Below are 71,652 nucleotides of genomic sequence, written 5' to 3'. Positions count from 1 at the left end.
TTGATTGTAAAGATAGATCCAAACTAGTTTAAGCATAACTAGGGACAGTTTCTCGCACGGATAGGTTTGTGTGTGCAGTTGGGCTCTGGATGGCCGTAATGGGGCCCCGTTCTGTGGGCAGTTCACTGAGGTCTTTAAATAATAATGTGATGTAGAGAAGAGCCTGTCCCAGAAAGATACAGCTGACTGAAGACGATTCACGGTGAAGTACCCGGGACCCAGAGAACTGTTGCGGTGACAGGCTGTCCACACTGATCGTGTGTGGAACTGGACCCTCCGCTAGGTTCGCGCCGTCCAAGTTTCAAGGCTCCTCATCTCTGTGATCACCTCTGAGATGCAGATCACCCAACGGCTCTCTGCTTATCTTCTCAGTGGGAGGATGGCCGGAAACTTCCGCTTTTCATGTCTTTTCTGACAGTGTGGCTACTCATCCCTGTCTCCTCCTGGGCCGAGACTTCTCCCCTCCCCCACCTCCTACCTGTGACAACGGCTTTCATGTGTCACTGTCTCCTGATCTACTGGAGCTCTGTGTGCACATTGGTAATTCCTGGAGCTGAAATTCATGTCTGTTTATAAGTTGCCATCTTTTCTTTAAAAAAAAAAATTTTTTTTTTATTGATTTGAGGGAGAGAGAGATAGAAATGTTGATGAGAGAGAACATCGATTGGCCGCCTCCTACATGCCCCCCACTGGAGATCGGGCCCACAACCTAGGCATGTGCCCTGACCAGGAATCGAACCGGCGACTTCTTGGTGCAGGGTCGATGCTCAACCACTGAGCCACACTGGCTGGGCTATTCTTTTATGACTTTAATGGAATTGTTCAGCATAATCATCTTAGTATGCAGCACACATTGGGGTCAGAGGCACAGCAAAGGTAAGACAGTTTCCAGATGCACCCCCCCAAATGTCGGGGTCCCCATAGCTGCTGAGAGGTGACAATTCGGGGCTCTCAAGCCAAACGGACATAAGTGCCCGAGTTCAGGCTCTTAGCGTTGCCTTCTCCAGCAGAGAAATGAAAACCCTCTGACTCTCAATTTCCCTTTCTCTCCAGTGGTACTGTCAAGATTGGAAAGGTACAAGCAAAAACTCCCTGTTCCAGTGAATTCGGTGTTCGTTCAGCCTCCTGCACTCTGTCCCTCAGCAAATATTTCCTAAGCTTTTCTTTCTCCTTTTTGTATGTGTAGGAAACACACATTGTCAGCCCGTGTCCCTTCCTCTTTTTAGATTTCCGCTCAGACCTCCTACGCTTTCCCGCTGAAGCTTATTTATTCGTCAGCCTGTGACCCTCCGGCCCAATGGTCATTTTTCTTTGTCACTGTGTTCCTATATTCCTGTTGCTCACCTGCTACGTTAGTCGCTGCCGTTCGAGCTGTAGAAGGAGCTGAGTCTGCTCCAGGGGTTCAGACACTCGGGGTGCCTGTGTCAGATGGAGGGGATGGAGCCACCAGGGAGGGAGGACTTGTTTGGTCAGAAAAACTTGGGAAAGGGATGAGAGGACAGTCCGGCCGGAGCTTCCCCGCAGGGACAATTATGCAGGTTGTCCCCTCTATAGAGACACCTGTCCTGGAGGGGGGAAGAGGCTTGGATCAGACACCCCTCTCGCCAGGCTCGGGGCCCAGGTGGGGCTTCATCCACAGGGAGCGGCTACCTTAGGACGGTCCAGCGAAGGCTGGGTGTGGACCAGCAGCGGCCCTGTGCTCGGGCGGGTGTCACAGGGAACCGGGTGTAACACATGTAAACACATATAACATCCAGTCGTCATGTTATTTATACTTCTGACTCTCCTACTCCTACTAGACTGTAAATTCCCTGAAGTGTGACATTCAAACGCTACCGGATAACCATGCATAAGTAGGTTTTTCTGGATTGTCTAGCCTTCCAAGTGACATGTTCACAGATTTATTAAATGATGAAATACCAATAGAATATAGTCACTGAGGAGCATCCACAACTCAATTTAAAAATCAGTGACAGGCCCTGGCCCGTGTGGTTGGAGCGTTGGCCCACAGACCGGGTTCGGTTCCTGCTAAGGGCAAGGACCTCGGGTGCAGTTCGTCCCCAGCCCCAGTTGGCAGCCAATCAGTGTGTCTCTTTCACGTCGATGTTTCTCTCTCTCTCTTCCTCCCTCTCTCCCTCCTCCTCTATCTGAAGATGAATGCAAAAAGTGTCCTCGGGTGAGGATTAAAAAAAAAAAAATCAGTGACAGGATTATATACGAGATGTATTATGCCTTGAATAAATAGACCACAAAGCAGTCTTGTTTTATGAAATTCTCTGGTTTCTTAGTCAATTAAGAAGTGGACCCTGCCCTGGCCGGTTTGGCTCAGCGGGTTGGAGCATCGGCCTGCGGTCCAGAGAGACCCGGGTTTGGTTCCCACTAAGGGCATGTACCTCAGTTGCAGTTTGTCCCCAGCCCTGGATGGATCGTGTGGGTGGCAACCACTCGATGTGTCCCTTTCATGTCGATGTTTCTCTCTCTCTCTCTCTCTCTCTGTCTGAACAAAAAATGGAAAAATGTCCTCGGGTGAGGATAAAAAAAAGAGAAGTGGACCCTGTTTGGCGCCGACCCAGGGACTGGAGTTCTGCCCTGTGTAGCATCAGGCATCCAGCCCCCCGCTGGCCACCTGTGAGCATTTCCGGGCCTCGTGTCCACTCTCACTGATGCTCTGCTACTTTGCTGGGACATCACAGGACCTGCCCCATGTTCTTCTAATGTCATCTACAGAGACACCTTCACAAAGATTCTGGCAATAAAACACATCGAACCCCCGACTTTATCGCCTCTTCCAACCAAAACACTGCTAATGTGTAGTAAAGGAATATAGAAAGTGTAAACATGAAGAGAAAAGGGGATTCAATAAGGATACAGGCAATGCACTATTTCAAACTAATTCTGACAAAAACGAAGAAAATACAGTTCGCAGTCTGAGGACAAAGAGTTTCCAAAGTGCCTGGTGGTTTGAAACGAAAGGTCTGCAACCCTGCGTCCAACAGTACTGCTCACGGAGTGGTATGTCTCTTTAACAAGACCAACGTGCCGAGGGCAGGGTGAAATACTTCCAACACTGACCGCTGAGAACTTTGCAGAAATATTTTTGGCAATTCCAAAAAGGGTACGTTCTAAATTCTTTAAAATAGTTTTTTGGGACTAACATTTGATTAAAATATTCCATTAACAAACTCAAATGTATTTGGTGTATAGTCAGACCCAATGAAGACTATCTTCAGTTAAATGATACCCTTGGAATTAGAGCCTCCATGGTCATTTACGAATAAAAATACAAATTAGCCTCAAATGTTAATAGAACTGCAATTCTGTTTGGCCAAAAAGAGTTCCCTGGGAAAGGATGACCTGAGCTGATATGATATAGAATTGATTTAAATTGAGAAACTCACCAAGCTTCAAATCAACAGTAATCATTTTGTTCTCATGTTGGTGGTATGATATGTGGAAAAATGCCATTGACCTAAAAATAAAATAGTAACAAAAACAAGAAGATTATCGTGTGCTTCCTGGAGAATGCATATTTGGCGGAGATGTCTATAAATACTCTGCCTTCTTAAGTAAATAGCTTATTCACTTTGTAAGTATTGGATGATGGTCATCCCTAGAATTTTATTAATTGTAGGAGTTGATATTACAAACATTGCTATACTTCTGATTTGTATTTTCCATTGCTTATTCTTTAAATAATTGTTAATTAATGTTAACATCGTGTATTAATTTGCCTATCTTTTAAAAAATTTTTCAATATTCTCTTGCTAAAACTGGAGTGCACTTTTACAACCTAAATGTACTTAGAACCAGGTTAGGTCTCTAGAGTAATTTATGTCTCAGTGTTTTCTCTGGTTATTTTAAAGAAAGCGTGCATTTCATCTATAGAATCTAATTCTCAGTGAGGGTATAAATGCATTCATGATGAATTAAGTTGAATATGTTCCATGCCAGAAATAGATTCAAGTTTCCTCTAGCATTTAAATGACTCTCTCTCAAAGTGATATGAAAATATAAATGAATTTTCCTAAATTGAGCCTTTCACATATTTAATATTTTTTTTTTACCATCCTGATAGGCTATTGATTAATCCTTTCTGTTTATATATAGTATTTGTATTTAAGTGTGTTTCTTTGTATTATGATGTAACAATCACAAAAAATTTAGAAAAACCTAGAGCAATTTACATTTTTATGAGGTTTTGTTTGCCATAGCACACAAAATTCTTGCCTAATTTTCAAAAGCAAGTAATTTGTGTATAGTTGTGCTTAGGCATAACATTAAGGAATAAAGAGATCTGGTAAAATCAAGATTAGCAATGCTTCATGTAAACCTTCCAACCTGGGATCAGCACAGCTAATTAAATGATGGAACTAATTATTTAGGAAATGCATGATTTTCTAAACAAACAAGTCTGAAATATCTGACTTTCTCTAAAGACCACACAGAGCCCCATAAAAGGAAAGAACATACACACTATACCCTAAAACCATAACATTCCTTTACTGCCAAATTTACAAGCTTCCTTTACACATGCGGGATGTAAGGTATTTCTGCTTGTTTGTCATTTGCGGATAGAAAGCCCAGGCCAGACCAACATGTGTTTCCTATACTGTTTTCCTTGCATGAAACCTGCGGACATGTCTCGCAGCCCTGCCATCGAAATGAAAATCCACTCGTCACTCACACCAAGCTGATATTATTGTCCCCATCAGCCACACTAGGCAACCTCATACTTACAAACATATCTTCTAGAGCAGTCCACCGTGCTAAATTTTATTTCCTCTTTGTCCGATCTTTTGGAAATCGGGTTCTGACGTGTCAGGAGACACCCGGCATTTTATTTTCCCTGCTGGGGGAACTCGCCTGCCTTGGTGACTCCCTTGGATGGTGCTCGGGCCTCTGGGAGAATGTCCTGTTTTTATACACGTATCTATGCAAAGAGAGGTTTTGTTGAATATGGAAAGTAGTGTGTGGCTGATAAAGAAGCTGTAGCTGACAGTATCAGCCCATGGTCGGCAGCAGCAGCTCCAGGAAATCTTCAATGTAATAGTCACCCCAGCCCAAATAATTCATTGTTCTAGTTTTGGAAAATGTATAGCTTAAAGGAAGATCTCCCTTTTAAAACAGAGAACTGAACACCAATCAGGAGGCTACCAGTGCAAACACTTTCTGTGAAATTTCTGAGAATTGTTCAAACCAGTCAGTTTACCGCGGCCCGGTAACAGCGGAAAGATCTCAAGGGACCTCTTTTCTCGTCAAACCTTTCTAGCTGCTTCCACCGGTCCTCACGGGGCCGTTTCTGAACTCTCTGTTCTTCTCTGTTTTCTTAACATACCTGCTAATATCTGGACTGAGCACAGTGTGCCAGACGGGGACTAATGGATGCAGAATATGAAGAGGTTGTTAACGTCCTTGTCCTGTGTCTAATCCGTGAGTGTGTGTGTGTGTGTGTGTGTGTGTAGCAGTGGTGGGGGTTGAGAATGCTGGAATGAAACAGCAGGAAAGAAGATGAGAATGTAGTTGATGGGGTGTTTCTGAAGGCATTCAGGAGCCTGATGAGGCAGGCGATGAACTTCAGTTGTATTTCAGGCTTTGAGACCCATCAGTGTGGGGCTAGAAAAGACCGACCAGGTCCGTGACGTCTGAGACGTGTTCGACGGCGCGGGAAGTGAGGGGGGACCGCTGGATCCGTCGGGAGGGTCAGGCTGTTTGCTGACGCACTCGCGTTCGAGGGTTTCTAGTTGTCCGCTTCCTCCCTGTCTCTGGACTCTGGGTGCCTCTCAAGCACGCAGAAGATTCTGGAAGCATTGCCCTGCTGCAAGGCTGTTTCAGAGGCTGATTCACAGAATAAAACACGAGCGTCCTCCTGTGGAGGGAACGGTGGGTATCAACGTGGGCTGAGCAACAAGCAAGCCGTGGGTGGAGAGTAAGAGCGGGTAGGAGAAGGGGTCCTGGAACAGTTCCGGAAGCAGGGGTAGCTGGTGTGGCCAATACCTAAGCATGTGTCGTGTCCCTGGAAATGGGCCGGCCAAGTACAGGTCATGGGGTCAGAGCAATGTCATCCTCAGTACGTGGAGGGTTGGACCGAGTCAGAGATGTCGGTCCGGGAGGTCCCAGGACCATGGAGGGCCCATGGGTGCGGGTTCCGAGGGCCCTTCCCGAGTGTGCGGTCCGCTGGGATCTGCTTGCGCTCACTCGGTTCCTGCCACCGCCGATCTAAGTCCGCAGTGACATTGTTTAAATGTGCAGTTAAAGAACATCAACACACTGCCCTGGCCGGTTGGGCTCAGCGGTTAGAGCATTGGCCCGTGGACCAGAGAGTCCCGGGTTCGGTTCCCACTAAAGGCATGTACCTCGGTTGCAGTTTGTCCCCAGCCCCAGTTGAGGTTGTGCGAGTGGCAGCCACTCGATGAGTCTCTCTCACGTTGATGTTTCTCTCTCTCTCTTCCTCCCTCTCTCCCTCCTTCTCTATCTGAAGATGAATGCAAAAATGTCCTAGGGTGAGGATAAAAAAGAGAAAGAAAAAGAAATAAGCCTACTGCTTACAGTGCATCTATTTATTTCATATAGTGGTTGCCTTTGTTCATAGTACTCAATATTTTATTTTTATGTGTAAATGTGTAAAAACTAACTTTAACTAAACTGAACACTGAGCGGTTATATAATAAATGATGAAAACATTTACTATAGTGTTTAACACATATCGTATAAAAATGCTAGGTTCTGCTTAGTAATCTAAGAAGACAAAATGAAAAGCAAGATAAGACAGATTAAACAAATATTTTAGCTGTACATTGCTTCACTAAAGGATTTAAAAATATTTCATTCAAGTCTTTATTTACAAAGATGTAGAGGTTTCCATGAAAGTTAAGAAATGATGGAGCTGTGTTATGTGTAGGTAGTACTCGGTCAAACTGCCAACATGACTAGTTTTCTCAACAGTTGACTCTCAGTAATATCACCAAGCAAGATACACAACCATTCTCCTTTTTTTTTTTTTTTTTTTTATCCTCACCCGAGGACATTTTTCCATTTTTTGTTCAGGTAGAGTGGGAGGGAGAGAGAGGAACAGAAAGAGAGAGAGAGAAACATCGATGTGAAAGGAACACATCGAGTGGCTGCCACCCACACAACTGACCAGGGCCGGGGACAAACTGCAACGGAGGTACGCGCCCTTAGCGGGAACCGAACCCGGGTCTCTCAGGACCGCAGGCCAATGCTCCAACCGCTGAGCCAAACCGGCCAGGGCCCATTCTCCTTCTTAACCTTTCCCCTTGGTCCCTTCTGCCTGCACTGACTTCCCCTGGTGCATTTCTGCAGAGCACCCCCTGCGCTTCTGAACACACTCAATGCCCACATCGTCGAGTGTGGCCTCACCTTCTGCAGCCTGCAGACTCGCCTCACTGCCTGGTCTTGTTCTCTCTGGCTGGCTGCCGACTGGAAACAGTCTAACTTTGGCTGCTGCCTGGCCACGAGGCAGAAACATAGTAACAACATCAATTAGAACACCCGGCACTGTTGCCAGCACAGAATGCACTTACATAGCAATTACAATTAGATACCAATTTTGTCTGTGTTTATTCAAATGACTGACTCTAAAGATACCTTATTACAATCATGGTTCTACCCGTCTATACATTTCCCTGCTAACTTTCAATCATGATGGTTTCTACTTGGCGGCTGCTCTAAATCCATCCTTTTGGCCTTTCAAGGAGACCAGTAATGTTCTCAAGTTTCTCATCTCCAGTTTGTAGCTGAAAAGAACACCAGGCCTACTTGGTTTCCATGTTCTCTTGAGCACTTACAGGTCTCAGTCTGTCCTTACCAATTAGGATGCAGATCAGTTAGTATCATATTGTTCTCCCCCAGGATATTTAAGGCAACATGAGCGGCTATGAAAGCAATGTTCTTTTCCTGGAAAAAGAAGGACACAGCTCACAGTGGTTTAATTTGGAATGGCAAATGTCTATTAGCTTTTTGTTAATCAGCTTAACAATAACCCACAACCTTCGGACCAACTCTATTAGCTTTTTGTATGCTCGTGGTGTTTTTCTGTGGGGCCATCTGAGAACAGGGCTGAGGGTACCTTCTCTCGTTGGAGAACAATTCCACTGGCTTTGTCACTTAGGCACTTCCGACCCAGGACTTCTTTGTTATTTTCTTGGTGTGGTGGGTCCCTGGACCACACAGGCAGGGTACATTTAAATTATAAACTCAGGAGAGCACACACCTGGTATTATGCTGAATCAAACATGTTTCTTTGTCATCGGTTTTTTGCAAGTAACTAGTTTTTCTTGTTTGTTCTTTCACCAAAGATGTAGCACCTTGAGGAGCCTTGGCCCTTCTTCCTACCGGGGACAGCCTGAGATATCGTTTGCTGTCTTGCAAAGGACACTTAAAAGCCAGCCCTCCGATGACTGTGAGCACACTCTGAGCTCTGCGACATGTTAAATGCTAGTTTACCACTCAGATTTAGCCTCTCTGTTTCTCCTTGGGAATTGCCCTTCCTTTTTGCAAAGTTAACCATGCAATTAAATGGGGGTGGAGTGGGAGGCGGGAATTATATATTTTTCTAATAATTTGAGGTGTCTGACAGATCTTTCAAGAGATGTCTTATCTACCATACTCCATATTTTCTCTTATGTGACGTGATGTGATATATTTATTTTTTTTAAATAAAACCAATTGCAATGAAATATCAAGGAAACTAGAACCGGAGAATTCCCTTGTTGTCACAGATGGAAAGCACCAGTGTTTGCCTCTCCGAGTGAGGAATGCCTCGGACACGGCGGGCCCACCGGTGTGTGGCTGCACAGCTAAGGCCGGTCTGGTTCCCTGTGGTCTAAGCGATTCCCTGCCCTGTTCTTTATGTGCACCTGTCACTCTCTGCAGGGCCTGTGACTTTTCTGCTACCGAAGAAGGGCTGAACAAACACACCTGTGCCATATTTCCTATGTGATCATTTTTATTTATTTGTTTAAAAATTTTTTTTCTTTATTGATTTTAGAGAAAGAGGAAGGGAGAGGGAGAGAGAGATAGAAACATTGATGAGAGACAATATCGATTGGCCGCCTCCTGCATGTCCCCCACTGGGGATCAGGCTCACAACCTGGGCATGTGTCCTGACCGGGAATAGAACTGGTGACCTCTTGGTGCAGGTTGATGCTCAACCACTGAGCCACACCGGCTGGATCCATTTTTATTTTTAAGTCACAGGGATGAAGCTCTGGCCAGTTTGGCTCAGTAGTTAGAGCGTCAGCCGTGGACTACAGAGTCCCGGGTTCAGTTCCCACTAAAGGCATGTACCTCGGTTGCAGTTTGTCTCCAGCCCTGGTTGGGGTCCTGGGGATGGCAACCACTCAATGTGTCTCCCTCACATCGATGTTTCACTCTCTCTTCCTCCCTCTCTCCCTCCTGCTCTATCTGAAGATAAATGCAAAATATGTCCTTGGGTGAGGATTAAAAAAAAGTCACAGGGATGAGAATGTCTTCTGTAGATCACTATTTAAAAACTTGTTGACAGTCTTGAAATAAGTCTGTGCCCAGGGCAATGATGAATGGTGATATGTAGCCCCCTCCCTCCTGTTCATGGTCAGTGTTGTGTCCAGGGACCCAGGGACCCAGCTGGCTTGGCAGTAACTCAGAGGCAAGGGCAAGTTAAGAAGAAGTAGGTCCTGCCATCCGCTGACAGGTGGTAGAGAATTTAGGATTAGCCTGTGTGGCTTTTCCTCCTTTACCAAAGGAATCTCCGGCTTTTCTCATACATGTTTCAACTGCATATGCGAACATAGCATTGAGACAGGCATAATAGATGCTCAATAAATATTTGAACAGTATGTACATGTATTCCACTTCTAAGGAGATTCATCCATGATAAAAACTACCCCGATGTCCCTTTAACCAATTTTCACTAATACAAAAACTGTGGAGTGGAGTTTGGGAAGAAGGATTCTATTGTATGTTTTCCCACATTGTAAATCTTCCTTAGAGATAGCCCTGTGTCTTTGCTGTAACCTTTTTAAAACCCCCAATTAGTGTAGTGAGATGCTATACTTTGTAAATATAATTTATTCAAATATGAGTTTTTATGAAGCATGCAAATTTGAACAATGGAGTTCTTGTATTTCTATCAAATAAGGAACTGGAATAAAACACACAGCCCAGCATTTGCTCTTTGGATCTGAAAATAACATAACGTAACTGTGTTTTACCACCTTGGGAAGGATATGATGTGCATGAACCCCCATTTTCTCCTCAGAGGCATTTCAAATACTGTAGGAAATTTTCACAAAACCTGAAACGTGTTGAACTCTATTGAAAAAAAATTCAAATATAGTAATTTATAAAAAATGGCATTTTGCCCCTCCCCCTCCAGGTTAGTGAATATTATTTCCATGTTATTGCTTTTCCTGCTCTGTGAGCAGGCAGAGGGTAGCCAGGGAGGTGACGTTTACACAACTGGTTGTTTTCTTACTATCTTTGCAAACGGCTTTGTGAAGGAGACTGTCACCCCAAGGGTGGTATTTCCATATTTAAATCTTGGTTGTCCGCATAGGAAGAGGAAGAGGTTGTAGCAGAGACAGTTTCTCCAGCCCCATTTTAAAGTAGAGGCTCTCTCACAGACGCGGAGAATTGACAGGGACTTGGGGACAGTGCAGCTCGGAGCCTCCTGGCGGAGCCCAGGCTGCCCCTTTCAATGTAAGGTCTTGCATTGCCTCTCTGGCTGCCTTCCGAGTGAAGGCTGGAGCAGCTCGTCCAGGGGCGTTCTCAGCACGTGTTCCGGGGTCTACGCCCTCTTCCTCCTTCACCAGAAGGGCACGTGGCTGAGGCGCCACGTTGCGGAAACTGTCCCGTCCTTGCTGCATCGCATTCATTGTAATTAATGAACTTCGGATGGAGAACTTGATCTGTCTATTGCGCGTTTGTAACATGGGTTCTGTTGAGTGGAAGAAACTGAACAGAACGCTTCTAAATGTAACATATCTGTCTCAAACAATGTATCATTCAGGTTTTTTTTTTCTTTATTGATTTTAGAGAGGAAGGGAGAGGGAACGAGAGATAGGAACATCGATGAGAGAGAACAGTGACTGGCCGCCTCCTGCACGCCCCCCACTGGGGATCGAGCCCACAACCTGGGCATGACCGGGAATCGAATCAGCAACCTCTTGGTGCATGGCTCAACCACTGAGTCACCGGTAGGGCAACAATGTATCATTCTTTAATGAAATACAATATATGCTGCCTACTCGCAGAATAAATAACACACCTGACAAAAATATAGCTTAAGGGATGATTCTTTATATTTAAAAATAACGATTTACTTTGCAAAAGAACTCCACAAGGATGCCTTGAGCGAATTCCTCTGGTTTAAATTTTGGAAATTCAGTTGCTTCCCAGTAGTTCAAAGGCAGCACAATGTTATTTGAACTGGATGACAAATGAAAAACACCCCGATTTTTCTACATAACACTGGCGGTCCAAAATACGGATTCTGTCCGATCAGGTAAACAATCATATGCTCAGTCTATTTCTTCTTGTCTTACTTCTACTTTCTACCAAGGCCCAGGGTTACTTGGTAGGACGAGCAATACTATCTGCAGATTGGAAAGGGGTTTCATCGCTAAGTTGAAATGCCTAGAAATACCCTGGCGAGTCGAGCATGCCTGACAAAAGACGGTCAAAAAAGGATTATGAAACCGCGGTCATTAAGAAATATTCCACTTGGGTCTGTTTTAAGTCAAGCAGTAATCCAAAGGCACCACGTGGCTTTATTTTTAGGCTGCCGTTTATTGATTCAGGCTGTGCCTGTGCTAATTGGCAGAGGTGCGCTTGGCCTACAGATTTTTTATTTTTAGTGTTGAAAATATTACTGATGTCCCCTCCCCCATTGATACCTTCCTCCCGCCCCTGCCCCTTCAATGCACTGTTGTCCGTGTCCATGGGTTCTGCATACATGCATATAAGTTCTTTGGTTTATCTCTTCCCACCTCTAACCCCTCTTCCCTCTGAGGTTGTCAGTCTGAACCCTACGTCCATGTCTCTGGATCTATTTTGTTCATGATATTCCACAAATAAGTGAGATCATGTGATACTTGTCTTTCTCTGACTGTCTTATTTCGCTCAGCATAATACTCTCCAGGTCCCTCCATGTTGTCCCAAAGGGTAAGAGATCCTTCTTTCTTACAGCTGCATAGTATCCATTGTCTGCAGATGTTTTACTTGGTCTAGATAATAAGAAATTAAATGTCTGCCATCCCGGAGAAAAGAAACCAATCACTTTGCCGAGGAGATGTCCCCCAGGGTCAAGCCCTGTCCTGTCTCTAGCTGGACCATGTGCACGGTGACTAGACCAATACTGAGATTCACAGTGTCCAGACACAGTGTCTCCTGGGTCAGGGAGTGACAGATCAGTCAAAAGTGCAGCCAGGACTGTGGAGACCAGGCTTGACAGGGGAGTGTGAAGGCGACTTTCTGGGTACACAGGGCACAATTGATCTAGAGAATTAACCAGCTGCCAGCATGGTCTCTGTGGGTTGAGACAGGAGAACAGCAAGGTCAGGGGGGCACAGAATGGCCCTGTGGAACCCGGAGGTGGCTGTGGGGGAAGGACAGGCGGCTAAAGACATTACGGGGTCCATCTTTTTTTTTCTTTATTGATTTTAGAGAGAGAGGGAGAGAGAGATAGAAACATCAATGAGAGACAACATCGATTGGCTGCCTCCTGCACGCCCCCCACTGGGGATCGGGCCCACAACCTGGGCATGTGCCCTGACTGGGAATCGAACCAGTGACCTGTTGGTGCAGGGTTGATGCTCAGCCACTGAGCCACACCGGCTGGGCCAGGTGCATCTTCAAGGTGTTTGCAACTCAAGAAGAAGAGACACCGAAAGGCAGATCTGGCTTCACTTGCATGTGACACACCCCACGGGACCCAGGGTCCAGGCTGCAGTTCGCTGTTCTGTTCTCGCTGTCTCATATTCTGAACGATTTGTGATATAAGGGCCCTTCCTGTTCATTCTGCACTGGACCCCACACATTATTGAGCAGGTGATGTGGAAAGAGGCACAAAGGTCAGGGAGTAGATGCCAGAAGGCACATTTTGTAAACTTGAATTTGGGCAGGGGGAGATGTTATTCTCTATGACAGGGTCTAGAGGGAAGGCATTTAAATAATCCTCCCAGCCCGGCCAGTGTGGCTCAGTGGATTGAGCATCGTCCCATGGACAGAGAGGTCCTGGTTCGATTCCCCGTCAGGGTATATGCCCGGGTTGTGGGCTCGATCCCCAGTGTGTGGGGGGGGGGGGGCGTGTACAAGAGGCAGCTGATTGACATTTCTCTCTTACCTTGATGTTTCTCTCTCTCTCTCTCCCCCTTCCTCTCTCTTTTGAATAATCAATAAAATTATTATTTTTTTTAAAAAAAATTTTTGTAAAAAATAATGATCATAACCCCCTGGTGCTATGATGGCACAGAACATCAGGAGGACAGTTGACCACGGTGTTGCTGAGTAGGGAGGTGATGGCCGTGGAGTGGGTGGTTGGGGCAGCAATGGATTTCGCCTGCTGTAAGAGATGAGGTGGAAGGTCTCAGAGGGACAAGTGTCGCAATGACCTCCAGGTGAGAGGCATCGCAGGGGCATCATGCTGCCAATGACCCGATTGGAAGGCCGGCTGAGTACACGGAATTTGGAGAGCTACGTTGCATTGGGCCCGCCCAGCATTCGCATTCAGTGGAGGGCTACTGTGTTCTAGCTGCCCCGGCATGGCCATCGGTTTTGATGTGGGAGCATCGGTTAGGTGCTCCGAGTGTCTGGGAGACAGGCCCTTGGTCAGGTGGTAGGGCAGCCTGCTTCCTGTGAACAGCAGTAAGTGAACTTGAGGTCTAGGAGGATGCGGCTTGAAGAAGTTTGGGAGCTCAAGTATCCCACTTAGAGTTCTGCAGGGAGACACCTTCTGTGGAAGGGCACCCCCGCCTCCCCACAAAGCTCCAGTATAGTATGTGGTTCTCTTTCCTCATGAAGTTAACTATGGATCAGACCTCGGGCATGAGGTCTCTCAGGGATGGTAGGTTGGACCTGCTTTATCTATAGGGTTCATCAAGCCTGCCGGTGTAGCTCAGTGGTTGAGCATTGACCCATGCACCAAGAGGTCACCGGGTCGATTCCTGGTCAGGGCACATGCCCAGGTTGTGGGCCTGATCCCCAGTGGGAGGCATGCAGGAGGCGGCCAATCGATGTTCTCTCTCATCGGTGTTTCTCTCTCTCTCCCTCTCCCTTCCTCACTCTCTGAAATAAAAAAAGAAAAAAATAAATAAATAAAGAGTTCATCAAAACGATGGTCCGTGAGCGCTCAGGGGCGTTGCGGACGATCTAGGCCATCTCCTTCCATTTCTAAGGGTAGCACCTGAAGGGAGAAGGTGATGAGGGACTCAGGTCTCAGCTCAGGGCGTGGAATCATCTCTAGAGACGGGATCTGTTAGCTTCTGGTTCAGGGATTTCTCCCTTCTGTCTCATGTGTCTTCCAGGCGGTAGGATCCACAATTGCTGTGTTCGAGGAGTTTTGTTGCGTTCTGTGTTTACAGATGTCCCCCGGTTATCCCTAGAGAGTGTTGCTCATCAGAGTACTAATAATAACGAGCACCACTGAGGCAGGGCCGACAGTGGACACGGTGAAGTTGAATGTCACCCAATCCTTTCTGCAACTGTAAGAGGTAGACCCTACCTTCATTTTCAGAAGAGGAGACCGGGGCGCAGTAGCGCGCGTCTGTCCGGGGGATGGGTGTGCGGCCCTCGCCAGGCTCCCGGAGGCTGTGAGCAGCTGTTCCCCCGCGAGCCGCGGCTGCGCGTGGGGTGGACTCTCCCATTCGGGCCTCGGGGCGGGGCCGGGGCCGGGGCCCGAGCAGTGGCCACGGGATGTTCATCTCACAGCGTCGAATCGTTGGCCATGCGCACGACCTCGTGACAGCTCATGTCCCTATCTCTTTTCCAGCTGATGACGTTGTAGACCCAAGTCCTCTTCCTGGACAAGTCCCCCAGCGGGGGCACCTGCTCACGTTACCACGGAGCCCAGGTGAGCGAGCGGGGGCACAGGGCGGCGCGGTGTCACTTTGTATACGTGTGTCAGCGTCTGGAAGCATCGTCGCGCGCAGGATTTGGATGATAAGAAAAGACACTATTTGGAATGAGTTTCAGCAGAGCTGAGCAGAACAGAAGGAGATGAGAACGTATCTTGCCCAGGCTGTGCCTGCCCCGCGAGGTGCATATTCGCCCCCTGCTGGGTGCGGAGGAGCCGATCCAAACCCAGCCTGGGAACGGGGTTCCGCTCCTGCGGCTCCATCACCCTGCGCAGGGGCAGAGGGCATGCCCCCGGAGATGGCCAGGCCAGCGGTTCCCACCCTGGGGCTCACGACCCCTTTGGGGGGTCAAACGACCCTTTCACGGGGTCGCCTAAGTGGTCCCTGGGGAGCGAAAACATGTATTTCCAATGGCGATTCATAACAGCAGCAAAATCAGTTATAAAGTAGCAACGAAAATAATTTTACGGTGGGGGGGGGGGTCACGGCAACACGAGGACCTGCATTAAAGGGTCGGGGCGTCGGGAAGGTGGAGAAGCCCTGCTCTAGGCCCCCAGGGAAGCCACAGACTTCATTTACCTGCATCTGTGTGGCTCTGTTCCGGTATCGTTCTGGTGGGCTGAGGCTGCCGGCCCAGCAAGGTGCACCAGAGCCACACCCCCCTCCACACGCCGCGGGCCAGGGCGGGCGGGCGCCCCCTCGCTCCCCAGGGGCCACTTGCAAGGCGAAGTCAGCCCCGTGGGCTTTGAGACTTCTCCATCAGCCGCCCTGTGTGTCTTGTTATTTTGCCTTTTCAAATGAATGTGCTATTTTAGAAAAGAGAGCGAGCGCAGGCTTCAGAAGCTCAGTGAGGGCGTCTGCTTTGCAGAGACCACACATCGGTCCCTGAGTCTCCACACTGAGTTTCGAGTTATTACCCCAGATAGGAAAATATGCAAATGCAAGACACATGGACTGATGCTTCGATCCTGGGGCTCTTCTGTGTCTGAAAGGTGGACGTCTGCGTGCAGATGTGGGTAGAGTTCTCTTTTCACAGAGTTCTTTTCCTTGAGTACACAGTGCTCCTTAGACAAGCAAGCCAGCAGAAGACGCTTTGTTCATTGTTCTGCCGTTTGAATGGTAACACGCATGTTGTAGTCGTCGGTAAGGATGGCATACCCATTACTACTTCGTTTAATGGACGTCATTGAGCGTTGTCCAATTCTCAGAATGACACTGGGTGAGGCTGAGGGCCGGGCAGAATGAAGAACACAAGATAGTGCGATATACCTCTTATTTTCACCAGCTTACAATATACTGGGAAATCAGAAGGTAATCGAATTAGTACACGTCAAATGTATCTAATAGCCCTGGCCGGTTTGGCTCAGCGGTTAGAGCATCAGCCTGCAGTCCTGAGAGACCCGGGTTCAGTTCCCGCTAAGGGCATGTACCTCGGTTGCAGTTTGTCCCCGGCCCTGGTCGGTCGTGCGGGTGGCAGCCACTCGATGTGTCCCTTTCACGTCGATGTTTCTCTCTCTCTCTCTCTCTTCCTCCCACTGTACCTGAACAAAAAATGTCCTCGGATGTGGATTAAAAAAAAAAAATGTATCTAATAAATGTAGCAAAAGTGGCACAGCACAGAGAGAATATGAAAAGAATAAGAAACTATATCCTTTGGTGATGGAAAACAGTTAAGGGAGGGGCGACATTGGGGTGCTCTTGGACAGCCTGATAGTGTCCACGTTGCACATTTGTAGACGAATAGCCCTTAAGAACAGCCAAGACCCCCTGGCAGAGATGAGTGTCAGTGAGGGGCAATCGGTCAGAGAACACTGGACTAGAGAAAGCAATTAAGAAATAAAGATATGCCCTGGCTGGTTTTGCTCAGTGGTTAGAGCATCCGCCCAAGGACCAAAGGGTCATGGGTTCAATTCCTGGTCAACGGCACATATCTGAGTTGCAGGTTGGATCCCCAGCCCTGGTCGGTGTCGTGCGGGAGACAACCCATCAATGTGTCTTCCTTGCATCGATGGTTCTCTCTCTCCCTCCCTCCCTTCCACTCTCTCTAAAAATCAATGGAAAAATATACTTGGGTGAGCATTAACAAAAAGAAAGAAAGGAAGAAAGGAAGGAAGAAAGAGAGAGAGAGAGAGAGAAAAGAAGGAAGGAAGGAAGGAAGGAAGGAAGGAAGGAAGGAAGGAAGGAAGGAAGGAAGGAAGATGCAGCATGATATTGAGATGATCATGCGAGGCTTCTGTCTTTGTAAGGAGCTAATAAAGACTTCCAGTGTACCTCGGCCCGTGCGGCTCAGTGGTTGAGCATCGACCCTGCACCAAGAGGTCACTGGTTCCATTCCCGGTCAGGACACATGCCCAGGTTGTGGGCCTGATCCCCAGTGGGGGTCATGCAGGAGGCGGCCAATCGATGTTCTCTCTCATCGATGTTTCCATCTCTCTCTCTCTCTCCCCCCTTCCTCTCTTTAAAGAAATTAATAAAGAAAAAAAAAAACCTTCCAGGGTAGGTGAGCCTGGAGTTCTAAGTTGTGTTGATCTGGTCCTTAAAAGTTTGTCCGGAAAGAGAACCTCCAGGGGCTTTACAAGCACGGAGCCCAGAGGACGTCAGCTCCGGTGAGTGACTCAGCTTTCCCGGGAATCAGGGGCTCTGAGGATGGGATCCCTGAGGTCCAGAGAGGGAAAGCAGCCCTTCCCAGACGGTGGGGTGTCTCTGCACCACCCCTGAGAACTGGCATAGGAGAAGCAGACAGGGTTGGGGCTGGATTATATTGGAATCACGTCAGAGACTCTGAATAATTAAAACCACTTTGAAGGGAAGTTCGTCTAAGCCTCTTGCCCTGCGTATATGACTCTGGCAGAGAAACCTGTTTTCCAGTTAAATTTTGTTTCATTTCCCACTTCGGGTTTGTCACAGTCAATCATCTTTTCTCCGATGGTAATATCTTGAACGTAAACTGGAGTACGTGCTGCTAAATATTAGGCAACCGCCCCCCTCTGGGATCGGCTAGCTTTCTCTTAAAGATGGTAAAACATACTGATGTCCCCCAGGTGACGGGACACGAGGAATGTCTCCCGCCGAGGATGGCCAGAGCTGCTCTTGCCCACAGAGGAAAGTGAGGTGGCTGTTCGAGGTGTTAATTAGCTGGATTCTGGCTGTGCTTTCTTTTTATTCTGCAGCCCTAAGTTTCTCCATTTCACCTCCTTCGTCTGCCGCTGCGGGCTGCTGGCTACACAAATACAAATCGTCCAGAGATGCGTTTGTGTTAAAAGTGATCCTTCTTATTTTTAACAAGTTCACTGAACAATTTGCATGCCATGACCGTCACTCATTCCGATGGCAAAATTCCATGGTTTTAGTGCATATGCCCCGTTATGCACCCGTCACCACAATCTATTCTGAGACCACGTCTGTCGCTGCCACAGGCCCCTCGTGCCCACTGCCAGCTGCTCCTGTCTGTCTCTACACACGTGTCTTTTCCGAACATTTCAGAACAAATGATTCTTGAAGGAGTTCTGTGCATTAGCCATGATGTGGAGCATATGTATTTTAAAAAGAGTAAAGCATCGCCCTGGCCGGTTTGGCTCAGCGGTTAGAGTGTCGGCCCATAGACCAGAAAGTCCTGGGTTCGGTTCCCGCTAAGGGCATGTACCTGGGTTGCAGTTTGTCCTCAGGGTCGGTTGGGGTCGTGTGGGTGGCAACCAGTCGATGTGTCTCTCTCACGTCGATGTTTCTCTCTCTCTTCTCCCCTCTCTCCCTCCTGCTCTGTCTGAAGATAAATGCAAATATGTCCTCGGGTGAGGATAAAAAAAAAAAAGAGTAAAGCCTGTTTTCTGTCTTTCAAAATGTGGCACACCAGGAGAGGAGGCGAGGCTAACGTTGTACTTCCAGAGGAGACTGATAACATCCAGGGTGACATTTTGTTGTTGTTGTTCAGATAGAGCAGGAGGGAGAGAGAGGAAGAGAGAGAGAGAGAAACATCGACGTGAAAGGGACACATCGGTGGCTGCCACCCGCACGACCCAACCAGGGCCGGGGACAAACTGCCACCGAGGTACGTGCCCTTAGCGGGAAGCGAACCCGGGTCTCTCTGGACCGCAGGCCGACGCTCTAACCGCTGAGCCCAACCGGCCAGGGCCCAGGGTGACCTTCTGCACAGAGACCACACACAGACCTGAAAGGGGCGAGCAGCCAGATGCATGAACGGGTGGACGAGGCACGGGGTGTTCTGCCTGAAGCACAGGCTCACTCAGGGAGAACGTGTGATTCAACAATGTGACCATCCCGCGGCCGCTCCCTGTTTTCCACCAGGAGGCAAAGGGTTATTAGGGCCACGTGACGTCGTTCCTGCGTTGCGGCTGATCTTGGTGTTAAATGTTGGGCATGTTGGCACAGGCGTTTATTTGAGTTGGAAGGACACCTAAGGACATCACGAGGAAGCCTGCCTGGCCACCTCGTGCGCAGGGAGCCCTCGGGGCAGCAGGGAGGGCCCGTGCCTGCCCGCGACGCCGAACTCCACAGGCGTGCTGTCCGCGTCTCTCTGTGTGGCCAGGACTGCGGAGCCTACTCCCTGTCCAACGGCGCTGGGTTTCAAGGAAAGTGGGTACCCTTTACAAGGAAAAGTACATTTGCTTTTATTTTTATTTAAAAATTTTTTTTCCTTTATTGATTTTTTTTTTTTACAGAGAGAGAAACTGAGAGGGAGAGAGAGATAGAAACATCGATGAGAGAGAACATCAATTGGCCGCCTCCTGCACGCCCCCCACTGGGGATCGAACCCACAACCTGGGCATGTGCCCCGACCGAGAACCGAACCGGCGACCTCTTGGTGGTGCAGGGTCCACGCTCGACCACTGAGCCACACACGGACCGTAGATTTGTTTTTAGACTTCTTGGTCACATTTCTGGATACGAGTATTCTTTGTTCGGGGAAGGGCGACACACCACACTCAGAGAGAAAAAACAGCCAGAAAATACAAAGATTGTTTTTTGAGGTTCAAACACTTCAATCAGAATATGAGATATAGATTTTGAGGACACGTAGAAATTCCGTGGCCTCTGCCCCCAGATTTATACAGATTCTCAGGACCAGGGCAGGAGAAGGAAGTGAGTAGCAGCAGGGACCTTTCTTTCCGAGGAGAGGACCGAGGGGACCGTCATTACGGGACAGGGGCTGGGCGTTCCTGCCCCGGGCCGGTCCTGGAAAGGAAGCAGGGTTCCGGGTGACAGGAATGGGCCCTGTGTTTAGCACCGTGGACAAGAGCACTGTCCTGGGGCCCGTGGCCCGGGCTCTGTTCTGCAAGGAGCCCCGTTGGCTTATTTTACGGTAAAGTAAACCCACTTCTAGGCAAGAGGGTCGCTTTACGGTAATAAAACTTTGCAAACTTGAATTTGTTGACTGACATCATTGGTGCAGGAGAGAACTTTGAGTTTGAATTTGTATTAAATTCGGTTTTTTATTTTTATCCTAAATAAAAGTTTTTGTAGCGTAGTTGCGAAGGGCTGAGGTTTCAGTCATTTCTAAGGATTGCAGCTGTAATATATTTTGTTTATGAACTAAGATCATTTAAAAAGTACTTAAAGAGATACATCTTTTTAGATGGCTGACTTTATTTAGCAAAATCAGGGACTAGGTGAGGAAGAAGGGTTATATAGATAAATAAAACACACTCTCTACACTTGATTGCATTTAACATATTTTTTTATGACTTTAATCTTTTTTTTAAATCCTCACCTGAGGACATTTTTGCATGTATCTTCAGATAGAGCAGGAGGAAGAGAGAGAGAGAAACATCAACATGAGAGGGATACCTCAAGTGTTTGCTACCTACATACACAACCCCAACCGGGGCTGGGGACAAACTGCAATTGAGGTACATGCCCTTAGCGGGAACTGAACCCGGGACTCTGGTCCATTGGCTGACGCTCTAACCACTGAGCCAAACTGGCCAGGGCATGACTTTAATCTTTTTTAGGACAAATGTAAAGTTCAAAATGGAAAGGATGAAATCAATCCTAATGTATTAGAAATGTAAAGTTCAAAATGGAAAGGATGAAATCAATCCTAATGTATTAGCAGTCACAATACATTTAAACATTAATTAAACATTTCAGTTGTAAGAATGAAGTAACCAGGTTGAATTCAAACAAGAATTTAATGCAAGAAAAATAATGATCATCCCCAGACAGATACTATTTACAACAGATCCACCCAAAACACAGGGACAGATTAAAGTTTATTTATTAATTCAATAAATATCTACCGATTGACCAGCACCTGACAAGTAGCAAAAGCAAATCCAATCTACTAACCTCAAGGAACTTAACCTAGTAAAAACTGGCAGTAAAAAGTTGCAAAAAGATGTCAGGCAAATACTTCACTAACCGTAAAAGCAAATACCACTAGATAGATGTCAGATACAATAGACTTGAGAACAAGAACACTATTAGACATGAAAATATCACATTATGTGTAGATATCACATAATGATAAAAGTGAACAGTCCCCCAGAAAGATTGTTGCCGTTCAAAACGTTCAGACACTTAGTAACAATAATAAAAAGTAGAGAGCAGAACCTTAGAGACCTGTGAGGCGAAGCGGACACATCCACAGTGATAATAGGAAATGTCAATATTCCCTCATTTGGAAAAGGTAAGCTAAGCAATTAAAAAGTAAGTAAGGATTTATAAAATCGAATAACACAATGAACAACCTGGTCTACAAGACCTATATATAAAATTCAGTATGAATGCATAAAAAGTAGAAATGTGTCATCTTCTGATTTCCAAAGCACGTCTAGAAAAATATCAAGGAATGGCTGTTTCTTGCCCTCCAGCTGAAATTCAGTTGAGCATGGATATAACACCAAGGGCCCAGACACGGAAGTAGCCAAATGGGCCCCGTCAAACGCAAGAGCTTCTGCACCGCAAAGGGAGCAGAGAAAAGCCATCCTCGGGAGGGAGGCAGCCCTGGCAGACCAGGTATCTAAGGGCTTAGTTTCCACAGCATGTAAGGAACTCCTACAACTCAACAGCAAGATAAAAACTAATAACCCAACTATAAAATAGGCTGAAGACTTGCATAGACATTTGTCTAAAGAAGACAGACAAATGGCCAACAGTTACAGAAAAAGATCAACGTCATTAATCATCAGGGAAATGCAAATCAAAACCTCAATGTAGTGTCATCTCACACCTGTTAGAATGGCTGTCATCAAAAAAAAAAAAAAAAAAAAACCACACAAACCCCCCCCCACCCAAAAACAAAAACAATAGACAAGGGTTGGCAAGGATGTGGGGAAATGGGAACCCTTGTACTTTGCTTGTGGACATGCAAATGGAAAACAGTATGGAGGTTCCTCAAAATATTAAAAAGAGAGCGACCATAACCCTAATGCAGTAGAAAGAACGAGTTACACTAACAGCCGAGGGCTTGTCAGATGTAGACACCGGGGGCCTATGAGAAGACTTGATGGAGTTACACAAAATTATGACTTTCCACATCAAGTCAAAAGCAAAGATCTGTTTATTAAATATTAAGCAAAGGTTACTAGGGGCTCCTTTCTCATTTTAGTGAGGCAAGTTGAGAAACCATTCAGAGCTAACATCGCTTTATTTAGTAGCTAACAATTAGGGAACAGTTATTCAAGACTGAGATTAAAAACGAATGAAATATTAGGGACAGATTATGAATTTGGGATCTAAAAGGAAATTCATGTGCCAGAATATATACGTATAATCTCTAATCCTCAGCTCAGAACAAAGCATCTAGATTCGGCTGTGTTAGGAGCAGGGCTAGATGAAGAAGACCATGTTACTGGAAGCGATCTATAGAATCTCACCTTGGAAGTGTCTCGGAAGTCATCCAGATTCTAACATCCGTATATGATCAGCTATGGAACTGAGGCACAGAAGTTGCAGAATGTGCTGCAGCTCACAGGAGCTAATTAGGGGCGCAGTCTGGACTATTCGTCTGTGACTTCTATTCCCAGTAATACGGTTATATGATTTGGCCTCATATTCTACTAGTTTGGGGGGGGGGGGGAAGGATTTGCTGATTACAATACATGCATCCCCTCTGAACTTGCTTCACTCTATGTTTCTGTCTTTCTTGTTTATTGATGATTGCTAGCCAATATCTAAAGGTTTATTTAAGTAAAAATTTTGAAAGGTGGCTTTTCTTAATTACAGATTTCTTGGGAGCATGTCTATCTTTGTGATTGAAAAGGGAAATTTTGTATATTTAACTTCTTTCAAGGTGCCAGAATTCTTAAATGGAAACATTATGACTAAATTTATGAAAAAAAGAAAGAAAATTGATAATTTGATCAAATGAGCGATTTCAAAATATGCCTATTAGCCACTAGGTGTCACTATAAGCTACTATAATTAAAAGCCAGTATGATTTTTTTAAAATTAATTATTTTTTAAAATTTTTGTTACAGATGTTTATTTCTCCTTTCCCCCCCCCATTGACACCCTCCTCCCAGTCCTGCTCCCCCCAGCATTGTTGTCTGCCCATGGTCACGCATACATGCATGTAAGTTCTGTGGTTTATCTCTCCCCCTACCCCCCGGCCCCTCTTCTGAGGTTTGTCAGTCTGTACCCCACCTCTGTGTCTCTGGGTCTATTTTGTTCATCAGCTTGTTTTGTTTATTATATTCCACCAATAAGTGAGATCGTGTGATATTTGCCTTTCTCTGATTGGCTTGTTTTGCTTAGGATAATACTCTCCAGGTCCTTCCGTGTCATCAGTATTATTATTATTTTTTTCAGAAAGTCAATAACAACACTTTGGCCAAACGATTAAGTGACCTTTTTTTAATTCTTCACCTGAGGATATTTTTCTAGTTTTTATCAGATAGAATGGGAGGGAGGGAGAGAGAAAGACAGAGAGAAACATCGATGTGATAGAGTCACATCGACTGGTCACCTCCCACATGACCTGACTAGAACCAGGGATGAACTGCAACCAAGGTACGTGCCCTTGACTGGAACCGAACCTGCGACTCATTGGTTCATGGGCCGACGCTCTAACCGCTGAGCCAAACCGGCCAGGGCTAAGTGACATTTTTCTAGAGCTGGACGCCCAGCCCTATTTTTTCCACTCTTGTGAGTCTACATCATAGCCTTAGGTGGACAGATCAATGAGGAATAGATTTTACACAGTTATTTTCACGAACTAGAAATAATTGTAGTACTGAGGATTTCAGTTCTATCAGTGTCACATACTGATGTCCTTATGGCATCTTGGGTTCCGTTGCTGTGCTCTTATTCACAAGCGTGGGAAGGCTGAGAAAGACCCAAGACGAGTCCTATTGGGGGGGGGGGGTGCCAAGGAGGAGCAGCGTCACCTCTGCAGGCAGTTCAACCTTGGTGTTACCGGAGAGGAGAGGACTTCCTCTCCCCCGGTTGCTAATGGAAGTGGGGTTCTTGGGGGTACCGCTGGAATGATCATTTCCAGGGTTCCCCATGGGAAGATGAGATATAGTAGAACATTTTATTTCCATGGAATTATACCCCTGGGTTTCCAAAGTCCTATTTCCCTTAGTCCAGTCACAGAAGAGGTGCAGCTGGGGGGCCGGTGGAGCTAAAATCAGAGCCAGTGTCCGGAATTTACTTTCCATGGTGGAGCCGAGACAACACGGCATCGGCTAGCCGCGGTCCGTTAGTCCACTGCTGTGGGGTCCGCACGGCTGTGCCAGACCGGCAAACACAAGAGAGCCGAGAGTCGAACTGAGAGAGAGAGCGTCGTTGTTTCCAGGGGGATTGTGTGTTCCCAAATGTTCACACACTTGCAGTGGCCACACCCATTCTGGCCAACCATCTCTGTCCCCAGTGTGACTGACAGGCAAGTGTCTTACCCCAACTCTACTGGGCATGCATCTGTCTTCCCTGGGGAGTGTGACATTGCAGCTCCCTGGTGAAGCTGCCCAGGTGACATGTCTGCAATGTCTGGCCGTCTGCTTTGGTTCCTTTCTTCTTATTAACCACTAGTAACCTTGGTGCTCAGGTCACACTATTGGGCCTGGATGACTGAGTGACAGAACCAGCAGGCATCTCTTCTGTCCTGCACACCGGTACCCAATGCCACACTCTCCCTGCGTACGAAAGCTTGCTTCCTTCAAGTAAAATACTCATGACCTTCTGCCTGAAAATGAAGGTGTTGAGGAGTTTTCAGAATGGGTCTGTCACATCCATCATGGACTCTTTTTTTTTTTTTTTGGTCACTTGTTTCAGAAAAGAAAATAAGGATGGAAAATGGCATTTTGGGTTCTCTTGATCTCTACCCTACTCTCCAGCTTGTCATTCCGTTTCATTTCCCAATATCAAAACCCCTCATAGAACCCTCTGCGCGAGACAGAGCCCATCCTTCACTTCTACAATGAAACTTAGACATATTCCGCCCTCCCTTGTAGCAAGGGCCTGGGTACCCACACGAAGCACCTGCCAGTCAGATGCGTCTGCACCATAATGTGAATCAGAAGTGAGTCACCACACCAAGGGGAAGTTCAGAACCAGTGAGAGTGGTGAGGGGCAACGGTGCTGTGGGATCCGCTTGCAGCCTGCGGTGCCCAGTGCAAGTAGCGTGGGCACCAAAAAAAGTGCATGTTCCAGGGACTGGAGGCGGGGGGATGGCCGATCTGTGGGATCGATTCACCGCAGAATTTTGAGTGGAGTGTCCAACTTCTGGGCCTCCTAGCGATTGTGAGAGCTACCTGATCACCTTCTCAGACATATACCCCTCTTATGCTTTGTGATTTTTCTTTGCAACAAAGAATTCTGATTTACATACTTCCAGATTCTAAGACACAAAAACACTGAGGCCTGCATTGTGCTAAAATAAGGCCTGTCACTCTTTCTTACCAGATTATCATGGATTTCCTCTTTGCTGGCAGTAATGAGCTACATACATTGTAAAGAAAGAGCTGGATACATTGTAAAGAGCTGGATACATTGTAAAGAGTTGGATACATTGTAAAGAGCTGGATACATTGTAAAGAGCTGGATACATTGTAAAGAACACTGGACTGGTCCTGGAGACTTAGGATCTCTTCCTCTTTTTGTTTACAATCAGCACACTGAGCAAGTCATTCAACTCTGAGTCTTCTTCTAAATGAGAGTGACTGACGAGGATGCCTACCTTTTAAACTCCTAATTTCTATAGCTAATAGGAAGAAGGAAAAAAGGACATTTTATTACTGTATCAGGTACTACAGCAAATATCTTAACTCAGCTTTTTATTGATGCTTTAAAGTAATCTTTCATGGTAAATATTATTATCTCCTCTTTACAGATAACATATATAATTACAGCTGCCTGAGTTCACAGGGCTAGGAGGGAGGATGATTGGACTTGAACCTTTAAGTTGGTGCTCAAGGCCAGGACAAGGCGGAAGCTCTTTGTTCTAAAACACTATACAAAACTCATAATTCCATAATACTGATGGTGTTTTAGCGAATCCAGCTGACCACAGATCCATAAGTCTTTGCCGTGTTTTCTTCATTAAGACCTTAAAGAACTGAAATAGCAGAGTATCCATGATGCATTTGCATGAGACACCCAACCAAAGGTGGTGTTCCAAGCAATTACTAAAATGCTATTATTGTTCAGCCTTTAGTGCTTTTTATTCATTTTTAAAAATATGTTTTTATTGTTTTTTTTAGAGAGAGAGGAAGAGAGAGAGAGAGAGAGAGAGAGACATCTATTGGCTGCCTCCTGCACGGCCCCTACTGGGGATGGAGCCCACAAACTGGGCATGTGCCCTGACCAGGAATCGAACCAGGACCTTTTAGTCCATGGGATGATGCTCAATCCACTGAGCCACACCGGCCAGGCAGAAGCCGTTAGGGCTTTTTAAGATTCAGGGTTGAGCCCGGCTGGTGTGGCTCAGTGGATTGAGCATCAGTCCCATGAACTGAAAGGTCCCAGTTTGATTCCCGGTCAGGGCACATGCCTGGGTTTTGGACTCAATCCCTATTGGGGGACGTGCAAGAGGCAGCCAATCGAGGTGTCTCTCTCTCATCGCTGCTTCTATCTCTCTCTCCCTTCCTCTTTCTAAAAAAAAAAAAAATCGATAAAACATATTTAAAAAATTCAGGGTTGAAAATAATGGCAACTCGTTGTCATTTTATAAATTTTCTTTGTAAACTTTTATAAGTTAAATAGGTTAGCTCAGGCAGCTGGCTTTTTCTTGATGTGAGGAACTGGTGATCTATGCGTGTGTCAATACTGTGAGGTAATTGGAATATTTTCAAAATCACCAAAGTAGAAACATATGCTCTGATGATAAAAGAAAACAGAAAGCAAGAACAACAAAAGACAAACAAACAAGAAAAGAAGTACATTGTAACCCAACACGTCATGTATCTCTGTCTCGATAAGGATGATGACTCCTTTGTGTGGAGTTAAATGTCACTAAAAAGCATGGGCCATGATTAAAAATAGTTGCTGTGGTCAGACATGTGAGACCACAAAGCGGAACAACTTTAATCTTGAGCCACATGTATTTTTTCGAAACATCCTAGTGCCCATTTGTTTGCAGCGACAAGCTTGGCCATTCACCAGCAACGAGGCAGGAAGACGTCATCTGGTATTAATGCAAAATTTTAGTTATTTCAAGTTGAATGGATATAATCTTGAAAGATTTAGCTTGGAGATGATTGTGTTCATTCATAAAATGATAGAACTTCATTATCTGTATAGCACTTTGATATGTATCATCGCATATGTTTTTCATAATATTATCTTGAGAAAGAAAGGGTAATTGTTTTTATTATCCCTGTTTATAAGTGAGCGAATACATTCAGAAGAGTTAAGTGACTTGTCTAAGGTCACACCACTGTTGGTGGAGCCCAGACTCAGTCTGGTCATCTATAGTCTTAAAAATCACCAGAAAACACTGTCCAGGCCCACGTTTTTGCACACAGCCTATGTACTATTGAAATGAAAGGTAAGTCAAGAACCTGTTCTCCACAGAGGACTTACTATTCCACAGAGCCCTACAACTCAAGTGATCCTAGGTTCTGCACCTAGGTCCTGGAAATCCCATTGGGCCATCTCATCTTATTTTGTGTCATAATGCCCGTTCCTTTCTCTCTTAAATTTTTTTTCTTTATCCTCACCAGGGGACACTTTTGCATTTATCTTCAGATAGAGTGGGATGGAGAGAGGGGGGAAGAGAGAGAGAGAAACATCGACGTGAGAGAGACACATGGACTGGTTGCTACCCACACAATTCCAGTCAGTGCCAGGGACAAACTGCAACCGAGGTACATGCCCTTAGCGGGAACCGAGGTACATGCCCTTAGCGGGAACCGAGGTACATGCCCTTAGCGGGAACCGAGGTACATGCCCTTAGCGGGAACCGAGGTACATGCCCTTAGCGGGAACCGAACTCGGGACTCTCTGGTCAGTGGGCCGACTCTCTAACCACTGAGCAAACCGGCCAGGGCGTAATGCTAGTTGCTTTCTGTTAATCCTTCAAACCCAAATTTGAACTGTTCATAGTTGTCCAAAAGAATACTAAAATATAGTTTGTAGCAAGTTTGGTCATATGATGCTAAATACTTTATTTTTAATGCATAAGAAAGTCACAACACCATATGTTGGAACAGTCATGATAATCTCGTAAGAGAGAATATAACTTAACACAGTTCATCTAAAAATTGCTACATTATAGGGTTTATAGTTTACTCTTCCCAGTTTCTCTTTATTCTACTTAGTATACACTCTCTAGGTAAACACTAACAACAGACAGAATTTATGTTGGAAGATCATTGAAACTTGAGACTAAAATTTTTCTATAGCTTTGACATCATGTAAATGATTATCTATATCTATCTATCTATCTATCTATCTATCTATCTATCATCTTTCCACCTATATATGTATTATATTTATAGTCCAACACTTTGTAATTTGTTTTATAAAAATTCCACATAACTCTCCAATTTGGAAATATTATGAATATTGAAATTTGATTTTATGTGGAAATAAAACATTTGTGATGTAAATTCAGTGTTACCAGCAACAATTGTTTTATATACTTGGGGGAATAGAGAAAGCTAAGATGTTATTTGGTGTAGTATAGATTTTAACTACTATAAAGTTCAGAGATAATGTACTAGTGAAAAACTAGGACATTTTTGTTCGAGTAGCACTCGAAGTGGATTTTGAAGGCTAGATTTGGATTTGCAGAGGTAGGTTTGGCATTCCAAATATGGGGAACAGGAAAGCAAGTCACCTGGGATTCATAGAAGCAGAATGGGGGTGCCTAGGGGCTGGGGGTGGGGGAAATAGGGAGACGTCTGTCAACGGGTTCCAAGTTTTAGTTTTGCAGAATGAATAGGGTCTGGAGAACTCGTGTACAATACAGTGACTATAGTTTCTAGAAATGTGCTAAGAGAGTACATTCTAATTATCTTCACTGAACCAAAAAAAAAAAAAAATAGCCCTGCTTGTGTGGCTCAGTGGTTGAGCATCGACCCTGCACCAAGAGGTCGCTGGTTCGATTTCCAGTCAAGGCACATGCCCAGGTTGTGGGCCCATCCCCAGTGGGGGGCGTGCAGGAGGCGGCCAATCGATGTTGTCTCTCATCGATGTTTCTATCTCTCTCTCCATCTCCCTTCCTCTCTCTCTAAAATCAATAAAGAAAAAAAAAAAACAGAAAAAGAAGAAATAACTATGTGTTGTAATGAATATGTTAATTACCATGATTGTGGTAATTATTTCACAACAGTGCATGTGCAGAAATTCACTATCTGCAAATCAAAACATCACCTTAGAAGTATACAGTTGTTATTCTATTAAACCTCCGTGGAAGTTGGGGGAAGAGAAAGAAATGAGAGCCAGATGGCAGAGGAGAAGAGATTGTCGTGGACTCTGTCAGGCAGGGGCTGAGTTTGTCTGCTCACAGGATGGGTCAGACCGAGGACTCCAGGAGTTAAAAGCCCATGGGCTCAAGTCCATGCCGGTTCTAGAACTGGGTCAAGGTCACCCGAGAAGTGGATGTTTCAGCGTGTGGCACGAGATGTCTGACCACCGAGAGAAAGCAATGCGGTAACTTGGATCAGGGGCTCAACAAACACAGGTCAAGTGGAAAGGAGGCTGATTATCCAGAGGTTGAAGCAGCAGCCAACAAACTTACGTGGTCTGGAGTCGAACGACTGAAATCCAGGAAGGTAGAAGTTCGTGGAGGTCAGCGTTCGTGCCTGGGTCCCTGGGGGGGTGCAAAGTGCATGCAGTCAGTGTGCGGTGCTAGTCATCGAAGCGAAGACGGTAGGTGCTCTGTCAGAGGGGTGGTCGGCAGCAAGACCAGTTCAGTGAATCCCCAGCACATCGACCGTGGGATTCTCCTGTTTTCCTGTTTTAGGCCTGGGACTGCTCGGAGCCTAGAGGCAGGGTTGGGCATGGGAGTCAGGATTCGGAGGTTTCGGAGGTGGGAGGGACCGAGGCATCGGGAGCCAAATGTGTGTGTTAGAGAATGAACAAGGCTGGAGAGGAACACCCAAGTCCCTGGGGAGTTCAGTCTGAGGTGGTCGCATTCAGTAGGTTCTTCAGCGGGGCGGGGTGGGGGGACCACACCAAGGTGGTGCCCGATGCCAACCGTTCAATGGGGAGCACGCAGGAGAACCCGCAAAGGGAGCTTGCGCAGATGGGGTTCCGCAGCCCACGTGAGCGTGAATCACGGGCACGCTCACTTCACTTGTCGGGGACGCCGAGAGGGTGGACGCTCGTTGCAGTGGGTTGACAAGCGACTGGGAAGTGAGTCACCAGGACACCAGGGCGAAAGGAAAACTGAGAGGAAAGTAGCTGCAGGGAACTCAGGGTATCGTTTCCCTGTTCCAGAGGGGAGACCTGACCACTTTCATTTCCACGTGGACCCACGGGGGAAATGCTTTGCGCTGTGAGGACCAAGAAGCGTCCTTTGGAGCGATTCAGTGTCCATTCAGGAACACGCTGGATTGTGGGATTGGTCAGGCTTTTCCATTTCGCTTTGATTGTTAAAAAATTCCAAGTGAATTCTGGTTCAGCCACGGGAAATTCATAGCTCTTCACGCGGTCGATTTTTTAAACCTTATTCCTGATCCCATTTCATGGGCTTGGTCTTACCTTTCTCCCACTTGCTTGATGTTTAATTTCTTTCTTTCCTTCTTCCATAGTCATATAACTCATTTACATTTCTCTCTGGAATGACCTGGAGACAGAAACAAGTTAATTATACCCTAACACCCACACGAGGTAAGCGCTTACTAGTTATCTGCTAAGTAAATGAAATAAACTGAGCCTAGAATATGGAAAAAAAAAAAAGATTACTGATACTTTGAAAAATGACATGACAGGTTTAGTAATAGGTGGGAAACACTGTAGGAAACACTAAGTTTTGGTTCTAATCTGGAATTCCAGTGTGGAAGCGAGGGCTAGAAACAGGTATTAACAAGTATGCTGAGCCCTGGCCGGTTTGGCTCAGCGGTTAGAGCGTCGGCCTGCGGTCCGGAGAGACCCGGGTTCGGTTCCTGCTAAGGGCACGTACCTCGGTTGCAGTTTGTCCCCGGCCCTGGTTGGGTCGTGTGGGTGGCAACCACTCGATGTGTCCCTTTCACATCGATGTTTCTCTCTCCCATTCTATCTGAACAAAAAATGGAAAAATGTCCTTGGGTGAGGATAAAAAAACAAACAAGTATGCTGATTTATAGAAAAATGGTAAGTGTCGATTTGAAAAAAATATTCTTCGTCTATAATATGAAAAAAGCTTCAGCTTTTTGGCAATCCGATGATGCCCCTTGTATTCCTCACTTTTGAGTGTTTAGAAGGTAGGGGCATTCTGCATGGAAGGGTGGTCATGGTCATGTGTGGTCATTACCTGTGGGCTTCATACCTAGGACTGTGCTCACATCCATGTTGGACATAACTAGGGGCGATTTTCTCTAAAATCACAGCTAAGTTTAAATAAAATTCTGGTTCTATATTGTGAGCATGACCCTTCAATTTTAGTCCTTTATAGGGTACATTGGATGCTAACGTCATAGACAGTTGGAGAGTGGGTAGGGGCATCTCAAGATGAAACGAAAGAACCAAGAGTAAATGATGTTCTTAAGAGCACGGTAGATGAACTGAATGTTGGCAGGAGGGAATTCAAACCGTGTATTTAGGCTCAAACAATAGGGAGCCCTTCTTTCAACTAAATTCACATGAAAATGAATAGGACCTGTGCAATATAGTCCAAGAAGAGTAGGCGATTAAATGAGAAAGATCTACAAACATGCCCTGGCCAGTTTGGCTCAGTGGTTAGAATGTCAGCCCGTGGACCAGAGAGTCCCGGGTTCGAACGTTCCCGCTAAGGGCTCCTACCTGGGTTGCAGTTTGTCCCGGCCCCGGATGGAGTCGTGTGTGTGACTGGCAACCACTCGATGTGTCTCTCTCACATGGATGTTTCTCTCTCTCTCTCTTCCTCCCTCTCTCCCTCCCGCTCTATCTGAAGATAAATGCAAAAGTGTCCTCGGGTGAGGATAACAAATAGAAAAAGATCTACGAACACAGACTGTGTGGACAGAGGTGAAGTGGGCTCCAGGGAGATACATTGCACTGTGTTCTGCTTGAATCCTCTACTCGGTGTTTGTAACACTTTCTAGGGGCTGTTGACTAACAGGCACATTCTGGGGACAGGGGTGCGTGGGGCAGGTTTGGGGACCAGTCAGGTCCTCTGGTGAGAAGCGCCTCATCACCAGGTCAGTTCTAGGAGCTGCTAAATGCGATTGGTGTGGGATCTCACGGAGAGACTATTTTCTTTAGGTGCAAGACTGTACGTGAGAACCGCCTCAAGAATCTCCCGCCTCCAAGAATTAACGGGCAATCTTAAAATGTCCAGTGCACATTTGTATGTCTGTTGCAGTCACTTAAGGCTTTTGAACACATGAAAAAATTGAGCAACCACCAGTCTTGGTTACTTCCTTTTAGTCCCTGACTAAGTGTCTTAGTTATAAAAAGTGTTGAGTGGGTGGAAGTCAAATAGAGTGTTTGTGACAGAATGATGGTGGTTAATACCCTTCAAAGGCCGATGACCATCCTTGGGTTTAAAATAAACTTCAGAAAAAAATGCGTCATCTGCCCCCCTCCCCCCCTTTTTCCCTTACCTCTTGAATAACCACAGGAAGACAGAAGACTCATGCTGGGTATCCTGTCATTTAATGACAAGATGAATGGTCATTTTTGGGTGATAGTTTTCGAGCCGATGTAGCATCGTTGTCATGATGTCCTTTTGATTTTATCTAGCTTATCCTATAACGCTTTTCAGGATACGGCATCATATATTATACATTGATGGTATTATACATCACCCTGTATATAATGCCATGTGGTTTGTACAGCTGTTGAATTATAATGTTGCACACCTGAAACTTATATAACGTTGTAAAGCAATGTTACTTCAATAATAAGTAAAATAAAAAAAGAACACTTGAAACCAGTTCCATGTTATAAAAGCCACATCAACATACTTTGCTGAAACGTTGATGAAGAAAACGACGGCTTTACCACACTCATTTTCTGTTTGAATTTAGCATGCCGGATTCGCAAAGAGAATTGCTAGAGGCGGTGGCCTTTGAAAGACATTTGGGTAATGCCATTTCCTTCGCGACTTGAGGAGCCATCGGGGGAATTTTTCACTCCATTCAGGTCCACGGGACACTGGGCTCTTCTGCGGGGTGCTCCCGCTCACTCCCAAGGGGCTGCACCCGTGTCCTCACCTACAGGAACAAAAGGCCGTGGTGACGCAGACCGCCCCAGCTACGTCGGCACAGAACCGGGGCTGGTTCTTTCTGAATGAAGCGACTGCAGTCGCCAGTCCACCTGCTGGATCATCAAGTCGAGGGCGCATCCTAGTTTACCACGGATTGGCCAGGGAAGCCTGGACACTGGACAGTCAGACAAGGGGGAAGGCTTGAGCGATGTGGAGGGTCTAGAAGCCCCCAGACCCCGGTGGCCTCCAGAGTGAGACCACACAGCTTCCACGAGGCCTTCTCACCTCGTAGCAGCATCACCTTGCACGGATGACCTAACCGTGCTGAGTTCGCCCGTCTGGATCGTGTAGAAGATAAACGAATGGATCCTCAAGGGCTGTGGGCGAGGATGGAGTCCATCTAGCCTAGTGCCCGGGGGCAGAAAGGGCAAACAGACTGGCCCCCCACTTACAATTCCTGGAGCTTCCTATGCTATGAGTTATGTTAGAGGGGGAAAAAAAAATCACCTTTTAAATTTTTACAGAACTAGTCTCAGTATTAGAATTTGTGTAGGGAATAGCATTGAATCCTCTGAAGGAGAATTATCCTCAGGCCTGGAGTAAGTCATAACGAATAGAGAGATCATATCTATGAACTGAGGGGTGTCCTCACCCCGCCGCTCCTAAGGGCCCTTGGAGAAGTTATTTTGTTTCTAACCTTTTATGAAGTGAGACCTAGTGTCTGCGACACTTCTTCTAGATCCGACAGCCTGAGATTTCCCGAGTCTATGCACACCTGTTATCTATATTTGTAAGTTATGTATGTGGGATTCTAGTGAATCCTGTCTATCTCTATCTCTAGTTAGTTTTTTTTTCCTGGAAATTTCTCCTTATCGTGTTACCATCGCGGATGGGGGTTTTCCTGGGAGAAATGAGTGGTTCGGGCACACCCTGAATGAAAGGGAGCCCCTCTGAGGCCGATGGGGGTGAGCGCTGACGAGGATGAGGAAGTTTTCTTAGCACAGTGGTCACTCTGCTGAGGGAACTGGGCTTTGCAACGTGACCCAGAGCACATGCAGCTACCGCTGACTAACGTTCACCCACAGCCAACGCCACTAACACGCGCTGCTAACGATACTTTTCCGAGACATGTTTTCTAGTTGCCTTTTCATGCGGGGACACCACAGGCTCAGTCTCTGAAGTCGAGACAGGTTGCGACTCTGCATGCGTCCGTCTCTGCGGGGCTTCGAAACCATCGGCTAATAATTTCATTTCAGTCCACGTTAGAGGCCGTGCTCAGAACCCCTGAGCACACCTCACTTGTGGGACTCTTTCCCCCTCGAGTTCCAGGTAAAAATGTCCCCGAAACTGGAACGTCATAGCGCGTGTGATCCCCAAGCCATACTGATCTTCCTCTGAGTTCGGGGATGAGAGGGAGTGGATCTTGGATTTCACGGTTCCCAAGGCCCCTCTGTGGCATATGGATACTCAGGCTCCTCCTCGCTTCGTTAGCAACATGAACAACATTTCCCCCTGTTTATACCGAGCGTTTATTAGGTGAACAAGTAGATGGGACTGAGGATAAAAAACCACAGCTGTGCGTACGTGTGTCTGGGAAACAGGATAGAATAAGGGTCTACGTCGGACGTCAAACCTCGAATAAGACAGTAGACTTTGTGTCCTTACCAGCTTCTCTCCGCCTCTGTCTGTGCTTCTATCTCCTCTCTTCTGCATTTTTATTTTTATTCATTTGTTTTTTTTCTTACAGTTTTATTTTGTCTTGGTTTCAGTTGTCCAGCTTTGTGGTTAGACAATCATGTACCTTATATAGTGTTCCCCTCAATATTTCCAGTCCCCCAACTGGCAGCACATGTCGTTATCCCGGTATTATTGACTCTGTTCCCTGTGAGTCTGCATCTGTGGCTCCCACTTCCTCTGCAGGGCAGTTCGAGCCGCTCTCTTCCGTCTTACGGGGAACACCTTTCCTGTCCCGCGCTGCTCCTGCAACCCACGCGCTTCGACTCCAGCCTGCTCCAAAGACAGGTTCTTATCAGATAGACTGTAATGATCAAAAACAGACAGTGAGTCCGGCCGGTGTGGCTCAGTGGTTGAGCGTCGACCCTGCACCAAGAGGTCGCCAGTTCGATTCCCAGTCAGGGCACATGCCCAGGTTGTGGGCCCGATCCCCAGTGGGGGGCGTGCAGGAGGCGGCCAGTCGATGTTCTCTCTCATCGATGTTTCTATCTCTCTCTCCCTCTCCCTTCCTCTCTCTCTAAAATCAATAAAGAAAAAAAAAATTAAACAAACAAACAAAAAGAACATAAAAGCTGCCTAATGAAAAGGATACCCGTTTATTGCACGTGATGAAGGCAATGCAACCTTAAGTAAGGCCTTCGCCTGGAAAAACATGGTGCCCAGGTGAACAAGGCACTATTCCCTGTCCTGTTGCAGAAAAGGGACATGTCTTGAACCAAAGGAGAAGACATTTTCCCTTTCTCTTCTTTTAGCTTACCACAGAGCCTGCTGCGTGTTTTCCTCCCTCGCCCTAGGTTCCCTGCACACAACATAATCGCGGACACTGTGGTTTCAGCTTCTTGATAGATTTGTCGCACACGTGTGCCTACTTATGAGAAGCAACGGATGGAGATGCAAACACCAATGACGTTTGCCTGCAAAGACACCCAGTCCCGTGACGAGCACTCAAATACATTCTACCAGTAGGTGCCCTCAGCCTGTGTTTGGGGTCCAGAGGGGCCACAAAGTGGGGTCTGGGCAGATGTTCACGGAGAAAGTATAGGTGTGGATGGCAGAGGTGACCTCAAGGGGAGAGGATTTCCCTCACTGTGTCCGGCCCACCGTGACATGTCCGGGACTGAGAGCAATTTTCTCAGCAGTGAGCTCGTGGGTTTCCCACTTCGAGGGTGACAGCTCACCCCGCCTGCACGGACAGCATGCCATAGTGGGGGGCATGGGCAGGGCGCTGCCTGTCGGTGGGGCCGGGATACAGTCAGTCACCTGGTGCTGGGGCGCAGGAGAGCCACTGGGGGGACCCAGTAGTCGCGCTTGAAGTCTTCACCCCTGTCGTGTTGTTGGCACTTTCCGTCCCCGTGAGAAGCTGCGTGAGCCTCGGATTCATGTGTGATTCTGTGCGTGGTCAACCGTCCTGTCCTGACGCGGTTTCTGGAAACAGAGAGCCGCCGGCAGCATTATCACCGACGCGTCTCTGGGGCGTCGTGTTACAGAGGTTTTACTGAAATATCACCAGGTCACGGTGCGCCAAGCAGGCCGCTGTCATCAGGGAGACGGCGCTGGGCCCGGCACCCTGGACTCCAGGCCGCGGGGTCCAGTCTGCGGAGGTGTTTCCGTGCCACAGAGGAGACCAGAGCCCTTCGGGGGACCAGCCTTTCCCGTCCGAGGGCTCCCCCGGGGACCGCTGCAGCGGGCTCGACATTTCTAGGTCCTTGTTGACCAAGGCACGTTCTCCCTGGATGGTCAGGGGCCCTCAGAGGTTTCTGCAAACATCCTTCGGCCTCAGAGTCTAGGGTATGACTGTGTGCACGGCATTCCTTTCGGGGTACCACTGAAAAGGGGGATTTAGCTCTGGGGAGGCAGGAGCCAAGTTGCTTTTGTCCCATTTTCCTGGAAGGAATTTGAACCGCTGTCGCTGGAGAGGGTGGAATGTGAGTTGACTGCACTGCTTGGGAGCGAGAGGGGACTCTGGGCCCGGGAGAGTCCCGTTCGAAGACAACCTAGTGGACACTCGGCACCGTCCCAGGGACACGAGCGGAAACCACCGGCCCGGAGGAAGGGTCGGAACCATCAAGCGGGAAGAATGCGAAGGCCTGAGCCCTGACCTCAGCAGGAGCCACAAAATCCCCCTTCGTGGGGATCCCCGGGGGCTTGTCTGAGGTGGGGGAGGGGGTGGGGTGAGCGATGCAGCGACTTCCAGTTTCCAGATTTAGTCACGAGGAAAATCTGCCCCGGCAGGTGGCTCCGGCCCTTCGAGGGGGAATTGATCTCGGCTGGTGTTTGTCTCCATGTGCAGGCCGGGCAAGAGACCACGTGTACCTCAATGAGGACGGTGGACGACGTACAGACATGGCGTGTAGAAATGGAAATGGTCATTTTACATGTTTCCTTCCTTCCTTTTTTTTTTTTTAATTCTCACTCGAGGCTATGTTCTTACTGATTTGATTTTATTTTTTATTTTTATTGTTTTATCCTCATCCAAGGACATTTTTGCATTTATCTTTAGATAGAGTGGGAGGGAGAGAGGGGGGAAGAGAGAGAGAGAAACATCGAGACACATCGACTGGCTGCCACACACACTTCCCCAACCAGGGCGGGGACAAACTGCAGCTGAGGTATGTGCCCTTAGCAGAACCGAACCTGGGACTCTCTGGTTCGCGGGCCGACGCTCTAACTGCTGAGCCAGACCAGCCAGGGAAGTTCTTACTGATTTTAGAGGGATGGAGAGCGAGGGAAAGAAACATCCATCCGTTGGCTGCCTCCCTTACTGCCGCTGATGTTTGATCCTGGATTCAGCGTGTCCATCTCTCGGTGGGTTGCTGCTGGGCCCGCCTGGCCGTGCGGCTTGGTGGCCCCACGGAACTCGGCTCAGGGTGGGCAGACATTCCTCCTTCAGGCCCTGTCGCCTGCCGGGATCTCTGAGCTCGGCCGACTCTTCACACTTGTCCCAACTGAGACAAGACGCCAGGGCCTTTGTCCCCCACACTGCCGACCCATCGTGTAGAGATGTGCCCCGTCTGACACCCCCAGTGGGTAGCGGGCTGCTGTGTCCCTCTCTCGCCCCACGTCCTGTTCCCCGACCTTGCTGTATCAGGGATCTCGGGCCCCTACCTTCAGCTTTTCTCAGACAATCACCCCTGGGTGGGGAAGAAAGCGCTCCCTTCAAGGGCCCTGTTCCCAACCATCACACTTATATGAAGGATTGGGCTGCTATATGTGTTCGCTCACGGTGGTGGCGACATCTGCTGAGGTACCACGGCCTCTTCTCTCTAGGTGGAGTGTGGTCTGATTCCTGTTCATTGAGCCGTGACCTACCGGGGCTCAGCGCCCACGTTGGGGGGGTACTTCACCATCTCGAGCAGTAGATGCGCTCAGTTTTGTGTTTCCTCAAAGACTCACAAGCATTCGGGAACCTGTGTGTGTAGTGTTAATCAGTAGGGTGTTGTTTTATTTCTGTCTCCTCTTGTGCAGGTCTTGGACCTGCATCCGAGGGTGGTAACAAATCAGGCACCTGATCCTGTTTCCTCCCGCTCTGTCCCACTGCTCCTGGGCCACTGTGTGCATCACAGAACTCCCTTTTTAAAAAAAATAAATTAATTAATTTTTATTACAGATGTCCCCCCCCCCATTGATTCCCCTTCTCCCTCCCTCTCCACCCTGTTCCCAGCTTTGTTGTCCATGTCCATTGTTCATGCACACATGCGTATAAGTTCTGTGGTTTATCTCTCCCCCACCACCCCCCTTCTGGGGATTGTCAGTATGTACCCCACTTCCACGTCTCTGGGACTACCCCATTCCTCAGACTGTTATGTTCATTATATTCCACAAATAAGTGAGATCATGTGATACTTGTCTTTCTCTGTTTGGCTTGTTTCACTTAGGATAATACTCTCCAGGTCCCTCCATGTCGTCTCAAAGGATAAGAGATCTTTCTTTCTTACAGCTGCATAGTACTCCATTGTGTACATGTACCACAGCTTTGTTATCCATTCGTCTACTGGTGGACACTTGGGCTGTTTCCAGATCTTAGCTATTGTAAATAGTGCTGCTATGAACATGGGGGTACATATATTCTTTCTGGTTGGTGTTTCAGGCTTCTTAGGGTTTATTCCTAGAAGCGGGACCAGAACTCCCTTTTTTTAGGACGAATTGTTTCCTAAATAGTACTTCGGCCCTGGTGAGTTCCCCACTTCTAGGGTTCGTGGTTCACGCGGAATTCGCACTTCCTGTCTCAACCCCCCTTAACCTCAGACGTGCTGTGCGGGGCCCCACACTGCGTTTGTGTGCGATCCTGACAGCGACTCAGCGATTGGCCCACGGAGACCTCAACGCGTGTCTGTCCGCGTGGTATGGAGCCCCAGACTGAGTCAAAGCGAGTGAGTGGAACAGACACCTCGCATGGCCAGCTGGGGTTCACGTAATGTTTTTGTGTCGGTTGCAAAATTTCCCATCCCTTGTTCTTTTCCTGCTGGTTAGCCGTCACCCTCCTTGCGCCGCGCTGTTTTTGGCACTTCCTAGGCTAAGTCGCATCTGAAACATGCTTTGCGCATCTTGTTCTCATCCACGGCTCACATCCTCTTTTCAGACGGCTCTGTCTGGGAGAACATCGCGAGGTCAGGGCGAGAAGCTGGCCTCGCGTGGGAGCCAGATGGTGACCGAGACGTTTCCCTGGTGTCTTCCAGGGGGGCTCCATGTCAGAGATGCAACAAGCAATTGTTTCTTTTTTAAAGGCTACGTAAGTACCCCTGTTAGTATCATTGCATTCATCAGGATAAAACTCCCTCGTTATTGTAACAAACAATCCCGAATCTCAGCAGCTTTTATTTCCCACTCACACAAATGCCAGCTTGGGTCTCGTGACTGTTCTGAGTGTGGCAGTAAGTCCTGCGTGGGGCTTTGCAGCGCCGGGGCTTTTGCTTGTAGGTGGAGAAGAGAGGCGTCATGCTGTCGCTCGTCCGCGCGGGGACAGTGCTTGTCTGCTCGCTGAGCACAACCCCGTTCCGTGGCCCTGATACATTCAAGGTAAAACATCGCATTTGGACTCGAGGTCAAACACCGGATCTAAGTAAAGTTGTTGCTGAGAAGGAAGCCCCCAGTAAACACAGACTGCATGGAAACAGGCCTGCAAGGCTCAGATTTGCCGCCCCCTTTGGGAGGGGCTGGGACATCAGTCATCCTGCTGTGGGGGTGAGGGCCCCAGACTGGGGAGCATCCAGCCAGTGTGCATCACAGCCTCCTCCAATGAAAAAGGAAATCGTTATTTTTGGACAGTAACGTTAGCTGAGGGATGAAGGTACTGATGTGTGCATAGTAATATTAGTCATTAGTAGGACAGACTAATTCCAACTTTTTTTTTTTTTGGAGCCCAGTGCTGCCAGAATTTACATTTATTTGGGAGTGACAGAGCGTATGATTAATCCAGTGATGTAGTAATTCAGGTCGCCTGGGCTCCTTTGAATTTAACCCACATTTTGTTGACCTGCTGTGATTTCTCTGAAGCCATACCCTTCCTCCAGGATAGAATTACCACTTTCTTCTCTGAATTCTCATAGCTCAAGGTTCCTGTCTGTTGAGTAGAGGCTGGGACAACCCCAAGACTTCCATCGGAGCAGGAGGAGGAGGTGGGTATAGGTTTCCCTCACTGCTTTCTTTTTATTAGGAACTTCTAGGGGGACAGAGAGCACCCACCTGCGTTTGTGACAATAGAGAAAGAGACCTTGCGGTAGAAAGACAAGTCTGATGTGACTTGATGCTCGGAGAAAATGATTAGGGTGGTTGGCCTTTGGGAAGTTGGTACCATACAACCTCTCCCATTTAAGGGCAGGAAGGGCCACTTGACCCCTTGGTTTTTCACTGGGGACCTGGAGAGAGCCCCCGGGGAGGTCAGCTCCCGGACAATGATATTTGTCCTCTACACTTCTCTTATAATGCTGAGTGGGTTTTATGGGAATTCCTGTGGCTCCTTTTTTCCCAGGTCACTGTGAGCATCCCCATAATTGAAGGCTGTGCTTTATTCATCTGTTTCTCTAGCACCCAACGTGGCTAATGGCACCTAGCAGGTGTCACTATTGGTGAATATAATAAGGAAACAAGAATCTAGACACTTTTATAGGAGTATATGGTGGAGCCTAGATTTCTGAAGACGAATTAGAAAGCCTACGAGCAAGGAATATTCTGTGCTTGTTTTCCTCACCTTTGGTACTTTTAACTACCCCCATAGATGGTACGAATTATGGTTATTCTAGTCAAAATTATGCCCAAAATTTAGTAGCGTTTTATTCCATTATTAATATGAAAGCATGTTCTACCTATGACTTGGTCACAGTAGGTCATTTGTTAATACTGAGCTAACTGGCACATTTAAGAAACAGGCCATAGAGTGGGGATGCAATCTGATTTAAAGCTCATTCAAGTTGAGCGTTTTAAGGCAGAGTGTAAAAGAAAGGACGAGTGAAAAACATTTGATTTTACTAATTTAAACCAAACCTCACTTACTTTTTCACTAGATTCAACTGGAAATTATTCTGGGTTTGACTAAAATAGCAATGGAGAGTTTGAGGGAGACAGGAGAATATGGAAACCCATGATAGTCCTGTTTTTTCGTTCTCCATACAGAAGTAAAAGATAAAATAACATCATCTGTGTTGAGGAGTTAAGGTAAGAATGATTGAAGTAAAGAATGTGTCAAGAGAGTGACTGGCCAACTTCAGGTCTCCAGTCCTCTTTTTTCCTCTGTTGAGAAGTGAACACTAGAACATTCTGAAGCATTCTAGAACATTCTGGAATATTCTGGAACGTTCTAGAACATTCTAGAACATTCCACAAATCACATAGGCCCACTGCCACCAACTTAACAGCCCCATCTTCCATCCAAGGCAGCAGAATTTCTTTCCCACCCCTGATTTCATCCCAGGCCTCTGTGTGCCCAGCTGTCATGGATCCCCATCCTCCTGCCTGAATCCTAGACTTCAGTTTTGTCTTCTGTCTTTGAAAGGTGTATAGAACCCTCCATAGAAGGTTCTATATTTTGCCACTGACTTCTGTGTAGAAAGGTTTTGTTAAGGTCAGTCACAGAGTAAGACACACAGATTTGCCACGAGGATGACACATTTTTAGCTTTTGAGATACTGTTCTCAACAAAAAGAACGTAACCGTTTCTGTGGCTGATGATGTTTATAGATCTGGTTTCGTGCTGGTAATGAGGAGCTTCTGTGTCTGTGTCTAATGGCAATTACTTCTATTTGTGATACTTCAATTTTTAAAAAATCTTTACCCAAGGATATTTTTCTATTTATCTTCAGATGGAGTGGGAGGGAAGGAGGGAGGGAGAGAGAGAGAGAGACAAAGAGAGACAGAGAGAGAGAGAAACATTGATGTGAGAGAGACACATCGACTGGTTGCCTCCTGTACAACCCTGACCAGGGCCAGGGATGAACTGCAACCGAGGTACGTGCCCTTGACCAGAATTGAATCCCTAACTTTTTGGTCTGTGGGATGACACTCTAACTGCTGAGCCAAACTGGCAAGGACTATTTGTGATACTTTAAATCACTATTTATTTCTTCCTTCACATATTTCAAGAATCTCTTATTTTCAAAGATAAATCATCAAGGATTCCTACTAATATAACATAGCCTGTCTTTTCACACAAAAAGAAAGAGATTTTAACTTTTATTTTATTCCATGTGACCTAAATGGGTTAACGTGTACTTTTTATTCAACATCATGGGGTGGAGTATTGCCCTCATTTCTGTCTTCTGAGATTCCTACTTTTCTACGATACACATGTTAGAAATAAAGTAAAATAAGTTTGAGAAAAGTCAACTTGTTTCTATTTTTTTTAACAAATGAGTTTTACTTTCATTTCTTACTACTTTTTTATTTAAAAATTTTTAATTAAAAATATTTTTAAATTGAATTTATTGGGGTGACACTGGTTAACAACTTATACAGGTTTCAGGTGCACAATTGCACCGCACACCATCTGTACACTGCATTGTGTGTTCAGCACCCCAAGGCAAGTCGTCTTCCCTCACCATTTCTCCCCCATACCCTCCTGTACCTCCCTATTCCCTCCAGCAACAAATGAGTTTTAAATCATCCATATTACCAATCACCACCGCTTTGGTGTGATAGCAGAACCCAGCCCATGGATGAGAATCTCAGATGGAGCAGTTGGATCAGATTTCTTGAAACAGTGGATGTCGCCACAGCTCATCACGTTTCTTATGAAACCACCGCACCTTCAGAAACAATGCCAACGAAAAGAAAACTGTCTTTTCAAGTATTTTGTGTGTGTAATATCTTGAATCTTTGCAGCTGTGATAATATTTTCCTCTTTGAACATGAAGAGGTGTCTTAAATGTTTGTTTGGACCATCTGTCCAAAAATTGGATGGCTCTTTCACATGGCGTCTTATCAAGACCAAGACCAGAACGTGCATTGTACGACCCGTGTGCGTTCTCACGCTGCACAGTCTGAAGGGCCTGGCCTGTTCAATGTGACGGAAGCCCTGGAAATAAGAGCAGAGTGTCCTGTGTTTATATGGACTCAGTTTCACCTCCAGTAGACACTGAAAATAACTACACAGTTGCATACGGTGTGAGAAAGCCTTTATGGAAGAGTTATTTGTCCTGGGTCTTGAATAATTGGACTTTGGAATCTAGACGGAGGTAGAAAAGGCATTTCAGATAGAGCTTAACCAAAGGCCTAGAAAGAATGAAATCCAGAGCGTGTTCAAGAGCATGTCATTAGTCCAGTGTGACGTCATGGTAGGAAGTACCCAGAGGGGAGTCGTGGGCGTTATATCCTGAAGGTCGCATTGGGAGTCTTTTGCGTGCCAGAGGAGATGTGTGTATGTCATGGAAAATGACTTGTCCGCATCTGTGTTTGAGAAGGTGACCCCCATGCCTGTTCAGAGGACAGACTGAGAGAGGAGGCTGGGAAGAGGGAAAACAAGTGACATGAGTTGTTACCAAGCAGTGGTAACCTCTATTAGAGTAGGAGTAATGGCAAGTGCTATGCCAACTGTACACACTGATTGTAGAAGGAGGATTTGGGGATGGAATGCGTGGCGGAGGAAATACCTGATGATGATGATGATGATGACGAGATAGGACGAGATGAGAGCTCTTTGGGACTCTGTCCCATGGAAACTCAAGAATAACACTTTTTAAATCTGATCTAAGCATGGCCCCATCTCTTCACTGTGTGCCCAACGGCTGGACCAGCCTGCACTGCAATCATCCGTAGTATTTCCACATGGTGTGTGGATGGCTGATTACCCAGTCATGGCTCTACAGCTGTGCCGGATTCTGCCTCATCTTGATGATTTTTTCTGCTCTTTGTAGGCGGTCCCTGCAGAGTGTAGGACTGTTGCAGACTTGAGTGATTTAGGAAATGCCTTCTGGTCAGTGGGGGGCAGTATCACATCGCAGAAGGAGCAGAGTTGTGATGTCACAGGTTTGAGCCCTTGCATTGCCTTAACATCTTCAGAATCACCTGGGGTTTCCTTTTAAAATACAGATCCTTATACTCGATCCCTTGGAGATTCTGATTCAGTCAGTCTGAACTAGGGCCCTGGAAGGGGTGTTTTGTTTTGTTAACATTCTAGGTAATTTGGAAGGTTAGCTACATTTGGGAAATAGTGATTTAATCTTCCTGAGTCTCAGCTTTCACAGGATGGCTATGAACATTACGTGAGAAAATACATCTGGATATTATAAACTTCCAACCAACATAAAATATCAGTGGTGAATTAGGATATTTCTTGAAATAACATTTTTGTTCCTTTTTAAAAAGACTTTATATCTCATCAGTTTGAAGGTTGGCTACAGGAGAGCATGTTATATTTATTTTCTTTTATGTGTTCTGATGGAAAAGACAAAACTAATAAATTCTGTCTAATACACACAATATGGAAAATATAGGATTAATTGGATGATAGTTTTGTTTTGTTTTTAAGTTTATTTTTAATAATGACTGCTTAATTGCAACTTTAAAATAGCTATGTACATATAAAGGTATGTCAACAATTTGTTTCTTAATAGTTTAATGTGCCCATAAATTCTTGCTTTTCCTGAACACATACTAAGTACATTTTTTTTAGGTTAAACAAAGGTGAACAGACCCAGTGAATTCTATCAAATTCCTAATTGTGCTTGTATAGATTTTCAGGAACTGTTTGGGTTGTCTAAAATGAGACAACTCAAAATTAATTGGATGATAGTTTAAGATGTTGAAGAAGTAATAGAAAGTAGAAAACCCTTGCTTGAATTTGTGTTAAATCTGAGGAATAAATGCCCATTAAAAAAAAAAATCAAGGAAAATTAAACAGAAACTGTTTCTATAAATTTTAATATAAAACCCACATTTATTATTGACACTTGATAACTTAATTTGCAAATATATCCCAACTTCTCTGTTTTAAGAGCAATAGCTTAAGTTAAATACATTGTTCTTTTCTTTGTCTCTTTCAAGCCAAAAGCGATCAAACAACAAAACACCAAAAACACCTGGTGTCAATAACAGCAACGGAGCTTTCGAAACACATTCTCTTTTCAAAGAGTCATCTGAGTGAAAGAGATTTCAGCAGCTCAAAACAATCTCTATATAATAATATGCAGCATGGACGTCAGTTGACCTGGAAGCTTGTAGCTTGTCTCAATCAGTTTCAAACCTTTATTCACAGTTTCTGTGTAACTAGCATGGCTGGGCTGTGTCTGCTGAGGGTTTTCTAGTACGCAGGTCGCTCTATTTTACGACAGTACCAAAGTACCTCCTTCCTTCCACCCTTCCTCAGTGTCACCAGGAGCTCCTGCTTTGGATAAGGTCCCTGTTAGTCCATTCTGAGTGCCTTGATCTCTCCCTGGGCCGGTCCAGTCACCCCAAACGGCCAAGTGGCTCGCCCAGGGAGTCATCCGGGAACATCTCTTTTGTACCTGATACCATCTGTAATGCCCTCCAGCTGGGACACAGTCACTTGAGACTATTCGCCTGAAGGTCATTGAGAAGATTTAAGTAGATATTTGATTTGAGGAACCTGGGATAGGAGTCCTTTTCCATAAGCGTGTATATAATTTTTTGGGCTTCATCAAAACACGCGGGGGTTGGAGCTTTGATCTTCTTGGCTGTGGATTCTCGAGTGCGAAAGTCAATGTTGATCTAAAGAGGAAATTCTCATTTGTTAATATGCACTTGCGATTTATTGCATATTTTATGACATTGCTGTGTTGTTTTTTTTTTGGGGGGGGGACACCTTAATATACTGGCTTTAAGCCCTCATTTAAATCAGTTCAAATGTCTCTTGAATGCCTCTAATAAACCAGACCTACCCTAGGTGTGGAGCAGTTAAAAAGAAATATCACAAGAAAGTCTTTGCTCCAAGTTAGCTCATCGTGTAGTTGGACAGTGTAAAAAAGGCAGACATGAAAAATTTAAATTAAAAAAATTTTTTTTTTCATTAATTGATTTTTAGAGAGAGAAACATCAATGAGAGAACACATTGATTGGCTGCCTCCTGCATGCCCCCTACTGGGGATCGGGCCCACAACCCGGGCATGTGCCCTGACTGGGAATCGAACCAGTGACCTCTTGATGCAAAGGTTGACGCTCAACCATTGAGCCACGCCAGCCAGGCTGTGAGGTGAAAAATTATAATATTCATGCGAGGTGACATACACATAAAAAAAGTGATGTGCACATTTACGATTTATAGGAGGAGGGGGCCCATTGTGCAGCTATATTTTTTGCTGGCACCGAACATATTTAACCAGAAGGTAGGCACCACTACTCACTGGAAATATTTTTGCTGCTGCTTTATATGTATATATTATAACCTGCATTTTATCCTCATCCAAGATGAGCTAGCTCATTAAGAACTTCCTGGCTCGAAACTCGGGGTAGAAACCCAGCCCCATCATCTCAGCTAGTTTTGCAACATGAATCTTTCATCCAACCTTTTCACAAATATAGAAAATTAGGTGATCACTGCACTGAATTATATGGACACACCTAAACGTACAACTGAACTCTTGACGCTCAGGGAGTTCGTCCTTCTGTGTATGCTGAACGATATTTCTGCATCTCAGTTCCTCTCCACATACCCTGATGGCCATGAACTTAATACTCACTTGTTTAGCAGCGTCCGAATGCACAAAAGCTTTGTATATTTTCTCTGCTTTGCCATGCAGGAGCTCAGACTCCGTTTTTTTATAGTCTTCACAAGCCAGCCAGAACTCAATGTTCTCCTCACTGAACTCAGACTTCAGGAAACTTCCAAAAACATCTTGACCAGCTAAGAAGAAAGAGCGAGGGGTGAGAGACCTATATCAATTGAGCCAATGAATGACTAACTGGAAGAAGAAATTGGCAAGGACATGCTACTGAGTTCCCTGTGTACACAGGTGAGAAGTGGCTGAGGTTGAAGTCGCTGGGTCATAGTTTGTAGGGATGGGAAGTTCTTAGAGATTCCTTCACTAAGAGTTTCTCTGGGACCAGACATACTTGTCCGTGGTCACATAGCTACTGAGTGGTAGCCACGAAACTGTACTTTGCTTCCATCTGATAATTAAATGGAAATTCTATCCTACCGATGACAAAGCAATCTCTTTTCTTGCAAAGGGTATCTCAGGGAAGCAAACATTGACAAAGGATAGTGATATCATGTTAATTACGAACAAATATAATGTTCCCATCCAATTCATATTTGCCCACAAAGGTGAGGCCTGTACATTACCTACGTGTGATGTATCGATTGTATCTGCAGGTGTCACTGAGACTTTCAAACGGGCCATTTCCCTATCGTTTATTTGTTTGGCTGATAAGAGGGGTGGACCTGGTTGAGATGCTTCAGTGGCAAGTCTCCTTAAAGTGTCGGTGGGCAGAGGAGGGTGAGCTCACTCCGGACAGGGAGGGTTCTCATCTGCGCCTCTGTACCGGCTCTGACCCCAGCAGGATGCAATGGCCATGAGGAGACTAAGGTGAACTGATTTCATTCTCTACCTTCTCTCCTCAGAAATGCACCCCCAATGCTCTGCTTGAAAATCTCCTTTATCATATCTGTGTTGTAACATGTTCCGTGTTCTAGACAATGCCATTGCATACTGTGTGTCCCCGCTGCCTTTGTTGGCACTTCTGAAATACTTGCACAGGCAAGAGGGGGGAGGAGTGAGTGAGTGGATGTATGAAGGATGAAATAATGAATTGGCTAAATGAGCCCTGCTCCCCAAAATACATTCTCGAGGTAGCTTTCAAAGCAGCCATCCACAGGCTGGCTGGTTTGGTTTCCTTTGAAAAACTCTAGACCTCAGAACCCCAGCATTCTTTTTAATGTCGCTCCTATCATGACCCCCCCATGGAAAATCTGATTGTCTCAGCGAATTCGTCAGTGGCACAGTTGAGAGGGGTCATGCATGGCGATGAGCCATAGGTGGGGACCCGTGGTGACTACAGAGACCCTGGAATCAGCCTGATACACACTCTCCTGTCCAGAGTCCTGTGTCCTAACGAAGCCATTTACCCTGTTAGCGTATTGGGCTAAACCCAGACCCACTCAGTAGTTAAACGGTACTTACTTTGGTTGGCAAGAAGTTTCTCCAGAGACTGAGACCACTGCATTACTTCGTCCGCAGAAAGTCTGCCAGGAAAAAGATTTACCTACGTTAGTATAATGTATTTTTTGTAAGCACACGTGAAATCAGAATGGCTGCTACATTTGGGCAACTTTACAGACTAAGATTCCAGTCCTAATGCATTTGATGACAATCTATAAGAACACAAAACTTCCCTTAGACTCCCTGTTGAAATGAACTTTCATATAGAATTGCTCTACGAAAATATCTGCCGATAAAATGTGAAACACATCCAAGTACATCTCCTCCAATAGTGTGATAAGGAGCAAATATGTACATGCTCACGTTTGCATTTGATTTACATTGGTGCAAATGTGCTAATCTCCTTAAGCTCGTTGCATAAAATACGTGAAGTCCATTCTGCACAGTATTAATCTCTTGCTAGAACACAGAGCGAATGCACTGGGCATGTTTATAATGATTGTTCAGTGTATTAAGGTACATACATGTCCTTGGACTTGGAAGGCTTCATCCCAGACTCCAGGTGTGGGATCATGGATCTCAAGTAGGCTTTCATGTCCATTCCGCTGCAAAAGACACACAAGTAAATACTCCTATCTCCTCAGTAGGATACGTTTCATCAGTCACAAGGGAAGAGCCTAAAATAAGCGCCTCCAAGGAATAAAACAATAGTAGCAATAGCTGATACACCGAGTTGTTAGATTAAGACTGAGCCTGTTTAAGTCCGGAAAAATTCTCACCCAATTTAATGCCCAACCACGATTCACTTTTTTTGTTCATTTGTTTGTTTTTATTTTTAAAGTGTTTAGCATTGGTATATGTGTATATTTGTGAAATTATCCACCCAATCAAGACAATGAACGCATCAATCGCCCCCAAAAATTTCATCAGAATTACCCCCACTGTAATCCCTCCCAGTCACCCCTCCCAATCTATCCCTGGGCAACCCCTGCTCCAGTCACAACAGACAGGTTTGCATTTCCAAGCTTTCGTATACGGTGAATCACAAAGCATAAGGCTCCTTCTCGCTGTGCAGGGTACCCAGAGTTCATTTCCTTTCAATGCTACTATTTTAATGCCGGTTTCTCCTGCTTGGTTCCCCATCCACCCGTTGAAAGACACTGGGTTTGTTCCTAGTTTTTGTCCATTGCACACAAAACTGGAATGAATACTCATCCACGAGTCGTTTGGTGGACACAGGTTATTATTTCTCTTTTGACTATAACCGGATCTACTCAGAACCCCCGACGGGCCATTTCTCTGAGCTGGCTAAACGAAGCGCTCGGGTTTGCTCCCAATTATTCCCCCTCCTTCTGCCCTTCACGGTCATCCGAGTCCCAACTCCCCCAGGGAGACAGGGACGGGACTTACAAAGTCTTTGGCCTCCTCTTGGGCATCTTGTCATCCAGAAGCGAGGAGTCCATGCCTTTTAGGTCCTTCGGGGCAGCAGCAAAGAACACCCCTGGCATTCTGTCCAACCTTGGCATGAAGAGAGCTACACCTCGCATGGTCCTGGCGGGACAGATGTGGGCCGGCGCCGCCCGCGGCTTTATATAGACACGGCAGGCAGGCGCGAGCTGCCCGGCGGGGCTGTTTATCAAGTGAGGTTACCACAGACGCTGCGAAGTTCCTCCTTTCTCGCCCGGCTGTGACGTGGGTCTTGCCAGAAAAAAAAAGCACACAGTGATGTCTTGTGGTTGAAACTTAACCAAGCGAGAACAGGTCACTTGATTGGAGAGAAAGACCACTGAACAAGCAGAGGCCACGTATCTGCAGGCTGAGTAGTCAGTGTGGTTCCAGGGGCCGCGTCTGTGTGTTTAAAACTGCGTCGCTCAGTGAAGTGTCTCCTTGCGGGTATTTATTGTGTGACTTAGGAAAAAAAGAGGAGAGATGTGGTCCTCCGGTGCTTCGACTAGAAGATTCTTCTGGTCACGGCATTTTAAAGAGAGTTCTTTTTTCTTTCTTGCAGGAAGCAGTCTAAAGTAAATACATCTTTTTTTTTTTTTTTTGGTTTGATTATTTGTGCACGTATCCAGTAGGGCGTAGAATTATGAGAGGTTCTCTCAATTTCCCCCCCTCCCCCTCCCATCCTGCATTCTCATGGTGAGAAATTTCCACGTGAGTGCTAGTCTTTCTCCTGGTGAGACACTGCATGATTTTAGGGGTGCATGGACTTTCACAGTTATTAGGAGTATGAGTAACGTATACTAATTTGTTTTGTATATTACTGCATAGGATAAGGATAAAGGAAAAGAACACTATGAACAGGTAAAACTATAGTTAATGCAAAAAGAAGACATAATATGTAAAGATATTGATGGCAAAGACTTGCATAGCATCAGAGGAAAAACTGCTCATGGAAAAACACTGTATTTGGAGAGGCTGTATTTGTATACATATTCCAAAATTTGGCAGTATCTCTGCAAATTAAAGTCTAGTTTAAATTAAGATTAAGGTTTTTTTTTAAAAAAATGATTTATTGATTTTTTTAGAGAGAGAAGAAGGGAGAGAGAGATAGAAACATTACTATGAGAGAGAAATATCAATCGGCTGCCTCCTGCACGCCCCCTACTGGGGATCGAGCCTGTAACCTGTGCATGTGCCCTGACCGGGAATCGAACCTCTCAGTCCATGGGTCTGACACCCAATCCACTGAGCCACACTGGTGGGGCTAAGATTGAGGATTTTTTTTTTTATAAAGTCCCAAGAAATTAGGTGACTGAGCATGGATCAGGGGAGAGGGCACTGTACACTCTTACAGAGTTCATATATAGACAGTGTTTATTTGTGGAGTGCCAAGTTGAACGTAAACCTCTTTTGGGTTTTTGCTCTTGAAAAGACAAAACCAATTACACTGAGGCTTCTGCAGGGCTTAGGCAAAGCTGAGCATTTCTTTTCCTAGCTTGGTTCTGTCATCAGGATAAAAAAAGATACCGTATGCAGCAGGCGACATTTGATGCTTAAAAGAGAACATCAGTGATGCGTTAGGGAAGACAACTGTGAGAGGAACTGGCCACGTCATGACCCACACAGAAACGATGGGGCTCAAAGATGAATGACATAAAGGCATTTGTTTGTGTATTTCTTGTGGTTCAGTCTGTACCCAACTGCTCTGTTAAAATCTTCAGCATTGCTCATCCCTCTAGATAATCGTGGGCAAGTTATGTTAGAGAAAACAAGATCTAACTTCTATTTTGAAAGGTCCACAGTTGTTATCATCTATGAGGACAGGTGATTTCCAGAGGGTGTTTCTGCAACACCAGTTCCCTTGGTTGTTAACAGGCATGATGAGGACTACAGTAGCCACAGCAAAGGTCATGTAGCTGTGTAAGTTTGTGGAATATAGGGTCAAAGGTAAATACGGGTCTTCAATTGATCAGTGCAGATCTTCTCAGAGCCTTTAAATGTGAATGCACATTTGTCGACGACCAAAAGGAGGGTAGAATCCGCAGCAGTTTTCTAACATGTTTGAGACCCAAATCCTCATTAGGTGGGGAGAATATCTCCCAGGGAATAGTGTTCCCTTGACACCACATTGGGAAACTCTGGTCTGACCTAGAGATAAATATTCACCACTTAATTCTTCTAAACCTCCAACATTTTGCTGCCTTAGTATAAACTTTTGAACTCAAGTATTTGCAAGCAATTACAGTCGCATAGGTCCAAGTCCAAGTGTAGAATTGGACTCCGCCTAGAGCAGGTCCATCTGAAATTCCGGTCACAGTTGGCTGTTGATGCCACTCAATGGATCAATAATAAAGCTGTTCTCTCAAAGTCTGCTTGCTGGTACATGCAAAGCTGGGTGTGCCGGAGCTAGGCAAATTTGGAGAAGCTGCATTTGCAGGGCTTGGTAAGTCCATGGCAGGGCATTAAAAGTCTCCTTTCATTTGCATACAAAATGTCCCTGTCTGGCTCCTCTTTGTGGGATTCATTGAGACAAATGATCAAATAGTCCCTTTACTGAGTCAACGACTGTGGTTGAAATGGCAGAGGATTTGGTAAAAGCCAAATGCAAGAAACAGCAGCTCTCGCAAATATGATCTGGTTTGTGTATTTCCTCTGTGACATTGTGCTGAAGTATGTAGGCTGGCGTCCTAAGGAAAGGAGTATTTCATGTGATCTTCGTGATAGCATTTTATTTAAAAAAAAAAATGAATGCACTTTATTTTTAGAGCAGTTTTTGGCTTACAGCACAGTTGGGTGGAAAGTACAGAGAATTCTCACAACTCCCTCTACCCCTTCCTTCCCCACCACCAACATCCCACATCAGGTGGTACATTTGAGACAGCTGGTCATGAACCTGTACTGGCATTTCATTGTCACCCCGAGGCCTTAGTTGACATCAGGCCTCACTCTAGGTGTTGTACAGTCTATGGATTTTGACAAATGTGTGATAACATGTCTCTGCCATCACAGTATTAGAATAGTTTCCCTGCCCTAAAATCCCCAGCGTTATAGTTTAAAATGCCTAGGCCACTTCGGATTATGGCTATCAATTTGATAGAGAAGATTTTAATCTTTGTTGAGCTGACTTTGCATTTTGGTTCTAATCACTCCAGCTACCTGACTCCTAGTAGGGAGAGCTTTGCTGGATGACATTTTCATGCTTAATATTGATAAACATGATGCTGAGCTTTCATCATGCCATTGACGTTTTATTGTAGACATTAGGAATTTTGGGGAAAAGGACAATAATGAGCACAAAATTGCGTCTTTAGAAAAATTTTTGGCTTGCATTTTTAAAAATTTAATTTATTAGGAAAACATTGGTTACTAACATTAAATTTCAGCTGTACAACTTTATAACATGATGCCTGAACACTCTATGCTCACCCCCTGAAGTCTAGTCTCCTTACATCACCATGTATTAACCCCCTTTACACTCTTTGCCATCTCCTCACCCCTGTCCCCTCTGTTTATCACCATTCCTTTGTCTATTATCTGTGAGTTTGTTTTTGGTTTGTGTATTTTATTTGTTCAAATTGTTACTTCCTGTTTGAAAGCCCACGTATGAGTGAAATCACAGGGTCCTTGTCCTTCTCTGTATGACTTATTTCACTTGGCATGATACTCTCAAGATCCAGTCAAGTGTTGCAATTGACAATATTTTACCTTTTTATGGCCGAGTAGTATTCCATTGTATATATGTACCACATCTTCATTATCTACTCATCTGTGAAAGCATACTTAGGTTGTCTCTATGTCTTGGCCACTGCCCATAATGCTGCATTGAACACAGGGGTGCATATATCTTTATAAATAAGTGTTTTCAAATCCTTTGGGTACTTACCTGGAAGAGGAATGGCTCTATTTTTGATTTTTTGATGAACCTTCTTACTGTTTTCCATAGAAGCTGCACCAATTTGCATTCTCACAAGTAGTGTGTAAGGGTTCCCTTTTTCCCACATCCTCTCCAAAATGAACTATTTTTTCTTTCTTTCTTTTTTATCTTCACCCAAGGACATTTTTCCATTTTTTTGTTCAGATAGAGTGGGAGGGAGAAAGAGGAAGAGAGAGAGAGAGCGCGCGGAACATCGACGTGAAAGGGACACATCGAGTGGCTGCGACCCGCACGACCAACCAGGGCCAGGGACAAACTGCAACCGACAAACTGCCCTTAGTGGGAACCGAACCCGGGTCTCTCCGGTCCACGGGCCAACACTCTAACTGCTGAGCCAAACCGGCCAGGGCTGGACTATTTCTTTTCTTTTTTTTTTTATCCTCACCCGAGGACATTTTTCGATATTTTGTTCAGATAGAGTGGGAGGGAGGGAGAGAGAGAGAGAGAGAAAAACATCGACATGAAAGGGACACATCGAGTGGTTGCCACCTGCACGACCCAACCAGGGCCGGGGACAAACTGCAACTGAGGTACGTGCCCTTAGTGGGAACAGAACCCAGGTCTCTGCAGACCGCAGGCCAACGCTCTAACCGCTGAGCCAAACCAGCCAGGGCTGGACTATTTCTTATCTTATTGACAATAGCCATTCTAACAGGTGTGAGGTGATTATCTCGTTGTGGTTTTGCTTTGTATTTCCCTTATAGCTCGTGAAGTTGAGCATGTTTTCATATAGCTTTTGGCCATCTGTATGTCTTTTTTTTGGAAAAGAGTCTCTTCAGGTCCTCTGACCATGAGATTATATCTTATTATTATTATTATTTTAATCCTCACCCAAGGGCATGCTTATTCATTTTAGAGAGAGGAGAAGGGAGAGAGAAGGAAAGGGAAAGAGAGAAACATCGATTAGTGCACCCCATATGCACTCTGACTGGGGACCAAATCCATAACCTAAGTATATGCCCTGACCGGGGCTCGAACCCAGATATAAGTGCTGATAATAGGAAGATGAATAGATTTCTGTCCTAAGGGGTTCACAGAGTAGTGGGGCAGACAGATAGTTCAACAAGTAATCCAAGTGAAAAGTGTCACTAAAAAGGAGTGTGTAAGGAGTAACTAACTCTGGAAGTGTGAGACACAGGGCTGTTGCATTCTCTTAGAAAATCAACATTAATCTGTTTCTGCATTTGAGATCGATACCTCTCGGAAAGTACAAAACACCGCAATCAGAGAGACTGGTCTTGTAGCAAGTAGACACCTCTTAACATGCATAAAAGTCATGGGAGAATGGGCCCTATAGGTAAACATGAAGCTTTGCAGAACTTGAAAGAGGCTCCCAAAGACTGTTAAATTAGTATAACCACTTAATAGGGAGGGAATTAAGACCAAAGCTCCCTTCCTGGTTCTCTATTGGCTCCTGCAGCTCCAGGCCTATAGGTAGGGAAACACAACAGTGTTTCAGCTGCATTACTTAGAGTTTGTTTGAAAAGCTTCAGCAACCGTGAATTTAGAAGGACTTCTCTCTATGTCCAGGGAGAGTGTGGGTGAGGACATTGGTGCTGACTTTATATTATGTATGAATAAAAAGATTAAACATTTTAGACTTGCTTATGCTTTTATTTTCTAAATGAAGAAATCAGCTGATAGATTTTTAGTAAAAGATATTTGCAACTTGGTGAAATGAAATGATCTCAGTAGATGCACGCTGGACAAGATAAGAATCTAGTTTCTTTTTCTCATCCTGTTCTAATCTACTTAGAGTCAACACCAAACACCCCATTTCTATAATTTGAGAGATTATAGGAAAATTGACCTTCAGTGAACTGGGTTCTTATGCATCTATAACCCTTACTCACCCTAGATCTCATCTCTCCAGTATATTTCCCATTAATAGGCCTGTCTTCAAAGTCTTTCTTGCAAGTACTGAGGAAACCTTTGATTGGTATTATCTCTGATATACTTCCAGACTGGAATCATTTTCATTTATGTTTTTATAGACTAAAACAATTTTTTAAAATTGATTTTTAGAAAGAGAAAAAAGGAGAGGGAGAGATAGAAACATCGATGAGAGAGAACACCAACTGGCTGCCTCCTCCATGTCCCCCACTGGGGATCGGGCCCACAACCTGGGCATGTGCCCTGACCCAGAATCGACCTGGTAACCTCTTGGTGCAGGGTCGAGCTCAACCACTGAGCCACACTGGTCAAGAATATAGAATTTTTATTTTAGAGAGAGAGGAAGGGAGAGATAGATCCGCTACCTCCTGCACGCCCCCTACTGGGGATTGAGCCCCAAACCCGGGCATGTGACCTGATCGAAATCGAACCGGGACCTCTCAGTCCCTGGGACGGCAGTCAATCCACTGAGCCTCACCAGCTGGGCTCATTTTCATTTATGATCACGTGATGATATTTGTATCCTTTCAACAAGGGAGAGTAGTCATGTCAGACCCTGTCTGGCTACCTCTGCATATAAAATGGAGCAAGTACTGAGGCAAGTATCTCATGCCCAAGCTGAAAAATGGAAAACAATGCGATAAGAACATGGACATACGATGTGCAGCTGGACTGGAATGTCCTGTTACACTACACGGAACAGACATGCAAACACAAAGATACTCCAAGGTCGGCATGGGGAGGCCCTTTGTAAAGGAACAGGGAACAGTGGGAACAATGCCTACGAACGGCTGTGTTAAGGTTTCCCTGCTATCTAAAATTAGAGCATTCTGTGAAACCTTGTAAGTCGAAATAGTAGAAAGCAGGAAGCTTGTCAGGGCGCAGGTTGCGGACAGATGCACAAAATCAATAGAGAGAGCGCACACGTCCACAGGCTCAGTTCCGAGCTGCGGGGCTGGGTACGGGGATGCTGAGTGCAGTTCCCGCGGAGGGCGCTTGGCGGGGTCACGCGGGCGGTGCCCCTATCACAGCTCCCCCCGAAGCAGACGCTGGGCACTATTTTCGCTGCATTTTCCCCAAGGGGGACCGTTCTCTGCAATCTCTTCCCGGTCGAGGAAACAGGTCCTCGTGAAGATCTTTCATGAAGCTGACTTTTGAAAAGCGGGACACACCCGGACACTAGTCTGGTGACCGCCTCTGTTTTCTCTAGACGTCCAAGTGGTGACCCCCGGCGACTTATTCGCCTTGTTTTCCCCCATTCTGTGATTTTCCTGGAAAAGCCCACCCGGTTACCTGGCTCGCTGTGTGTTCTCCGGAGCCGGGCTCCGTGTTTCCCCTGATGACGTTGACAGTACTTTCTCCCCACCTTTTCCAATGTGGTGCTTGTGTGTTTATTTACATATTTGTATGTTGAATCACCTCTTGGTGTCAGGCCTAGTGCGCATTTACTTCACGGTAAAAGTCATACTTCATGGTAAAAGACACGCTCCAGCAATACGTCAGACTGTTTCTGCATGAGGAAGCAGCTACGGGTCACTAACTAGTGGTCACCCTCAGGGTGATTCTACTGTTATTGGGGTACAAGTGGTCTGCAATATAGCACCGTACCCACAGTAACCCTGTGCCTACTCTGCCCTTTTCAAAGAGGCTTGATTTATTGCTATAGATTTAAAAAATGTTTTTAATTTAATGAAAGGCTTTGAGTCTATTGAGTCCTAGGAACAGGCGACTCTTATGCATTTTTTTTTTTTTTTGGTATGTGCCCCTGGAGGGAACTGAAGGCCAATGCTCCAACCGCTGAGCCAAACCACCGGGGCGGGGCTCTTCGGCATCTCAAAGGGATATGGCTCTGTGCCGAGCAGTCACCTCGGCCTGGTCTGGGAGTTTGATCAGATCAGCTGACTCGTCAGTTTCTTCCCCATGCGGGAGTCAGACGTGGTCATTAAGGAGTTTGCAGTAAGGACAGTGAGGAGGGGAACGAAGTCCTTTTTTGAAACTCTCCAGCGATCAAAACGAGACCCAGTAAAATCAGGCTTTAGATAGAATTTCTTATAGGTGGGATCCTTTCCATTTTTATCTCTATGTTGGAGCCTTTGTCTACATGTCTTCCTAAAACTCAGTGAGCTTAGCACCCCCTACCCCCCCGGATTCAGAGCTATGTTCCAGGCTGTTCCTTTGTCCATCAACATTCACCCCCATGAACCTCCTCTTCTCTCAGCTGGTGCATCTCTGCAAGTGAGCAGGTTAAACGAGTGCACAGATGCATATTCAGGTGTAATCATGTGGAAATAGCACAGACTGTTTCTGCCAACCGCCGTCGGATTTTCCCTCCACCTGCTCTGTAGGGAGTCCTCGCTGGAAATGTCCATCACTGCCCAGTGCAGACCTGATCCAGCTCTCCTTCCTGAGTTAGTCTGCAATGGGGCTGGAAGGAGCTAAGTCCTATCAGTTTGCATGCGGAGGGGTGGTGAGTTCTGCTGTTGAGTCTGTGAAGATAAGAGGTTCATGGTTGCATGTGTCAGCAACCCCATTTTGAGTAATGAGTGGCGCAGGCCCGCAGGAAGGGAGCTGGAGGTATGCTTGGGGCACAACGAAAGGAAATGTGAACGAACTAGCCCTGCTGAGGTCAGCTCAGCCTGAATGAGGGTTTGTCAGCAATGAGCTTGCATGAGACCAGGTCAGCTTCCAACTGGACCACGCAGGGCTGACTTCCACAATGCAAATAGCCCAGCTCCCAGCCTCTTCCTCCCTCCGTGTTCTTCTGGGCGCTGTGTCTCATTCACAATAAACCTGTAGAGGCAGAAAGCCAGGGAAACACATTTGTGGGGACTGCAAGTCAGGACTAGCTCATAATCTTGCTTTATCTTTGTCTCAGGTCACACGAAAGATCAGAAGCTATAAACTTATAAATGGCTGTGCACTTCTGGTGTGTGTGTGTGTGTGTGTGTGAAAATCAGGGAGAAAATGTCTGTTTTTGGTCATTGTCTAGTTTTAAGTTCTGTTTTACCTTTTTTTATTTTTATTTTATCCTCACCTGAGGACATTTTTTGTTCAGATAGAGTGGGAGGGAGAGAGAGAGAGAAACATCGATGTGAAAGGGACACATCGAGTGGCTGCCACCCTCATGACCAACCAGGGTGGGGGACAAACTGCAACCGAGGTACGTGCCCTTAGCGGGAACCGAACCCGGGTCTCTCCGGACCGCAGGCCGATGCTCTAACTGCTGAGCCAAACCGGCCAGGGCAAGTTCTGTTTTATCTTGATTTGCTGTCTTGTTTAGGACTCTTTGGCTTTTTCCCCTGGTGGTTATGTGTTAAGACCAGGCTCTTTGTTGGGTGGTAAGATCTTAATACACCCAAAACCGTGCACAGAAATATTAGAAGCGCCCTGGTGTGTGGGAGTTTGTCCTCTTCTTCTAGCCTGGGGTTTCTCTTCTCGCCTTTGGTTTAAGTACAGCCACCCCGAAGGAGGGATTGATGTCTGCATGAAAGAACAGGGTGTTGGACGTGTGCGGGAGCCCAGGGCGGCTGGAATGGATGAGGGTTGTCCACGATGACCTCCGGACGGACCTGTCCCTGTCCCGGGTCACCATCTGCTGGGAAACAGTGGTTGAGAGCTGAGAAAACAGAAACCTCTTCAAAGGAGGAGGTTGTATCATGAATTATACAATCCTATTCAATCCTGGATAACACATCCTTTAAAACAAGTACCTGGGCCCTGGCCGGTTTGGCTCAGCGGTTAGAGCGTCGGCCTGCGGTCCAGAGAGGCCTGGGTTCGGTTCCCGCTAAGGGCATGTACCTCGGTTGCAGTTTGTCCCAGGCCCTGGTTGGGTCGTGCGGGTGGCAGCCACTCAATGTGTCCCTTTCACGTCGATGTTTCTCTCTCTCTCCCTCCCACTCTATCTGAACAAAAAATTGGAAAATGTCCTCGGGTGAGGATAAAAAAAACAAACAAAAAAATAAGTACCTTTGAGCTAGTGGCATTTTATAATACTTCCTTCTCCTCTTTAAATATATTGTCATTTTCCGTGCATAGAAAACTAAAAGCTTCTGAGAAAACCTAAAAATGATCCAAACACTTCAGGATTCTTTCCCCCTTCACGCAGAATTTCCCCTCACGCGGGACAGTTTCGAAGACAGAGGAGTCATGTCAGGGAGAAGGTCACCATCTCACTTCCCTTTTTATGACAAAAGTCGTTTTTTTTTTGTTTTAAATAGTATATCACTCCAGAACTAACTGTGAACAGGTTTGAAATGTTGAGGGTCTTTTTTGTTTTGTTTTGTATTGCTTTATTTTATTTTATTATTTTTTATGGCAGAAGCCGTACCCAGCTATCCAATCAGACGTCAGTTGTTGGGAAGGAAGAGGGTCCGGCGGGCAGCTGTGAACGTCTGAAGGCGCGGGCTCTCTGCACGCTCAGGGCTATGACACAGGCACGTTCCCCTAGGGGGCTTGAAGACGCGCTGGCAGCAAGTTCAAGTCCATGCTAACCACTGCCTAACTTGTCCCATGATCCATACTAACCAAGGATTAGAATTTTGCCCATTATGTAATAAGCAGGCCATTGTTCAAATTTCTCTGTCCTTTCTCAGAAACACTACCTTCTTTCCCCCTCTTTCTTTATTTATATTTTTCTGCTAAAACCATTGAATTCTTGGACCCAGACTCCCCCTCCCCTCTCCCACCCCTCCCCCACCCCTCCCCTCCCCTCCCCTCCCCTCCTCTCTTCTTCCCCCCACCCTCCCCTCCCCTCTTCTTCCCCTCCCCCACCCTCCCCTCCCCTCCCCCTCCCTTCCCCCTCCCCTCTTCCTCCTCCTCCCCTCCCCTCCTCTCTTCTTCCCCTCCCCCTCTCCTCCCCTCCTCTCTTCTTCCCCTCCCCCTCTCCTCCCCTCCTCTCTTCTTCCCCTCCCCCACCCCTCCCCTCCCCTCCCCTCCCCTCTTCCTCCTTTCCCCCTCCCCTCCCCTTCGTCTAACGTCACTGTCCTCTGAATGTGCAAGTCAGTGGGTCACTGAAAGCTTAGAGCTACTGCTTCCGGCTCTGACTCTTGAGCCTCAGTAGAATCTGTGGTTTTCCATTGACCTTCTACAACCAAAGCAGATTTCTTTTAAACACACTTTGCTACATGATTTTCAGACTGAGTTCGATTGGCTCAAACATCCCGAACATGCCTGCCTGGCACATATGCGGTACTAAAAGAGACCCCCAGCTTGTTGGGTACGGGGGTTAGGGACTGAGGGTGACACCGATGTGTTCAGTTACTCGACACATAGTCATCGCGTGCGTACTGTACGCTAGTCATTCCGCGAGCTTTAGGGCCTCTGGGGATGCAGCTTATACTGGAGAGAGACAAGTAAATGGGAAATTTCAGAACATGGGGTAAGTGCCCAGTGGAGGGTTAAGCCTAGGGTAGTCTCGGAGGATATGACACAAGAACTGGCCCTCCATCAGGGTCGTGGAAAATGTATTCATTTTATTCACCCAACAAGTCATACTTGTGACATGCCAACCACTCCTGCGGGCACTTGCAGAGGGAGCAGAAACTGGCCTACGACTTGACCTTTGTTCTTCCCCATTTCGCCATCTGCCTGAGAAACCATCTTTCGGCCATGAGGTTGCGAAGGGTGACAGCCAGGGGCCAAGGATGGCTGAGCAGGGATATGGGAAGAAGGAGGGAAGGACCCGAGGCCCTGATGCAATAGAGACTCAGCTCCAGCCTGGTCAGCAGACCCCACCTCCTCTTCCCCGTGGGAACAAGAAAAGGGTCACACGAGTGTTCTCACCCCATTACGTCAGGCTGGGCATTATTTTATTTTTTCTTTAAACATTTTTTTTATTTTATTGATTTTAGAGAGAGAGGAAGGGAGAGGGAGAGAGAGAGAGAAACATCGATGAGAGAGAACATTGATCGGCCGCCTCCTGCATGTCCCCCATTGGGGGTCGGGCCCACAACCTGGGCAGGTGCCTTGACCGGGAATTGAACTGGCGCTCTCTTGGTGCAGGGTCGATGCTGAACCGCTGAGCCACACTGGCTGGGCTATAGCTTGTTTCTCTTTTTTGTTTGTTTTTTATCCTCACCTGAGGACATTTTTACATTTATCTTCAGATAGAGCCTGAGGGAGACAGGGAGGAAGAGAGAGAGAAACATCGATGTGAGAGGGACACATCGAGTGGCTGCCACCCACACGACCCCAACCGGGGCTGGGGACAAACTGCAACTGAGGTACATGCCCTTAGCGGGAACCGAACCCGGGTCTCTCTGGTCCATGGACGACGCTCTCACTGCTGAGCCAAATCGGCCAGGGCTATAGCTTGTTTGTTAATACTCTCCATGCTTTTACCACTATAACTTGACTTACCACCTTCGAATATCATTTACCACCCAGCCATGCCAGCAGTAAACCAGCACATCTTCAATTCTCTCCTTCCTCCTCTCTCTTTCCGACTGTCTTTAGCTGGGATACCAGTCCCTAGTGCTTGGGCCCCGGGCAGCGGTGGAGGGACCCGGGATCCAGCCCTCCTCGGGGGGTTCATGCTCCAGGGAGAGAAGAGGCACCAAGGGGCTGCCCCCCTTTTCCTGGTTACTTTCTTCAGCAAGGGTGTGTGACTGTCGGCTTCTTTGCGGGGGGCTTCTTCACAAAGCTGCGGGGGGCTTCTTCACAAAGCCACGGGGCCACAGGCTCGCACAGTAGGTTGCTGGAGGTTCTATTCCCCTTGCCAGGACCAGATGCCCCCTCGCTGAGTGGCGAGAGCACGGAGCAGACGTCCTGTGTGCCAGCGCGTCTGTGTGGGGGACTCCTCTGTGTTCTCACCCACGTGGCAGCCCACGCGGCCGTAGGAAGCTCTACTGACATCATTTCCACTGTGGACCTTTCTCGGCCTGGTCGAAAACCCTCTCTCGTCTGGGCCCGGCTGTGGGGAAGAAAGTGACGGGGGTCCCAGCCCCCCTGTGGAGAGCTCGTCCCTCTCTGGATTTTAGTCCACCTGGTCCTCTTGGCTTCTACCCCAATCTGGTATCACTACAGATACGATGCTTTCCAAAGTCACCGTCTGGGAAAGACACCTGCACCCCCGTAATGATTGCAGATGTACTGGCAAGTGCCGCGACGGGGAGACAACCGAAGGGCCCATCGATGGACGAGGGGATAAAGACAGAGAGGGATATGTGTATAGATATAGACAGTGTTTGGCCATTGTAGGAAGGAAGGAGGCCCTGTTGTTTGCAACGATGCGGATGAATCTCGACAGCTTTATGCCAAGGGAAATAAGTCAGGCAGACAAAGGAAATGCCAGAGAGCCTTACTTACGTGGAGAATTAAAAAACAAACGAACTCATAGATAAAGAGAACAGATCGGTCATTGTCGACGTGTGGGGGTGTGGGGGACTGAGTGATGGGTGCCAGTGGTACACACTTCTGGTGGTAAGAGAAATAAGCCCTGGGATGTGCTGTAAGGAGGAGGCAGTTGTTAGCAATACTGTACTGCGTGTTCGGAACATGCTGAGAGAGATCTTAAAAGTTCTTATCACAAGAAAACACGTGGGTAACTGTTAGGTGATGGATGTTGGCTAAGCTTATCATGGTGATCGTTTTGTAATGTACACATAACAGATCCCTGGGTGTGCACATCAAACACTCATGCGCCGTTGTACATCGATCATGTCGCGATAAAACCCAGCAGCGAAAGAAATGAAGCATTTTAGTAGTGACACTTTTGGGAAGCGCTCACAGAAAAGCGATGCCTTGCGTACTTGCTGGTTTTCTTTTCCTTGGTGTTGCGTCAGGAGCCTCGACGGTTCTACCTGGAGACAGTGTGTGGGATCTCGGCGGGTCAGGGAAACTGGGTGCCGATGGGGCTGTGACCCGAACGGGCTTTTCCCTGGAAGCTCAGGAGGAGGGTGAGCAGGCACAGCCATCTTGCAGCTGTGACAGAAGGTGACACCTCCCCTAACCCAGGGGTGTTCTGAAAGGAGCACCCCCCACGGGTAGACGCTTAGAACATGCAGAAAGGGGGTGCACTGGCAAACTTACAGGGACGTGGGTAACATTTTAGGGTGGTAAGCAAAGATCGTAGAAGTCAGCCGGGGTGCCACACCGAGCTCACGAGTCTCTCTGTGTGCAAAGGGCCCAAGTCCGGTAGGTCTGGCTGCTACAACTCACTGTTTCTTATACACCTCCCCACCCCACCCCCAGAATATGGGGCATGTGAGCAGTCCGAATGGGAAAATTATATCGTTTAATCTTTAAAGCAGGGTGCGAGGTATCCGTGATTGCTCCCATTTTAGGTGGCGGTGTGGGGGCTCCAGGGGGTGAAGTAGCGTATTGAGGGTCACTCAGCTCATACATGGCCATTAGTGCAGAAGGACTGAGAGTCCCTCACCCCACTCTTAGGCCCTGTCTGGTTTGTTCTCTGAACCAAGGAATTGTTCTCTCTTGGAAACTGTCTTCCTTCTCTTTGCGGGTGGTCTGTTCAGTGGCTCAGGCTCTGCCTTCAAGCCCTGATCTCTGGGTAAAAAAAATGTGGCATCTGTGTATGTCTATGGCCGTGCTCTGCCCCAGCAAGGGCTGTCTTTACAGGGAAACCTCTCATTTCCCCGAGCTCCTCTTTCAGTTTCTATTCCTCCCCCTTCTGAAGGGAAAGCAACACAGATCTAAACACATCTCACACACAGGCTCACACATCTCACACATACACACAAGCACACATGCACACACATCTCACGCACATGCATACACCTCACTCACATACACACATCACACACATGCACACACATCACACACAGGCATGCATTCACACACATGCACATATGCACACACACCACACACATCTCACTCACATGCACACACCTTGCACACAAGCACACATGCATACACATGCACACCTCACACATGCACACACAAGCACACACATACACACACACACCCCTCAACAATGCACATACAAACAAACACATCACCCACATATGCACACATCCTACACACATCCCACGCCTCCACACACACAAACACATACACACATCTCACACACATGTGCACACCTCACACACACGCACATACACATTTCCCATTAAAACATTTTTTATTTCTTTATGGTCTCACTGACAGGACATTTTAGATTCCAGTCAAGACTTTTCTGTTGATCTATAAAATCTTGGTTTTCGTATGTGGAGGCTCATGGATAGTTTTCAGGAACAAAGGCGCGTCAGACACGCAGACAGACCCTGCGTTTTCCCCTGACGTTGAGTCCCCACTGATGGGGGGGCCCTATTCCACTGTCGGGGGGACCCTATTCCACGTGGTGCCTTCATCATGGGGCGCTTTGCAGCTCCCACCTCTGGAAGTGACTGTGTGCCCCTCCTGTCTTCTGCTTCTTTACTTCAACTTGTCTAGTCATCGACTGTCCGGAACACGGAAGGTGCAGTGCTCACTGTCCGACAGCCTTGCCTCCTCATTGCGTGATGTGTATTGTTTCTGGAGAAGTTTCAGGGATTGGTCTTTTTTTTTTTTTAATTTTTTTTATCCTCACCCGAGGACATTTTTCCATTTTTTGTACAGATAGAGTGGGAGGGAGAGAGAGGAAGGGAGAGAGAGTGAGAAACATCGACGTGAAGGGACACATCGAGTGGCTGCCACCTGCACGACCAACCAGGGCCGGGGACAAACTGCAACCGAAGTACATGCCCTTAACGGGAACCGATCCCGGGTCTCTCCGGACCGCAGGCCGACGCTCTAACCGCTGAACCAAACTGGCCAGGGCCAGGGATCGGTCTTTATTTTCATCACGGGTTGCATTCCCCGGGCTTGTTTGCCTGCCTGGTAATTTTGGGTTGGATGTCAAAAGTTAAGATTTTACCTTTGTGGTCAAGGTAAATATTCTTGGACAGGCTCAGTGACTTGACCATGTTCATTTTTCCGGGCCAGGCTTTGTGAGGTGGGATTCAAGTAGTGTTGCCTCACAGGTTTGATTTGAGGGGCGGCCCTTTTGAGGACTCCCCCTATACCCTTTGAAGTTTAGGTCTTCCACTCTGCTTATTGGGAGGAACCCCGTCCCTGTGTGGGCGTCAATTCTTTCGAGTGGCTCTTCACTCCACTGCCCACCTCATGACAGGTGCTGACCAGTATCCCACCCAACAAGCAGTGGGGCCCTCTGCAAAGTCTAGGTCTGTTCTCTGTGTTGTTTGTTCTTTTTGGCTATCCCCCCTCGCCGCAAAATCTATCTACTTTGGTCTCCCTGAGTTCCCAGCGTTATCCCAGCTCATGGAGACTGATGGGCCCTGCCTCAGTTTCTCCACCCTGCACAACAGCCAGGGCGTTTTCTCGTGGCAGTAAGTAGATGGTCACACATGGTTTTTTCCCCATTTATCAGGGACTCACTGTTCTTTATCATCTGACGTCTTCAGAGCCTGAAAATAGTTAAGTCTTTGAATGAAGAAATCCCCATAAATTCAGCGACCGTCGTTTTTGTGCTGTTCTTAGGTTGATGTCATTATTTCCCAGCCCCGACTCCTCCTCACAGAGCTAGGACACGCTGACAGCGACCCATTCATGTCAAACTTCTGTTCTTCGTTCTGACGTTCATTGGACTGCCGTGTGGACCTTCAGAGCACTGTTATTACGTTTACCTTCTTGCAGCTGCTGGTGAGTATAATGAGTACTCACTAGCAAATGACAGGGACTCGTACGGTGTTTAAAGTTGAAGTATTGGACTTTGTCTCCAGAGTGGTGGCATTTGAGGTTTCGGAGAAGAAATATGAATGAACACGTCGGCTCCTGCTGGTCCAATGGCCGGTCTGGAGCTGACCGAGGCGGGCATCAACAGCAGAGCCAGACACGGCTCCCGGAGCATGACTTCCACCACCGCCCGACCACGAGACCACACTGCCATCATCCAGAACCTTAAGATGTTTCAGGAAGTATGATTTTCTTCCTCAGAGTCCCCCAGTCACATGGCAGAGTCATGCGTGGCTCGGTCACAGGTAGAGCTACAACTTCACTCACACGGTGGCCCCACTTCTGTGTCTGCTTCTCATCGTTTCCAGAGCTGACTGTTAGGTTTGCAACAGTCTGACCGAGAGCAGAAGGTTTGGTATCGTCCAGGCATCTGACAGTGAAAATCACGCTCAAGAGACTGATTTCACAGAGCGATCCTCTTGTGTGCTGATCCGGAAATGGGTAGTTCGGGAGATCACGTGATCTGGAACACGGAGACGTCATGCTATGCTAGTGTGGCCCAACTCTGCCAATTTCTCACCTGTTATGTACACCGTGAGTCAATAGAAACAGCACCCCAGACAACACGCCTGCCCTCCCCCCTTCAGATTTGGTATGGAAGTAGTTTTCCACTGCTCATAAAAGGAATAATGATAGCTAATAATAAAGAGAGCTGATAGATGTAAAACCATCTTAGACTCTGTCGTCTACCTGATTCTGTCTTTATCATTGTCCTTCAAGACAAATGCCATTGTTCCCTTTCGACAAGCTGGACAGCTGAGTTCCAAAGAGATGACCTTTCTAACTAAATGTGGCAAACTCGGAATAGCTCTGAACTGTGACTTCCAAGTCCGAGCTTGTTTCCCGGGTCTCAGCTGCTTCCCAGAGTGACTGCTCAGCATGACGGACGCTGTCAGTGGTCAGAGGGGCTGCTTCCTGAGTCGAGAGCATGGTGCGCCCTGGAGACTCCCTCAGCACCACAAGGAGGACCTTCCGTCTGCATCGGGGTCTCCCCTACTTGGGTGACCCTGAGGGCTAGCCCTGTGGCTTTTTTTTTTTTTTACATCTGTGTCTTTACTAAGTTGGAGTCTGGTTCGGGACCTACGTCCCCTGCATGGGACCTGCAGCTCCCAATCAACTTATCTGCTAAGGCTGAAAGTGTCCTCCCACCCCCCTTCCTCAACTTCATCGACGCTTTCTTTTCCTGGACAGTTTTCCGCACGGAAATCTTCATCAGTACAGTGATACCTCGGTTCTCGAACATAATTCGTTCCAGGAGGACGGTCGAGAACCAAATTGTTCGAGAACTGAAGCAATGAAACCCAATAGGAAATAATGGAAACTGGATTAATTCGTTCCAAGAACCGAGGTATCACTGTATATGAAGTAACAGCGTGTTGAGACCTTCACCTGATGGATGTTCAAGCATGATGCAGAAACCAGCCTTTTCGCTTCAAAATTGGAATGACGACGGGTCATCTTGTTTTAGGAAATGTCTTGTGAGTTGCATGGCTCATTGAACACCCCTGATGAAAACAAACAAACAAAATGTGCCAGGGTGGTGTGGATCAGTGGTTGAGCGTCGACCCTGCACCAAGAGGTCGCTGGTTCGATTCCTGCTCAGGGCACATGCCCAGGTTGTGGGCCCGATCCCCAGTGAGGGGCATGCAGGAGGCGGCCAGTCAGTGTTCTCTCTCATCAATGTTTCTATCTCTCCCTCCCTCTCCCTTCCTTTCTCTCTTAAAAACAAAACAAAACAAAACAAAACAAAACAAAACAAAACAAAACAAAACAAAACAAAACAAAACACCACTCTCTTTTGGAGTTTTGAGTCCATCCATTCCACAATTATTCCGAATGTGTTTTGTAAATTTCTGTGGAGGAAGGAGGGTTCTTCACAGAGGGTGTTGTTTCTCAAAGTTAACGTTTCAAGATCACAGGAAGGACTGTATTTGCACAAAACTATGAAAATGTGAAAAGGTATTTTCATGGAAATAAGCTAAGTGAGAAGCCTGAGACCAGCTTTGAATACATGATCCCAAAGCAGTTTATTGAGCCCCGCAGACGATGGGGGTTTCCATTAGAAAAAGCCTAACATTCAGTTCTGTGAAATCTAGGGGCTTTCTGGTGTTTCGCTGTAACAGACTGGACTGAAAAATTCAGTCTCATTGTCAAGCATCCTGTGTCAGTTTTTTTTTTGCAGTGCAGGAAGTAGGTAAAAAAAAAAAAAAAGATGAAAAAGATATAAAATAGCAACACAGGACGCCCTGTATACTAGTTTATATTAACGTGGCCGTTTCCAGGAATCAGGGGCTGCTTATTTTTCACGTGATTACTAAAAACACAGCGATGGGAGGAGGCCACAGGCAGCCAGTGCTCAGGCACCGTGCCGGATCCAATCACATGCTCTGTAGTTACCATGAGGGCGGGCGTACACACACGTACCCCGGAATGTCACATGTGCGTCTCAGGGTTCTCTCTTGATAGCTCATTCAACAAACATTTCAAGATAATTCGCTTCGCTTGCATTTCACTTCTAGCAGGTTATACTTCTCCGAAAAAAATCACCAAAGATCCTGGCTAGAAGGGCGCCCAGGTTTCAAATCGAAACAGTTGACTTAGAGCTCGTTAGGGCATAAACACCTCCCCCACCCCACACGAGTTCATCTTTAAGACAGTACTATGAACGAGATCTTCTTCTTCTTCAGTTTTACAGCGGAAAATCGAATCTCGGAGATTTTTTTCTTTTTCTTTTTAAAGCTGCTTGAGGTTATAAATCGAATTAATGCATATGTTGAGATGAGAACTCAGTATGCGGAATGTTTCCCGGGGATTCGTCAATCTTCACAATGACCGCAGAGGGGGGAAGGGACAGCTTCATGCAGATTTGACAGAATGAGGTGACTATACTTTTGGGGGGTTAAGTAATGAGCCTGAGTGAACACAGCTGGGCAGTTTTAGGGCTAGACTTCTTCCTGAGTGCCTGGTACCCCGAGGCTCCCCACTCTACTGCATCCTCTCTCCCTGGTCCGTTGACTCTCTCAGGATGGATCAAGGACACACGGCCAGGGCAGCCGACTTTACTGTCAGTGGGGTACCCACTCTCAGATGTATGCGTTTCCTAAGTACAACAATTTAATTGGTGTAGAAGTTTCCACAAATTGATGGTTTGAGTGAGCGATAATCTCACAACTGGAATTGATTTTTTCCCTCATGGTTTATTTATTGCCCATCGGAGTAAGATGGCAGAAACACCCACCCCTGAGACATCTCCCTGATGAACAGTGTGCGAGGATGTTTCAGCATCTCAGCATGAATGTCTGCAAAAGGCTCTTGGCCAAAGGGTGCCCCGAGCGTGGATACCGGCTGCTATGATCATACGTAAGTGCTGCACGTAATTAAAATGAAATCTCTGCAAGGCACTTCCCTTAACGATCGAAAGCAAATGCCCCTTGTCCTGGGGAAAGCTGTGGTTTTGAGTCAGCCATGGGAACCCTGCAAGACAAATGCGGATGGGTCATTCTGGATACTACCCTTGACCTTCTCATTCTGTAAATTGCGACCAAATTTCCCTGTCCCCAACTCCAGAGCTGCAGGTATGAGATCATGTGCATGTTCGTTCCACACTTCGTCTCCAGAGGTCCTTCTCCTTCTCGGTCTCATTCTTGAACTTCCCCACGACATCTGGCAGGTGGGAGGGGTTTCAGCTGACAGCTTTTCAGCCTCACTTCCAGGATGGTGGCAACGGAGGGCATCCCATCTCCAGCTAAAGCCATGGCTTCAGCCCTGGCCGCTTTGGCTCCGCGGTTAGAGCATCAGCCAGCAGACCAAAGGGTCTCAGGTTCGATGCCCAGGCAAGGGAACGTACCTGGGTTGCAGGTTCAATCCCTGGCCCTTGTTGGGGTTGTGTGGGAGGCAAACACTTGATGTGTCTCTCTCACATTGATATCTCTCCCCACCCCAGCTCCCTTCCACTGTATCTGAAAGTCAATGGCAAAATATCCTCAGGTGAGGGTTAACAACAACAAAGAAAGGGTTGAACACTTGGGGAAATGCCAATGTTAAAGCAGTGACCACCACAGCATAGGCTGCGTTGCTCAAGCAAGACCTTTGCTGTCACTGCATTCAGACATACTTCACAACGTGCTGGGGCTTCACGTAGACACTCTGCCGCAGCCGGTGCACAGAGCCCCTGAGGACAGAGCTGTGGACACAGACAGGTCGCCTGGTGCGTGACTTAGTGCTGGGGGAGGGGGGGCTGTGTTTGGAGCTGAAGAGGAAATGGTATGGTAAACATTCACCTTGAAGATTCAGACTCAAAACTCCAACATATATCATAGATACAGTCCTGAATGAGATGGAAACTGACCTGTGGTCCTCCTCCTGGCTCTCTCTGGACCCTTTTCCTGCCCTCGTCACTGTGTGGCCTCTAGTGCATCTCCTGGGTGATTTCACGCGAGAACCTTTTGTCCCTGTGCGTTTCGATCAGGAACTAGGATGGTAAAAGGGGACAGACTTCAGGGCAGGGTCGTTACTTTTGAGCTGTATTAACCCCCAGTAATGCTTACTCTGAACAGTCCTCAATTTCTG

General features: G+C 46.6%; 2 protein-coding genes across 3 annotated transcripts in view; both read right to left on the bottom strand.

The window, feature by feature from the left end:
* RGS13 (regulator of G protein signaling 13) overlaps window positions 1-4,900 on the bottom strand; it is a 23,581-nt gene extending 18,681 nt beyond the window's left edge. For both annotated transcript variants that reach the window (XM_036277625.1, XM_036277626.1), the window contains exons 1-2: window positions 4,738-4,900; window positions 3,399-3,469 (exon numbers count right to left, since the gene is read on the bottom strand). Coding sequence is in view for 1 of the 2 variants with exons in the window: in XM_036277626.1 (XP_036133519.1) it covers window positions 3,399-3,465 (67 nt within the window). In the remaining variant the exon portion in view is untranslated. The remainder of the gene's footprint in view (window positions 1-3,398; window positions 3,470-4,737) is intronic.
* A 41,000-nt stretch (window positions 4,901-45,900) lies between these two features.
* RGS1 (regulator of G protein signaling 1) lies at window positions 45,901-50,704 on the bottom strand. The gene is made up of 5 exons (XM_036277458.1): window positions 50,493-50,704; window positions 49,607-49,687; window positions 49,104-49,165; window positions 47,661-47,824; window positions 45,901-46,692 (listed from the first exon to the last, which is right to left on the bottom strand). Exons 1-5 carry the CDS (start codon window positions 50,627-50,629, stop codon window positions 46,507-46,509), a joined length of 630 nt encoding a protein of 209 aa, XP_036133351.1. The 5' UTR covers window positions 50,630-50,704; the 3' UTR covers window positions 45,901-46,506.
* Window positions 50,705-71,652: the final 20,948 nt, after the last annotated feature.

This window comes from Molossus molossus, unplaced genomic scaffold (genome assembly GCF_014108415.1).
Source record: "Molossus molossus isolate mMolMol1 unplaced genomic scaffold, mMolMol1.p scaffold_m16_p_23, whole genome shotgun sequence".
Lineage (NCBI taxonomy): Eukaryota > Metazoa > Chordata > Mammalia > Chiroptera > Molossidae > Molossus > Molossus molossus.
This window is presented reverse-complemented; position numbering and strand designations above follow the sequence as displayed.

Coding starts and splice junctions, on each gene's coding strand:
- RGS1 (XM_036277458.1), bottom strand. CDS start 50,629: ATGCGAGGTGTAGCTCTCTTCATGCCAAGGTTGGACAGAATGCCAGGG. Junction 49,166..49,606: donor CCTTCCAAGTCCAAGGACAT/GTATGTACCTTA, acceptor TTTTCCTGGCAG/ACTTTCTGCGGACGAAGTAA. Junction 46,693..47,660: donor ATTCGGACGCTGCTAAACAA/GTGAGTATTAAG, acceptor TTTCCTCTTTAG/ATCAACATTGACTTTCGCAC.